Source organism: Nymphaea colorata, chromosome 1 (assembly GCF_008831285.2).
Source record: "Nymphaea colorata isolate Beijing-Zhang1983 chromosome 1, ASM883128v2, whole genome shotgun sequence".
Taxonomy (NCBI): Eukaryota; Viridiplantae; Streptophyta; class Magnoliopsida; order Nymphaeales; family Nymphaeaceae; genus Nymphaea; species Nymphaea colorata.
In genome coordinates this window covers 15860928-15921875 of record NC_045138.2, presented here as the reverse complement: position 1 = coordinate 15921875, position 60948 = coordinate 15860928, and the positions used below count along the sequence as shown (strand labels likewise).

Genomic DNA, 60948 nt, shown 5'->3' with positions numbered 1-60948 from the left:
TACAACATTTCATGAATCTTCCCTACTATTTGGGGCAAATACATAGGACAATAACATACTATTACTATTGCCCAGTGTACTGCACTTGAAGAATATCACATGACCAACAAACATCCTCTTACATGCAAATGTTCCTTAACTTCACTTTGATGGAAGGTCAATCAATATTATGGGGAAGAAAATAAGATCCAGTTTAGTGGTGGAATTGGTAGTGCACCACTGTCTAACGGCTAGGATGTTATATCTATTTAAGAATATGATTTGTTAAACGTCCGTTAAATGCATTATGAGGCAGTGCCCATGCCTTCCTTGACACCAACCACTGTTGGTTTGTCTCTTTGCTTCACATAGAGACAGAAACCCGCTAAGTCATGGCCAAGCACAGAATGGGCCATGCTTTTGCTGATCATTAAAGTGTGCTGTGCTGCGTTGAATTCTTCTGCACTCACGGGCAGATATCTTGTGGTTCTCTCCAATAGAATCTCAGTCTCAATAATGTGTGAACAGACCAAATGCAGAGTTACCTTTGTCTTCAGGGAAACCGCGCCTTAGCTCTCATCTGTAAGAATTTTCTTCGAGTCTTTTTCTCTTCTTTGAAGTAGTCGGTCACTAAATCTCTTATTTTTCAGACAATTGCGGCAAATTCCCACAGTCAGCTCAGTGATGACACGATTTGATCATAATGGAATTAAAATGAGATCGCCAGAAGTGGCTTAATGCGTGACTGTTGTTGCTGTTTTCCAACTTGGGCTTGAAATTTTTTGCCTCAACTGTCGTCTAAAATATGTAAGATAAAACAAAGTGTTCGATTAATGCAATGTACAAGTATAGGTGCGCTTCTTACTATGACGTGATAATCAGCCACATCTGTATATATACGGCGTGACTGTTTCAAATTCGACTGCTGGATGAGGGAACTTGGTCTGGTAATGCGTTACATCACCTATGGAGGCTGATCTGTCTTCCTCATTACAGCGGTCCACCTGTAGCAACCAATGACGCATACCGACACCATGGAAGACCATTTCTTGGGGACCCCTAGTTAATACGCCTTCTGCATAATTACTTGGTGATGACAACTGCTTGTGATAGATTGATTCTCTTATATATATATGAAGGACAATTGATCATGTCTCTCAAATTATCTTAACTTTTTGTGGCACTGAACACTATGAATATCTTTTTTTTTGTCATACAGTGATTAGCATAAATGAATGACAGGTGTGAGATTTTGTGGAACTAAAAAAAAATCATTCGGATTGAACGTATAATTTAGGGTTTATAGGGTAACTTTAAAAAATTAACATTCTTATGATTTTTGGCTCACAACAGTCATTAACATTCCTTTGATGTTTTCGTTAAGCTTAATCTTGTCAGAAACTGAATCTGATCTTAATAGCTTGAGATCACAAAGTTAGAACCGTTTGAACTCCGGTTCTTTTCAGAAGGATGCCGTCGTCCAAATTTTGTAAGCAAAGCTTCATGTTCAATGTCCTATAATATGGTTTGGATTTGGTTTAAAAATCTAAATATGGTAGACTTTTCTTCATCCGGATTCCAAATCCGAATATATAAGATAAACGAAAGAAAGTAATTTATTCATACCAAACTGGAAGTTGTTGGACACCTACCAATTTTTTAAATGATGGATTCTTTTAAGAAAGAATACCCCTATTCGATCCTCAGCCTCAGGTGATTAGTTGGATTTGGGAGGGAGAGAGAGAGAGAGAGAGAGAGTCAAAGTCTTCTTATTTTTATCCACATCAATCTCAAGCAGTATATGACCAAGTTTTAAAAAGTTACTGGTGTAATTTTCTAGAATAATGAAATCTGTTATAGACATCTGAACTATTATAACTCTTATTATTACTTTTTCAAAAATATTGCATTTATTTATATGGGTCATTTCTCCAGAAAAAGACTTAAAAAATAAAAATTGAAAGACACAACTAGGAGACGTGTTTTGAGAGACATAATTTTAAGTGAATGTATGCAGAACAGAAAGAAAAAATAAAAGTAGGGCCTCATCTAATATTGCTTTATTTCGTAGCAAAGATGAATGGCTTAGGGTTCTCTGTTACACATGAAAGCGAGAGTGATTACTAAGTTACGTGCTCCACCGAACTGTACATTTTCTTCAATATTTTTGCTTAATCAAGTCTGTAATTATTCAATCATATTCCCAGAATTTCATGTACTAAACAATCTTACGGTAACGGTTTAGCATCTATTTTGGTAGCCACTATAGGACTCCTAACCACGTGGTTTCCTTGGCTTTCTACCCAACTCAGCGAACCACCGACAACATCATCCTCCATTGGGCTTGTCTTTGCCATTGTCAGCACGAAAGATCTTTTGTCATTCTTTTTCTGGAACACCAGAGTTTCTGGGCTTGCAGTCACCACAAAGCCCTTCATTGGTTTTATCTCTGCTCTGTAAGTAGCACCGCCATCACCAACATTGGTCACTACCCTTTTAAATGTTTTCACCGTAGGAGGATGTTTGCCAGTGAAGAAAGCAATAAAAGATGGGTAATTCAGGTCAATGTCGATATCTGCACAATCGTCGATGTGGGACGGCGAGCGAGTTATGGTCTGAATCTGCCGTTTTGTGTAATTCAGGCTGCATATCAGTTTCACATAATCGTCGCGTCCGGCATCGTAAACCAGACCGGGATCCATGGCTCTGTTGGGGTCAATTTGGCCAGCTCCCATGGCTAGTCCCCCAGCCGGCTGTCCTTCATCTTGAATTGGATTGTTGGTATTGTCTAGAATGCTGGCAGTTGTCATCATGGCCGACCTGATTGCGGCAGGGCTCCAGTCAGGGTGCACTGACTTGAGAAGGGCTGCAACACCTGAGGCATGTGGGCAGGCCATTGATGTACCAGAAATGATGTTAAAATCTGTAAACAGGCTCTTCTGGCCGACTGTCACCGTAGATGAATTCATCGTCCATGATGCCAATACAAGCGATCCTGGAGCCACTAAGTCTGGTTTCAGAATCATGGGAGTGCTAGGCGATGGACCCCTCGAAGTATAGACGGCTATAGAAGGTGCCGGCTTGGTGCCGGTGACTGTGCCACCGAATCTGATGGTTACCACTGGATTTCTACTTTTTGCTATGTATCTGAAAATGGCTTTTGAATCCTCAAGTCTCAGAATTGCGCCCGGAAAGTCGAGGATCACATCAGATAGATCAGAAGAACTATTGAATATGAAGAGGCTGCCGGCTACGCTGGAAGACGCCAATGTCGAGATCTGCGTGGTAGTATCCTTACTGAATTCACATAGGACGACCTTGTGGCCGACGTTATTGAGTATTTCACTAGAATTGCAGGCCTTGGTAGCCTCACTGTAAAGCAGAGGCACCCTTGTTAGTGAAGAATCCAGCCGAGGATACATAGACGCGCCGAAAAGTGTGACGCCGTTGCCGAGGGTGATGGTGGCTCCAAATTTCCGATCAATTGAGCTAGCTCCGACTGTCAGTACCCAGGGAGTGCCGTTGTGTAGGGTGCTGAGTGTTGGCCCATTATTGCCAGCAGAAGAAGACACAAAGATACCCTTCTCCATTGCTGAGAAGGCAGCTATGGCTACTGGGTCCTGGTGCAGGGGAACTTGGTCATAGCCCATAGAGATGGAGACAACATCCACTCCATCAGAAATTGCTTGATCAATTGCGGCAATGACATCAGAAGCATAGCTGCCTTCTTCCCAGAGGGCCTTGTAGATGGCCAGCCGAGCTCGAGGGGCCATTCCTCTTGCAGTGCCTGCAGCATAGCCGAAATAAGAGGCACCTTCCACATAGCTGCCTGCAGCAGTGGATGAGGTGTGTGTGCCATGACCCTCTACATCTCTAGGTGAATTCATAGAGATGGTGAGGTTGGGGTTCTTGGCTTTGAGGCCCTTGTTGAAGTAGCGAGCACCAATCAGCTTCCTGTTACACATGGAAGAGCTGAAGCCAATGCCTGATTGACACTGGCCTTTCCATCTCTTTGGCACCTCAGGCATGCCTTCATCCGCATAGCTCTTGCTCTCCGGCCAAACTCCGGTGTCAACCATTCCAATTATGACGTCCTCACCGAATTTTGAAGCCGGCCATATGCCAGAGACAGGGCTGAGATTCAGGAACTCGAATGTGTGCGTTGTGTCCCTTGTCACCTCCATGTCCCGATATGCTGAGACGAATCCGGGCAGGTTCTTGAGCAATTCAAGTTGGGATGGTGAGAGAATTGCACTGAATCCATTGATGGCATTGGTGTAGACATAAACTGGTTTTGTGGTGACCATGGTGGCATCACTGGAATCTGCTGCTTTAAAGCTGTCTGATGCCAAGAAAGTACTGTACCAATCCTCATGGCCGCTGAACACAGTGGGCATCTTTGACACATCCATATGTATGATGTATGAATCTTGCTCCTGCAGCGAAGATGCCCAAGATATTTGGCATATTGTGAAAAGAATACATGCTTTGAGCAATACTGCAGCAGTAGCCATTGGCAATGGATGCACAAGGTCCAAGTTTCTGCACTTATATAATGTTCAGCTAGAGATAGAGGGAGAGGGAGATGTGTTATTATTCAATGTCTATTAACTTGACCAAGAAAAAGAGAGGTACCGAAAAAGTTGTCGATTCATGTGGGCCATGTATGAGATGTATAGTAAAAATCTGACCCAATACTGGAGCAGGCCGGACCACAAGGAAGAAGCTATCTGTCCTCTGTCCACCCCCCAACACCCAACCCTTTCCGGCCCCTTCTGATAGTGAACTTTCTTGACTTTTCAATGGAAAGGCCACACCTCACCCTGATGCTTCGGACCCTAGTTGGAAAATTACATCTCAATTTTAAAGTACAGATTCTTCACAAACTTTGATGTTTAGAAAAGATTAATCGTGTCTTCTTCAAGTATATCAAGAAAAAGAGCTTGGAAACTTCAGGGAATGTTTTGTGGGTTATTCGATATGAAAACTGAGAGTAGAGTTCATGAATCATTTGATGGTCTATGTTACTTCTAATGTATTTGTTTATGAAAATCAAACTGACAAAAAAGTACTTTTAAACTGGCAGCTTGTATGGTAGCTTAATTTATTCGGCCAAACGCTATCTTTCAAAGTTTTCTGCAAAAGAAATGCTAAGAAAAGTTATCTTTGAAAAATAGTTCTGGAAGGACATGTAGGATTCGAAGTGTACAGGATCAAAAGTTACAGTCACAACCACAAATCTTGGAAGCCCTTTTCCTTTCCTCGATTTAATTAAGCTTGCTGCCAACTTTCTTAATTTGTCTTTTTGAAAGAAGGATCTTCTGAACCATCGGTGCATTATTTAGTGACATATCTGTGCTAACACATGGGCGATGTGTTTCAACTTTTTCTCTTTCGTCTTTCCTGGCTGCTTGCCGTTGCTTTGTTCCATTCGGAAACAGGCAGCATAAGAAACAAAGCTTCAGTTCACCAACCGAACACAAAATTCATAAATATCCTGTCAATGATTCCCAGAGTATTGATGCATTTCTCAGTTGTTAGAAATAATTGTTGCCGATAATTTTCGTATTCGTTTGCTCATGAGCATATTAGGTGACCCTTGATTCTGCAGAAAAGGTGAAAATTTCGCCTCAGTCACTCAACTGCATGTGAACATACAGATATCAGTATAAAGAAAATGATAATAAGACTATTTTTGTGGTCCATATTGCTGAGTATGACAGAAAATGGCTAACTAATATGGATTTCTCTAATGGTGTTTGATGGATTTGAATAAGTGGGTTGGCTTTGGAATCTGATATGAATCTTCCTACTAACCCAACCAGCCCCCCAATAATGATACTGATAATAATAAGAACAGCCGAGATTAGCGTCGATTTGGGCTTGAAAAGTGCACTGGGGCACAGGTATCAATATTTCAGATTGTCGAGTCTATGTTTAATTAGAAAGAATTGTTATCTACAGCTGAATCACTTGAATATACTCACACAGTGGTTACCATTGATTGAGGGATAGTGATTTCTATCAATGACGCAAATTAGAGAGACAGCAAGTATGCGTTTATTGTGATTGGTATCTGATGAGGACTTGCTTGTAATCTAGTGGTGACCCATCAAAGATGATGAATTTCATGAAATGAAGCTTTTGCAGCTAAAGAGTGGCAGAAGTGGAGAGAGTAGAAAGAGAAAACATAACGAAGAAAGATTGCACTTTTGGGAGTTTTTTTTTTTTGTTTTTTTGAAATTCCAATAGACCCTTCAAGGACCAGACTAATTAATGGGATTTGCACAATTGAATTGCGTCAAACAAGTTGGATATGCCATGGCAAACAAAACAGATGATCATCCTTTAGAACAAAGCGATTCCATATAAGTGGTGCCATTAAATGTTGTTTCTCAAACAACATATCATGGTTATACAATACTAAATCTGTAAACTGTCATTAACAATATATCTAAATATGAAAGAAGATGCTTTCTGTTGCTTGTGACTTCTCTATTGAACACCAAACTGATGGTGCCAATATATATCGTGCAAAAGACAACCGAGCAAACAAAATTTTCTAAAGGAAAAGCCAGTTTCTACCTTTCTCACAGAAGACAACTGAACATGGTTGTCAATTTATAATTGTTTTACTAATCAGGAATTGGGAACGAAATGTCCAAAGAGCAGTTATATATATATATATATATATATATATATATATATATATATATATATATATATATATATAGAGAGAGAGAGAGAGAGAGAGAGAGAGAGAGAGAGAGAGAGAGAGAGAGAGAATCCATCATAAACAGTTGTCCACCAACTAATTATGCAGGTGGCGTATTAATTCGGGGTCCCAAAGGATTGGTCTTCCGTGGTGTCCTTATCAATCATTGATTGCTATTAATGGACGGCCGTGATCGACGACGCCAGATCAGCCACCCTAGGTTGATGTAACGCATCACCAGTCCAAGGTCCCTCATCCAGCAGTTGAGTTTGAAAGAGTCACTCTGTATATATACAGATGTGGCAGATTATCACATCATCGTAAGAAGCTCACCTACGTACTCTGTATATTGCATTAAGCCACATGTTTGGTGATGTCATTTCAATTCCATTATGAGCAAATCGTGTCATCACTGAGCCGACTGTGGGAATTTGCCGCAATTGTCGGAAAAGAGAATTTATCACCGACTACTTAAAGCAGCGAAAAGGACTCGCAGAAAATTCTTACAGATGAGAGCTAAGGCGCAGTTCCCCTAAAGACAAGGTAACTCCGCATTTCGTCTGTTCACACATTACTGACAGTGAGTTGCTAATGGAGAGAACCACAAGATCTGTGGCCGTGAGTGCAGACGAATTCGAAGAAGCACAGGTCACTTTTCTGATCGGCAAAAGCTTGGCCTGTTCTGTGCTTTGGCCATGGCTGAGTGGGTTCCTGTTTCTACGTGAAGCAAAGAGACGAACCAAACCAGTGATTGGTGTCAAGGAAGAGATGGGCACAACCTCACAATGCATTTCACGAACGTTTTACCATATCACAGTCTTAAATAGATGTAACATCCTAGCCGTTAGACAGTGGCGCACAACCAATTCCAGCACTACAATGGATCTAATTTTCATCCCCATAATATTGATTGAGCTTCCATCAAAGTGAAATTGAGGAACATTTGTTTATATGGGGATGTTTGATAGTCATGTGAAATTCGTCAAGTGTACTAAATAGGGTAAAAAAAATTAATTGCACCAAGGGCCTGTTTGGTAACAGTAATAGTATGTTATTATTATATGCATTTGCTTCAAATATTATGGGATCTTCCTCATTATTTGGAACAGATACACGAAACAATTACATATTATTAATGTCGTCAAGTGGCCCCTAAGGATTTTACTACTGCTTTCCAAAGTAGGTTTTACATTGGAGAATGGAGTGGACGCTCGAGGTTACAACGTGATTTTACTACCGCTTGGGTTCAATGTCGAGAAATTAGATACCAACGAAAGAAAATGATGAATGCATCCCTCAATTCTCACACCATGATTGGGGTGTTGGAAAAATTTTCCTGAAATTATATATATATATATATATATATATATATATTATATATATATATATATATATATATATATATATTATATATATATATATATATATATATATATATATATATATATATATATATATATATATATATATATATATATATATATATATTATATATATATATATATATATATATATATATATATATATATATATATTATATATATATATATATATATATATATATATATATATATATATATATATATATATATATATATATATAGTGGTAGTGTGTGTATATATATATATGTATTACCGGTAGAAACCAGACCGGTAGGTGGAAGAACAAAAACCAAAACCTTCAATATTTTGCTAAAAAATATTTTAAAGAAAACACAAACATCATAATATATTTATCAAAACTATTTTCATTGAATACATGTTTTGATTTAAGTTGTTTTTGTGACAAATATGGACTTCAAAATGTTGATGCAATAGGAGCTATTCAGATTCACTTACTGTAAAAACACTAACTGAAGTCCAAGAATGATAAACTTAATATATATTTGTATCAACCTATCCTTAAGATTAGATCAATGTTAGATTGCAAAACAAACAATTTAATCTGGCTTTTACCATATATATATATATCTTGGCTCCTACCAAGGCTGGTACACCTTTTAACTTTTTCCCCCTTTTCCTGGAACTGTCTCCTTCTCGCGCTCGTCTCCCTTCCTCGACGGCTCCCCCTCCTGTCACCGGCGCTCTACCAGGCTCACGCCGCCCAGCAACAGCAAGCCCACCGGCTACAGGAGGCGTCGGAGGATTTAGAGAGCCTCCCCCGCCTCTCTGTGCCACACCGGATGCATGGGGTGAGCAAGAGGAAAAGAAAAAAAGAGGCCAGTGGACAAGCCAGCATTCACTTTCAGGAACAAGGCTTTGATCAAGAACACACTGCCTCCTTCGATTACTTTGAAGTCTTAATCAAGTGAACTAATAGGCAATCTACAAAGGTATTTTCTCAAGAAACTCATACAATTAAGTTATTCATCTCCGCAAACGTTGAACTTCTGCTTGCACTCTGTCATTTTGGCCAGGAATGTGATTGTACAGAATAAAATCATAGTTGTTGGTCATGATTTGTACAAGATAGGCGGTCAATTGGGATAGGTAAATACATAAGAAATTGGGCCAAAATCGGATTCAATAAAACCAACAATGGCAAAAACCAAGTCTATATCTAACCCACTTGCAGATTCGAGGAAGATCAGGTCGCCACTAGAATGGGTCCAGAGCACTCATGAAGAGGCACATGGACAACTTTAAGGAATGACTCAAATTTCTACGCATTTTCTTAGATGAATATAGAAAGATAGGGAGAGGGGGAAAGAGACAAAGTCTTCTTATTTTTATCCGCATTAATCTCAACAAGTATAGGACCAAGTGTTAAAAAAGTTTGATGGTCTAACTTTCTAGAATCGTGAAATTTGATAGACATCAGATTTTTTTATAACTTTTTCATTAGTACTTTCTCAAACTTTTTGCATTTATTTATATGGGCCAGTTCGTGAGAAATTACTTAAAAGGAAAACACATGGCTAGGAGACATATTTGGAGAGACAGAGTCTAAGTGGTGCTGAATGCATGCTGAACAGGGGAAAAAAAAAGAGAAAAAAAAAAGGAGGTAGCGCTTCGTCTAAAATTGCTAGACTTCAGAGCAAAGATAATGGCATAGGTTCTCCAGTGGATACCATCAGAGGTCCTTGTTTTGTTTCTCTCCTCCATTACCTCATACCGGTAGATAAGATCATCTGCCACCACCGGCACGATCAAAAACTAAAATGTTACAAGGGGACTAAATCAACGGTATTATTCAACTTAAGAGATTCTCTTTTATGAAAGAAAGCGCAAGTGATTATTGCATCTCTGTAATCCACTGAACTGCACATTTTTTTCATCTTGCTTTCGATATTTTTTGCTTAATCAAATTTGTAGTTCTTCAATCATATCCCGAGAATTTCATGTACAAAATAATCTTACTGTAATGGGTTATAATCTATCTTAGTAGCCACTATAGGACTTCTAACAACGTGGTTTCCCTGGCTTTCTACCCAACTCAATGAGCCACTGACAACATCATCCTCCATAGGGCCTGTATTTTCTATTGTCAGCACGAAAGATCCTTTCTCATTCTTCTTCTGGAACACTAGAGTATCTGGGCTTACAGCCACCAGAAAACCCTTCATCTGTTTTATCTCTGCTCTGTAAGTAGCACCCACATCACCAACATTGGTCACTACCCTTTTGAACGTTTTCGCCTTAGGAGGCTGTTTGCCAGCGAAGAAAGCAATAAAAGATGGATAATTCAGGTCCATGTCGATATCAACACAGTCATCGACGTCGGACGGCGACCGAGTTATAGTCTGAATCTGCCGTTTTGTGTAATTCAAGCTGCAGATCAGTTTCACATAATCGTCGCGGCCGGCATCATAAACCAAACCAGGATCCATGGCCTTGTTGGGGTCAATTTGACCAGCTCCCATGGCTAATGGCGCAGCCGCCTGCCCTCCATCTCGAATTGGATCGTGGGTATTGTCTAAAATGCTGGCAGTCGTGACCATGGCGGACCGGATTGCGGCAGGGCTCCAGTCAGGGTGCACTGACTTGAGAAGGGCTGCAACACCTGAGGCATGTGGGCAGGCCATTGATGTACCAGAAATGATGTTAAAATCTGTAAACAGGCTCTTCTGGCCGACAGTAACCACAGATGAATTCATCGTCCATGATGCCAATACAAGCGATCCTGGAGCCACCACGTCTGGTTTCAGCACCATGGGGGTGCTTGGCGATGGTCCCCTTGAAGTGTAGTACGCTATGGAAGGTGCCGGCCTCGTGCCGGTGACTGTGCCACCAAATCTGATGGTTACCACTGGATCGCTACTTTTTGCTATGTAGCTGAAAATGGCTTTTGAATCCTCAAGTTTCAAAATCGCGCCCGGAAAATCGCGGATCACATCAGATAGGTCGGAAGAACTATTGACTATGAAGAGGCTGCCGGCTACATTAGAAGATGCTAGTGTCGAGATCTGCACCGTAGTATACTTAGTGAATTCACACAGGACGACCTTGTGGCCGACATTCTTGAGCAATTCACTAGAATTGCACGCCTTGGTAGCCTCACTGTAAAGCAGAGGCACCCTTGTTAGTGAAGAATCCAGCCCTGGATACATAGATGCGCCGAAAAGTGTGACGCCGTTGCCGAGGGTGATGACGGCACCAAATTTCCGATCAATGGTGCTAGCTCCGACGGTCAGTACCCAGGGAGTGCCATTGTGCAGGGTGCTGAGTGTTGGCCCTTCATTGCCAGCAGAAGAAGATACAAAGATACCCTTCTCCATTGCTGAGAAGGCAGCTATGGCTACTGGGTCCTGGTGCAGGGGAATTTGATCGTAGCCCATAGAGATGGAGAGAACATCCACGCCATCAGAAATTGCTTGATCAATTGCAGCAATGATATCAGAAGCATATCTGCCTTCTTCCCAGAGGGCCTTGTAGATGGCCAGCCGGGCTCGAGGGGCCATTCCTCTTGCTGTGCCTGCAGCATAGCCGAAATAAGAGGCACCTTCCACATGGCTGCCTGCAGCAGTGGATGAGGTGTGTGTGCCATGGCCCTCTACATCTCTTGGTGAATTCATAGAGATGGTGAGGTTAGGGTCCTTGGCTTTGAGGCCCTTGTTGAAGTAGCGAGCACCAATCAGCTTCTTATTACACATGGAAGAACTGAAGCCAATGCCTGAGTCGCACTGGCCTTTCCATCTCTTTGGCACCTCAGGCATGCCTTCATCTGCATAGCTTTTGCTCTCCGGCCAAACTCCGGTGTCAATCATTCCAATTATCACGTCCTCACCGAATTTGGAAGCCTGCCATATGCCAGAGACAGGGCTGAGATTCAGGAACTCAAACGTGTGCGTCGTGTCCCTTGTCACCTCCATGTCCGGATATGCGGAGACGAATGCCGGCTGCTTCTTGAGCAATTCAAGTTGGGATGATGAGAGAATTGCACTGAATCCATTGATGGCATTGGTGTAGACATAAACTGGTTTCAAGGTGGCCATGCTGGCATCAGTGGCTGCTGCTGCTTTAAAGCTGTCTGTTGCCAAGAGAGAATGGTACCAATCCTCATGGCCACTGAACACAGTGGGCATCTTTGATACATCCATATGTACGATGTATGCATCTTGCTCTTGCAGCAGAGATGCCCAAGTTAGTTGGCATATTGCGAAAAGAATACATGCTTTGAGCAATGGAGCAGTAGTTGCCATTGCCAATGTATTCATAGGATTCAAGTTTCTGCACTTATATCAAGTGCAGCTAGAGATGAAGAGGGAGGGAGATATGATATTCAATGTCGATTCCTCTGGGGCCATGTAGGATATATACGGCAGAAAAATGACCCAGTACTAGAGCAGGATAGACCTCAAGGAAGAAGCTACCTGTCCTCTGGCCCCCCTTCCCCACTTCCCCATGTGATGCTGATCTTTCTTGTGTTTTCAATGGAAATGCCACGCCCCACCCGGATGCTCAGGACCATATTTGGAAAAGGATCTTGGTGGTCGAAATTCCAGTATGAAAAAAGAGTCCCAATCGTGGCTCATGCAGTGATCGGAGAAAAAAGACCCCAATCATGGCAGATGCAGTGATCGGAGACGCCAATTTCTTCACGTCTTTGCCGTAAATTGTTAATGGTGTTTGATTTGACATGCTGCTGGAGTTGATCCCGTCTCCTTTGATTACACGCTACAAAAAGTGCATGATAATGTGGAAGAGACAGGCAGGATGGTGAAGTGAAGTACAAAGAAGCAATCATTTTAGATGATCAACAGGTGTTTTGCTGTATCAAACATGTTTTCTTGAAGAACAGTGATGAAAAAGGTCGCACTAAGCTTTGAATAAGATGGATTTTACTGAACAACTTCATCTTCTATCTGAAATGAAATAAGCAAGACAAGAAAACAATAATTTTAAGTGGTTCGGATATAAAATCCTACATCCACTATCTCTCACACTCAAAACTCAATGGTGTGAGGTTCCTTAATTCCAGCATTTTACAAGATTTTTGGAGGGATTTTTACACGTTTGTTCGAGTTTTGAACGATCCTTCCTTAAATCTATATTAACCCTAACTGTTCCTCTCATTCTGAATGAGGACTTATTGCCCCGTTGTCTGCCTGGATTTCCTTCCTGTATTGATTTATCAATTCAGGTGTAGCTAATGTCGTTTCCTTTTTGCTATTATTATGCTGAATTGATTTGCCAGCTCCATCGTGATCTTCTCCATCCTTTGTGTGACTGTCATCAGATTGTGCGTTAACACTATCTTGGCAAAAATTAGCAAATAATAAGAAACATGGTCACAAATATCTCCAATATCTCGATATCATGATACCAACCTTGGAAATCTTGAGATGTTATCACAGGAAAGCTTGGTTTAGGAGTGTTTGTTACAAGTTTTATTTCATATTTCACTCGTACATCTTGATTGAGAAACTGGAGTCAAAGAAGTCGCTTGATTGCCGGAATGCTAGCGTTCCTTATGCGAGTGTCTCCACAGTTCGTGCCGATGATATGTCAAACCGCGGACACCAAGAACACATGAATCGCCACCACTCAACATGAAACACCAGGAACAGAACACTCTTCTTCTTGGAATAAGTGTTCCTAGCAATCAAACAAACAAAAAAAAAACTTGATCTTACATATAATCACGCCTTGCAGCTTAAGAATCATTGGTATCTTAACGGTTGATCTGAGAGAATATCTGTTACCGAGGTATTAGGGCCAGGCTTCACTACTGGCCGTGAACTCAACATAGACCACTGAGACTCACATAATATTGAAAGTCGAAGGAAAAATTTTCAAGACTACAATCGATCTAAAGATTATAAAACTCCCTTCAAATAACTTTGACGTGATATGTGGCTTAATTTATTTTTTCTTTCTACTTAACTTTTTGTGTAAAATATCTACGAGATACACCGTTTTCCAGACCTTAATTAAGCCCAATGCCAGCTATGGTTATTCATAACACTTAGGGATGTTAATGGTTAGATGTATTCTGATGTTTCATTCGAATCCCAACTCAAGTAGGTGGAATTGATTAAAAAGAAAAAAAAAATCACATTCAGTCAGTAATCGAACTTTGATGTGATATAGAACTTTTTTATTGAATCCGTTAAATAATTTCATTTTCAAGGACAACATTTTAATTTGAATATTAGTAGAAAGATCTTGATGTTATTTGTAGTTCATGGTTGAACTTTGAACCGAACTTCAAGTTAAATTAACCAATATTAGAACCGTTGATATGATAAAAACTATATCCAATCTAATTCTGATCAACAGGCTCACCGTTAGATTAAAAGCTTTATAGATAGCCTTAAACCAATTATCTTTCTGTTGTACATGCAAGAATAGATCCAAATTGTGTTCAATGAGCCCCGAGGGGCTCAGGGCGAGCCCAGTCATCAGTTTGATTCTTGTGGGTATTAGTCTCATAGACCAGTGCAACACTTTATTTTACTAATATACCATGGGCCCACCCAAATCTCGAAGCAGTTCTGGACCCTAGGGATGGGAAAGGGGGGAGGCCCTGTCATTCTTTAGGCGGCTTCCGCTCAATTAGATTGTGCTTACAGAGAAGACACAATTAAAGCACTGCATCCAATTGAAGCAACAGTCGGCGATGTGTTCCTGAACATACGATTATTGCATTCTTCCCAAACCCGCCACCAACAGCAAATGAGCCAAGATCGCCACGTGAGAGAGAGAGAGGTTCCTCATGGTATAAGGTGGATGGACAACCTTTTGTTGCTTGTTCAAGCGAAAGGTTCCAAGAAAAGTTCAATTATGATTGAGAGAGTAGTAAATAGTTATTTTCCACTTGGACATCCTAGTTATTTTAAGATTCCTTATGTGACACAGTAGTTGGTGAAGAGCAACAAATTTATGCATAGCAACCTTTAAATGATGACAGAACAAACATAGTAAACCTATCATGCCCAAGTTCTATTCGACGCCTCTTCAACTTTTCCGGATATTTTGTGTTCAAGATTCCATTGGAGTCGACGTTTAAACATTTAACCGAAAGCATCCAACTTGTCTCTTCCTAAAGATCCAATCCGATGACAAAGTTTCCTTACAAAAACCAAAAGTAGAGAGCATCGAGCATCGTCTGTTTTGTTAAAATCTGCAACTTGAGCTATATAAAAAGATATTGAAAGTAATTACTTGATGTAAACTTGAACAGTGAAAATAGAAGTGGATTTTACTGATATCTTGTGGTTATTTCGAGTCTAGCATGATTTAACATGAATCATTCAGACTCATATGTAACAGTTCCAAACTTCCAAACCATAACAGGTCATTGAGATGCATCTGCTCTAGTACTCCTTGATTAGATGCGTTTCATGGAGTGAACTGAACCATTGTAATCCGGTTCGATAAACTTGATCCGATTCTATTATGATTGCTCATTCTAAACTAATTTGATTCAATCTAGTTGCTTGATTGATCCCTCCCTGCCTCCCACTCTCTGTCGCTCGGGAAACGGGGAGGCGTCTCCCTTCCTCAACGGCTGCTCCTCCTGCCACCGGCGCTCTGTCAGGCGCATGCCGCTCCGCAAGCCCACCGGCTACAGGAGGCGTCGGAGGATGCAGAGCCTCCTCCGCCTCTCTGTGCCACACCCGACGCCCAGCATTCAGTTTCAGGAACGAGGGTTTGATCAAGACCACGATGGCTCCTTCGATTACTTTGAAGTCTTAAATCAAGCGAACTAATAGGCAATCTACGAAGGTATTTCTCAAGAAACTCATACAATTAAGATGTTCATTTCCGCAAATGTGGCACTTCTGCTTGCACTCTTTTCATTTTAGCCATGGATACAGTTGTACAAAATAAAATCATACGTGTTGCCAAAACCTTTTGCTAACCCCAACCATTGGTCATGATTTGTACAAGGGAAGTTGGGTGGTCAATTTGGGATAGGTAAATACATTCGAAGTGGGCCAAAATCAGATTCAATAAAGCCAAAAATGACAAAAACCAAGTCTATGTCTAACCCACTTGCAGATTTGAGAAAGATCAGGCCGCCACTAGAATGGGTCCAGAGCACTCATGGAGAGGCACATGGACACCTTGAGTGAATGACTCAAATTTGTATGCATTTTTGCATATAGAAAGATAGAGAGAGAGGGAGAGGGAGAGAGTCAAAGCTGTCTTCTTCTTTTTATCCTCATTGATCTCAAGCAGTAAGATAGGCCCAAGTGTTAAAAAGTTAATGGTCTAACTTTTTAGAATCATGATTTATTTTTTATATAATTTTTTATTGGTACTTCTTCTAACATTTCGCATTTATTTATATGCTCAGTTCGTCACAAATTACTTTAGGAAAAAACACAGCTAGGAGACCTTTGGAGGGCACAGTCTAAGTGAATGTATGCAGAATAGAAAAGAAAAAGTAGGGCTTCATCTAAAATCCACGTTTAGGGAAGAAAGCGCAAGAGATTATTGCATCTCTGTGCTCCACTGAACTGTACAATTTTTTTCATCTTGCTTTACATATTTTTTGCTTAATCAAATTTATAGTTCTTCAATCATATCCCGAGAATTTCATGTACCAATACAATTTTTTTCACCTTGCTTTACATATTTTTGCTTAATCAAATTTGTAGTTATTCAATCATATCACAAGAATTTCATGTACCAAATAATTTTACGACAAGGGTTTAGCATCTATCTTCGTAGCCACGACAGGACTTCTAACCACGTGATTTCCTTGGCTTTCTATCCAACTCAGTGAGCCACTGACAACATCTTCCTCCGTAGGGCTTGTCCTTTCTATTGTCAGCACGAAAGATGCTTTGTCATTCTTCTTCTGAAACACTAAAGTTTCTGGGCTCACAGTCACCAGAAAACCTTTCATCTGTTTTAACTCTGCTCTGTAAGTAGCACCGCCATCACCAACATTGGTCACTACCCTTTTGAATGTTTTCACCTTAGGATGTTGTTTGCCAGTGAAGAAAGCAATAAAAGATGGATAATTCAGGTCCAGGTCGATATCAGCACAATCATCGACCTCGGACGGCGACCGAGTTATAGTCTGAATCTGCCGTTTTGTGTAATTCAAGCTGCAGATCAGTTTCACATAATCGTCGCGGCCGGCATCGTAAACCAAACCAGGATCCATGGCGTTGTTGGGGTCAATTTGGCCAGCTCCCATGGCTAATGGCGAAGCCGGCTGTCCTCCATCTTGAATTGGATCGTTGGTATTGTCTAAAATGCTGGCAGTCGTGACCATGGCCGACCGGATTGCAGCAGGACTCCAGTCAGGGTGCACTGACTTGAGAAGGGCTGCAACACCTGAGGCATGTGGGCAGGCCATTGATGTACCAGAAATGATGTTAAAATCTGTAAACAGGCTTTTCTGGCCGACTGTCACCGCGGATGAATTCATAGTCCATGATGCCAATACAAGCGATCCTGGAGCCACCAAGTCTGGTTTCAGCACCATGGGAGTGCTTGGCGATGGTCCCCTTGAAGTATAGTCCGCTATGGAAGGTGCCGGCTTCGTGCCGGTGGCAGTGCCACCGAATCTGATGCTTACCACTGGATTGTTACTTTTTCTTATGTAGCTGAAAATGGCTTTTGAATCCTCAAGACTCAAAATTGCGCCCGGGAAAACGTGGATTACATCCGATAGATCAGAAGAACTATTGACTATGAAGATGCCGCCGGCTACATTGGAATATTCCAGTGTCGAGATCTGCTCTGTCGTATACTTATTGAATTCACACAGGACGACCTTGTTGCCGACATTCTTGAGCATTTCACTAGAATTGCAGGCTTTGGTAGCCTCACTGTAAAGCAGAGGCACCCTTGTTAGTGAAGAATCCAGCCCTGGATACATAGACGCACCGAAAAGTGTGATGCCGTTGCCGAGGGTGATGACGGCACCAAATTTCCGATCAACGGTGCTAGCTCCGACGGTCAGTACCCAGGGAGTGCCATTGTGTAGGGTGCTGAGCATTGGCCCTTCATTGCCAGCAGAAGAAGACACAAAGATACCCTTCTCCATTGCTGAGAAGGCAGCTATGGCTACTGGGTCCTGGTGCAGGGGAACTTGGTCATAGCCCATAGAGATGGAGACAACATCCACACCATCAGAAATTGCTTGATCAATTGCAGCAATGACATCAGAAGCATAGCTGCCTTCTTCCCAGAGGGCCTTGTAGATGGCCAGCCGAGCTCGAGGGGCCATTCCTCTTGCTGTGCCTGCAGCATAGCCGAAATAAGAGGCACCTTCCACATGGCTGCCTGCAGCAGTGGATGAGGTGTGTGTGCCATGGCCCTCTACATCTCTTGGTGAATTCATAGAGATGGTGAGGTTAGGGTCCTTGGCTTTGAGGCCCTTGTTGAAGTAGCGAGCACCAATCAGCTTCTTATTACACATGGAAGAACTGAAGCCAATGCCTGAGTCGCACTGGCCTTTCCATCTCTTTGGCACCTCAGGCATGCCTTCATCTGCATAGCTTTTGCTCTCCGGCCAAACTCCGGTGTCAATCATTCCAATTATCACGTCCTCACCGAATTTTGAAGCCTGCCATATGCCAGAGACAGGGCTGAGATTCAGGAACTCAAACGTGTGCGTCGTGTCCCTTGTCACCTCCATGTCCGGATATGCGGAGACGAATGCCGGCTGCTTCTTGAGCAATTCAAGTTGGGATGATGAGAGAATTGCACTGAATCCATTGACGGCATTGGTGTAGACATAAACTGGTTTCAAGGTGGCCATGCTGGCATCAGTGGCTGCTGCTGCTTTAAAGCTGTCTGATGCCAAGAGAGAATGGTACCAATCCTCATGGCCACTGAACACAGTCGGCATCTTTGATACATCCATGTGTATGATGTATGAATCTTGCTCTTGCAGCAAAGATGCCCAAGTTATTTGGCATACTGTGAAAAGAATGCATGCTTTGAGCAATGCAGCAGTAGCAGCCATTGGCAATGTATTCATAAGGTCCAAGTTTCTGCTCTTATATAATGTGCAGCTAGAGATAGAGAGAGAGGGATGTGGTATTCAATGTGGATTACTTTGGGGCAATGTAGGAGATATACGGCAGAAAAAAGACCCAGTACTAGAGCAGGTTAGACCACAAGGAAGAAGTTATCTGTCCTCTGCTCCCCCTCCTCCCACCCCCCACCCCCCTCCTCCCCGCCTTTTGTGATAATGATCTTTCTTGTGTTTTCAGTGGAAAGAGCACAGTTGGAAATAGATCTTGGTAGTCGAAATTTTTGGAGGAAAAAGAGTCCCAATCATGGTGATGCAATGATCGGAGACAGCAAATTTCTTCACGTCTCTTTGCCAAAAATTATTGGTGTTTGATCATGACTTGCTGCTGGTGTTGATTCAGTCTCCATGGATTACACGCTACAAAAAGTTCATGATAATGTGGAAGAGACAGGCAGGATGGTGAAGTGAAGTAGAAAATAGCAATTACTTTAGATGATCCACAGGTTTTTTGCTGTATCAAACATGTTTTCTTGAAGAACAGTGATAAGAAAGGTCGCACCAGGTTTTGAGGACGTGTCCCATCTCAGATTCTTTGACTTTATGTCAACATTTATCATCCGCTACACCTCATATCCCAGACTTTAAGCCAATGTTTATCGTGCGTCATTGTTCTGGGTTTTTTGGGTATGCAGGACCGTGGATTCCCTGTTATTGTTAAAAGAAAAAAATGAGTTACGTTAGATGGATTCTACCAAACACCTCAAGATTCAATTCAAATTAAGTCGAAGTGAAACTAATGTAAATTATCGGTATCTTGATGGTTGACCTAAGAATCTATCTGTTACCAAGGTATTAGGCTTCACTACAGGATCAGATATATAAAGTTTTTCACACCTTAATTAAGCATCAATGCCAGCTATGGTCATTCACTGGGACTTAGTGATGTCAATAGTTAGATGGAATCCGAACTCAAGTAGGTGGAATTGATTAGAAAGGAAAAATCACATTCAGTTAGTAATCGAACGCTGATGTGATATAGAACTTTTTTTTAATCCGTTAAATATCTTCATTTTCAAGGACAATAGGTGGTAGATTTATTTGCAAGCAAGCATGTCTAAATTATGTTATTGAGTCCCGAGAGAGGCATAAGGCCATTGAGAGCCCGTCATCAGTTTGATTCTCATGAGTAACTACTATTCTCATGAGTAACTACTATTTTGGACTGCAACTGGTTTTAGTGCAGCAGTTTAGATGATATACCACAGGTACTGCAACTGGTTTTAGTGCAGCAGTTTAGATGATATACCACAGGTCCACCCAAATGCCCAAGCAGAACCTTAAATGTAGGGGTGCCTTAAAAAATAAAAAAAATTTAAAAGACTGGTGTAAGCAACTGCATTGTGGCTCGCCCGAGAATGAAGATGCCTTCACTAAGGTAACCCTCTTATGCACCTTCCAAGACGCTACCAATTCAGAATTTTGACGAAACTTTTAGTGAAAAAAGAAAGGAAAAATATATGATAGTGAGGGTTGAGATGACAAAAAATAAGCAGAAAAACTTGTTAGCAAAATGAATGGATAGTTATAATTAAAATTAAAGAAGAGAGAGAGAGAGTGAGAGAGAGAGAGAGAGAGAGAGATTCCTCATGACATAGATAGATTTGACAACCGCTTGTTGCGTGTTCAAGCCAAAGGTTCCAAGAAAAGTTCAATTATGAGAGGGAGAGAGAGAGAACTACTACTTATTTTCCACTTGGACATCCTAGTTATTTTAAGATTCCATTCATGTGACAGGATATATTGATGAAGAGTAATCCAATAAATTTTTGCATAGCGACCTTTAAATGATCACAGAAGTAACATAGTAAACCTAGCTTGCCCAAGTTCTGTTGATGTTTTAGGTTCAATTACATCCCATTGATGTCGACGTCTAAACATTTCACCAAAAGCATCGAACTTGTCTCCTCTTAAAGATCTAATCCGACAACTAAATTTCCCCATAAAAACCAAAAGCTGAGAGCAGAGTGCCTCATCTGCTTTGTTAAAATCTGCAACTTGAGCTACATGAAAAGATGTTGAACGTAATTACCTGATGTAGACGTGAACAGTGAAAACACAAGATTGGATTTTAGTTGCTGATATCTCATTTGATGTGGTCATTTCGAGTCTTGCACAAACAATCCAGACTGAAATTTAATCAGTTCTAAACCATAACAGGTCATTCCTCGTTTAGATTTGCTTCATGGAGTGAACTGAACCATTGTAATCCAATTCGATTATGATTTTGCCATTCTAAACTAAATGGATTAATCAATCTAGTTGCTGGATTGGATCCACTACAATTCAGGAGTCCGATCGAGTATAAACGGTTCTTTTCACAAAAAAATGGTGAAGTAGAGTAAAGTGCAGGTGCCCATCAACTGTAAAGTACTGTTGTAGAGATAGAAAAGCACTTGATACTCCGGTTCACATAAGACAAGTAGACAACCCAACGTGGTTGTCAATTTGGAATCGTTTTATCAATCAAGAAGTTGACAACGGAATGTCCAAAGAGAGCTCGCAATTTTCCAAGTAACAGAAATTTCCGGCAAAAAAAAATTCCGACGTCCCAATCACGCTCTGATAATTGAAAGATGTATCTTTGTTGGGTGAGATCAATTTCTCCACACAATTGCATTGAACCCAATGTTGGTTCGACTGTGCCACACAAGCACATCATATAATCATATAATCTGTTAAATGTCTCGAATGATCAGTTTGATTTTCGTGGGTATTAATTATTTTTCTAAACTGTAAATAGTAGATGAGTGACACTTTAGTTGTTTAGGATTGTGTCCGTTTGCTTGATGGGCTAAAGTTCATGTTACCTGAACCGACAATTGGCCGTCGGTCAGCCAGTGCATGTAAGCCCTTTTACCGGTTAATTTTGCAATAGTAACATATTATTATTGTCTTATAATCTGTCCCAAAAAGTAAGGTATATTCATAGAATACTTGTTATATAGTATTACATGAATCTGCTTCAAATTCATGAGACAGTGTTATTATTGTCAAACAGTCCTGAAGTATTCAATCATGTAGTGAAGTCGCTCCATTGATGAATAGCTTGTGGTACAAAAAAAAATAATTAAATGCTTTTGTTGGCATTTACTATTATTTTTTCAGCGTTTCTATTTAATACTTTGATTCTTTGGATACGCAAGCTGGCTGGCTTTTAATTGGAGAAATGTCATCTCTTTTGCTTGCATGATGGTGCCACCCAACCATCCAGTTATTGCATCCATATCTATTAGTAGATCTATACATATGTAGGTGATTTTTGACCTTTTGATCACATTCGTTTCACATTTATCCAAAAAATAACCTATTTATTTATTTATTTAAAAAAACTATCTCCTTCAAAAATATACATAAATAAATAAAAAATAAAAAAGCAAAGGAGAAATTAGACCGCATGAAAGGTATATAGTCATAACAAACTATAAGGCTTCATCTGGTCCACTTTTATATTTTTTCTCCGTAAGTCACGGAGAAATTGTCCGCCTGCCGTCACTGGCGGGTGCCATACACTGGTGAACTTTTACTAGGGAAAAAAAAATCCGGACTCAATTCTCTCCTCAGATGCCACATTGCAGTAAGAAATGCACGTCGATGGAATGATGCAAGAAAAAATAAATAAATACATAAATAACTCAAAGGGATAGGCATATCAATAGAAGCATCAGAAACTATTTTTACTGAGTTCAGCATAAAAAAGTAAAAGTTTTCCTGAGATTTTTTCTCGCGTGAGTGAAGAACCGTTTTCTTGGTAGTCAGAATAACTTCCGGCGACTTAATTTTAAGTGTTTATAGCGTTTGCAACAAAGGAAAAATATTTAGCCTTTAAAAAGAAATGAGAATGAAAATCTTTTAGGACACGTTAGAAAAGGATAAAAGAAGTTTATACTTGGATATAATTTTACCCAACTTTTGGGTGAGTAAAATGTTAAAAGCATGTCTACTTTAAAACAAGGGACAATTGTTTCTCAAACATAAAGAAACCTTTCCGTCCTCAAGATAGGGATAAGAAATCTAGGCAACACTTATCTCGAGTAAATTTTTCTTGCAATGAAACACTCCGTAGTAGGGCATCTGATAGCATGAAAAACTAATTGTGGGAAGTGAATAATTTTCCAAGAAAACCCAGACCCCTAGGACCAACTCTTTTTCTTTTTCTAAAACACCTCAATAAATTAACAAAAAGTTTTACATGTATTCGTGTTCAAGATCATGCATGTGGAATTTCACTCATTCTACGTTCTTATAAACTTTGTGTTTGTTAATCGAACACCTTTCAAAAGCATGTTTGAATAGATTCGATGTGGCAAGGGGATATCCCATCTCAAAAATACCATCTCAAATGGTTTAGTTAAAACACGAATTAAGTGTTCGTTAAGTTAATGCTCTACTAAGCATGAAGATTAATATCAAAGCCCTTTTCATTTCTCTCCTCCTCCCAGGGTTTAGAGCGATATCAGTATCAAGTGGTGAGACTTCCACATGCTTCAACTTGTATACATAAGAACCTGCCCATGTGAGCTATGTTCATTTGAGTTACACCTTTCCGGGGTGTTAACAATCAAATTTAAAAATAGTCGCAAATATGGCACGTAAAAGAGTAGAGGTGTCACCGGAGAGAAAGTGTCTGATGACTGGATGTCTAAAATGTTCCCGTCTCACAACTTTTTGTCCGAGCCCGACCCTCCGTCAGCTGAAAAAGAGACTAAAGCAAAGACCATCTTTTAGCGTTCATCATTGACCCCAAAAGATTCTTCAGCTGCTCCTAATTTATTGCACGATGTTTCTCTCGGCCCCCCACGATGTAGGAAAGAGATAAAATATCAGGAGATTCTATCTTCCGATAAGAACGGACAAAATTATCCGATGATTGTAGACCGATCGTGTCCGATCGATCTGCAGTGCTCTCTAAAGGCGTCAAAGATTTTGATTGAGGGATGTCCCTGTCTAGAGGCAAGATTCCTCTCAATTTCCTGACAAAAGTATACCAGACATTCAGTATCATGTTTGATAAATAATTGAAGATCAACTTCATTGACGGTCAGAAAAAGGACATTGGTGGTGGAAATTCTCGGGGAAAAAGCCTCCCCATGCACTCCACAATCATGGCTGATGCAGTGAACCGAGACACCAAATTTCTTCACGTCTCTTTGCCATAAATTATTGGTGTTTGATTGTGACTTGCTGCCGCTGTTGATTCGCTCTCCATGGTTTACACGCTACAAAAAGTGCAGGATATTGTGGAATAGACGGGCAGGATGGTGAAGTGAAGTAGAAAGCAGCAATTACAATTTAGATGATATCAAACATGTTTTGCACTTTATTTTGAGGACAAGTGACATCTTGGATTCTTGGACTTTAAGTTCAATAGTTCTTGTCCGCTAGATGTCATATCCCAGACCTTAAGTCAATGTTTATCGTGCATCACTTTTTCTCGTTTTTTGGGGTCTAGGAGTGGATGCCCAGATCTGGTTTTTTTTTTTCTAAAAAAAAAAGGGAGTTATGAATCGGATGGATTCTACTGAGTATTTTTTTCTGCCATCTTGGTAAACATTAGCAAACACACAAATATCTCCAACATCTCGAGATCATCATACCAACCTTGGAAATCTTGAGATGTCAACACTAGAAATCTTGGTTTATGAGTGTTTGTTACAAGCTATAGTTCATTTTTGCCTACTTAAGTTTCTGTGTAGAATATCTATAGGTGTAGAGTTTTTCATACCTTAATTAATCATCAATGCCAGGTATGTTAATTCATATTACTTGGGGATGCTTAATTCCAATCCCAACTCAAGTTGGTGGAATTGATTAAAAAGAAAAAATCGTATTCAGTTAGTAATCAAATGTTGATATGATATAGAACCTTTTTTTTTATTGAATCAGTTAAGTATCATCATTTTCAAAGACTATATTTTAATCTGAATATTAGGTGAATGATCCTGAGGTTATCTGTAGTTCATAATTGAAGAACAGGCGATATGGAAACAATTATATCCAATCTAATTCTCATTAACTAGGTCGACGTTAGATTAAAAGCTTCATCGACGGCCTTAACCAGCATCATTTCATGCATATACTTAGCTCAATAAATGGCATGACCATGAAATTAAAATCCCTTCCAATGTTGTTGGCGACTTAGTGGCAAATTCAAGGGTTTCATGTGGAAACTTTTAATTACTTTTTTAAATATTTTAACCTTCATTGATTGTATCTTTAATTAATTTATATTTGTTCGAGAAATAACAATTACCACTTTTCGTTTAAAAATTAACAAAAAAAAGTGCTCAGCTTTTGACAAAACTTTCCAAAAAGAGCATCCTATCAACAGATATATAAAATAACGAAGATGCATCTTAGATCAACTCCTTCCTTTTTCGGGCTGCTTCTGCTCACCTAAATTGTATTTACACAGAAGACAGTGTGCATGGAGATGCCTCCACCGAAGGTGTTTGATGGTTTAGAATTTTGATATAAGAATGCAATTCCAGAATCATAATTCCTTCTCTAACTGAAACGGAATCAAAATTCCAGGTTTCAGTTTCCTAATTCCAGAAACAAAATACCTCGTTTGTTTAATAATTTCATGGTTCTACATATATCAAACGCCCCTTGAAGAGTCACCCTCAGCAGTATTCATGTTCCAAGACGCTTAACCTCAGTATTTTGATGAAATTTAACGAAAAAACAAAGAAAAAAAAAAGATGATAATGAGGGATGACATAAGATAAGCCTTGACAAAACCTTATAAAAAAGAAAATCTCTTTTCCAAAATTAATGAATAATTGCAATCATAATTGAAGAGAACAAAGATAGAGATTCCTCATGACATCAGATAAATTGTGCGCGGGACGTGACAAATGCTTGTTGCGTGTTCAAGTGAAAGGTTCCAAGAAAAGTTCAATTATGAGAGAGGAAGAGAGAGTGGTACATAATCATTGTCCACAATTTATGCATAGCAACCTTTAACTGATCACTGAATAAACGCCTTCCGCATGAAATTGTATTCGACGCCTCTTCATCTTTTCTGGATGTTTCAGATTCAAGATTCCATTGATGTCGACATGTAAAAATTCCTCCAAAAGCATCCAACTTGTCAGTTGTCTCTTCCTAAAGATCCAATCCGACGATGAGTTTCCTCAGAAAAACCAAAAGCAGAGAGCATCATCTGTTCTGTTAAATCCGCAACTTGAGCTATGTAAAAAGATGTTACAAATAATTCCTTGATATAATCTTGAACAGTGAAAACAGAAGATGGAATTTGGTCACCGATATCTCATTTGATGTGGGTATTTCGAGTATAGCATGATTTAACATCGACAATCCAGACACAAATTTAATCAGCTCCAAACCATAGCAAGTCATTTGGATGCATTTGCTCTACCACTTCTCCTTTATTAGATGCGTTTCATGGAGTGAACTGAATATTGTAATATATATATGGCATTCATAATAATTTTCCTCTCTTTCTTTTTTCCAATGGTTACAACATGGGTCAATTGAGCAGTCTCTCTCTCTCTATCTCTCTCTCTTTAAAAGAACGAATGAAGTGTGCCAGCGCTTCTGGTATTTTACATCCCAAAGTTAAGTTCCTGGATTTGAAGAGCTGGATTTCTGTTTATACACTAATCTGGTTTTTTGTTTACCCCATTTTGCTAGCCCGAACACTCTAAACCAAAAGGGTGATCTGTTTAACTAGGGATGGGATGTAAATCAGTTTGGATGTACTTCTGAGTTGATTTCAAGGATTCGGATATCATGTGATATCATGTGTTGATTCTTAATCCAAATTCAAGTAGTTGGATTTGATAAAGTGCCGACCAACATCGGATTACTGACCGGAGGCAGCGATGTAACTGGAATTTCCTTGTTGGGTCTAACGAACATTCAACTTTCACAGGTTTCTGGCTCTGATTCCACGCAAAAATCGGCATATGGTTTTGTGGGATTTAAATGGGATCTGATTTTAAGTCCGATTGAGAGAATTAATGATATGGTAATAGCTATATCTGGCCTGAATCTCTTCTGTTGAAGTTTCTGCTTCTGAGTTTCTCTTTTTTTTTTTTTTTTTGCTGTAACAGTTCTGATCCATCAAAGTATATAATCCTCAAACCTTGCCTATCTAAATCCAACTCAGTTGCATTCTTGAATCAAGGAACTTTGGGTCCACTTATTGCTCTTTGTGAATATATGCAGACACCGGGGACGCGCCACTTCCTTGGATTTGGAACCATTCCGAAGCTGCAGCGTACGGAGCTACTGAAACATGTGGTCTTTCACAAAACTTATGATCAAAGTGCTGTAGTGCCATGCTCATTGATTAGGAAGATGCTCCATGTGATATTAATTTAGAGAAGCTCCTGAGTTTATGCTTCTAGAATGAGGAAAAGTATGGAGATCAGAGCAAGTTAATCTGGGCGAGCCCGCATAAGTATGGCCACTATGAGGATCCTCTAGGTGCAGATTGGCAGGCGTGGGACTTTAAGTAGGTCTTCACCTCCGAAGCCATGGATTAGCTCCTGCTTAACACCCATTTCACCATCTGATCCTATGAATTACCGATTATAAGCTGCCACAAAGTATTTAGGCCAAGGATGTGTGATTTTTTTCTTTTAATCAGCTGGTTCTTGATCTTTCTTGGTGTGGAGAACATTGGAGGATTCGACCATCTTAATGCAGCTTGGTAGTTTCTGAAGTAACAAATTCAAGTAATTAGAGTTATTTGCAACTTTTAGTTTAAAGTGTCCGGTTTTGGGATTTTGTTAGACCCAATTGTTGTTCATTGAGAGGACACCTTGCAGTGTGCAATGAAGATGGCTTTATTAAAAGTCACCCTTTCAGTACCATTTCCGCTCAAGAACTCCGAGCAATAGTAAAATAAAAGAAAAGATACATGATTATGATGATGATATGAATAAAATAAGTCTTGACAAAACCTAAAAGAAAAGTTGTTTTCCAACTTGAATGATTGTCAGCAAAACAGCAAAAGAGAGAGATCCCTTAAGATGAATTGTACAAAGAACCTGACAATTACTTGTTGCCTGTACAAGTGAAGAGCGATAAGAAAAACCGAATTATGTGTGTGTTCGTGAGAGAGAGAGAGAGTAAATAGTTATTTTCCATATACACGTTATAGTTCTAAAATTTCAGTATGTGATATTGTAGCACTGCAGGTTAATAAATAATAATTCAATAAACTTACGGATATTATTTCTCATTTGGTTGGTCAAGTATGTCGGAATGTAATCCAGTGAATGATGTAACTGTGTAAAATAAACATGGGAAACCCTGCATGCCTAAATTCTGTTTTATGACTAGTCAACTTTCCATAATATTTTGCGTACAAGATTCCATTGATGTGACGTCTAAACATTTCACTGAAAGCATCCAACTTGGCTTTTCCAAAAGATTCAGTCCAACAACTAAGTTTCTTAGAGAAAACAAAAGCAAAAAGTGTTTTGCCCCTATTCCCAAGAGGTAGTTTGGCAGTATGAACACTTTGAGCATGTCCCGTGAATCTGTTCTAAAGATTGAGGCAGATTCTAGTGTTTGATGAATCTGCCCCAATCTTTTGATCATATTCATCTTTTGAGCATATTCATGGGACACTTGAAGTGTTTCTGCTGCCAAATAACCCAAAAGAGCATCATCTGTTTTGTCTGAAAGTAAATCCTCAACTTGAGCTATATAAAGATGTGAAGCAATAACTTGCTATAGAGTAAGAATAGAACATGGATTTTAGCCTGCATAACAATACAGGCAGTTACTGATATTTGATTTCTCTTAACATATAAGCTGTCATATTTACTGAAATCTCAGCAGCATCGGTAGAGGAGGCTAAAAAGGTAACATTATCCTTAGCTGTCGTGATTGCATTCTGTAAACTGCAAGAACAGACTTGTAGTTGTTTTCTGGAAGAAATCATCATCACAGCTGGAAGAATCCAGCTTAATATTCTCTTGATTGTGTTTCCTTCCTGATTTTACTTATGTAATTATCATGCTGAAACGGTTACTTATGTAATTATCATGCTGAAACGGTTTACATGTATGTCCTCAATGCAGCGAACGAATATATGAAGAGATCTGCTTTAGCCATCTGCTGTGTTTCTTTACAATTTCCTTCTTTTGGCTTCACCCGAGTTCATCTCTCTCTTATATGAATCAAAACAAAGCTCCCCGATAGCCATTGCAGGGTATTCCACTACCCTGATCAAGGTGAACAAATATGGGCTCCTTTCTTCTTCTCCTCAACCTTCTTTGCTTTACCTGTCTCAATTTCACATGGGCTGTGGAAGAGCACAAAACCTACATCATTCATATGGACCACTCAAAGAGACCAACCAGTTTCTCTACCCATGAAGAGTGGCACCTCTCAACCCTGGCATCACTCTCATCATCATCGTCATTGCCATCATCTGCGATGGAGGATAGGCTGCTTTACACTTATACTCATGCCATGCATGGATTCAGTGCCAGGCTCACATTCTCTGAGCTTGCAGAGCTTGAGAATCACCCTGCTCATGTTGCCTCATACCCAGACTCGTACGGACAGCTCCTCACAACTTACACTCCCAAGTTCCTAGGACTGTCAAAAACTTCAGGCATATGGCCAGAATCATCATATGGCAGTGACATAATCATTGGCATACTAGATACAGGAATATGGCCTGAGAGCAAGAGCTTCGATGACCATGGCTTGTCACCAGTTCCAGACCGATGGAAAGGAAGGTGTGAGAATCGAACTACATTCAGCATGTCACTCTGCAACCGGAAACTGATTGGAGCTCGGTCTTTCAGCAAGGGACTGAGAGCAAGTGGACTACACATCGAGGACTTTGATTATGACTCTCCAAGAGATTTCGATGGACATGGCACCCATACGTCATCCACAGCAGCAGGAAACTACGTTCACAATGTGGAGTACTTTGGCTATGCTAAGGGCTCTGCAAAAGGAATTGCCCCTGCTGCTCGTGTTGCTATATACAAGGTTGTCTGGTCTTCTGATGATGACAGCAGTGCTGCCACTGATGTGCTTGCTGGAATAGATCAAGCTATTGCTGATGGGGTCGATGTGATGTCACTCTCTCTCGCATTCAAACCAGCATCACCTTACCATGAGGATGTTATTGCCATCGGTGCTCTCTCAGCAGTCAGAAGGGGGATACTGGTCAGCTGCTCAGCAGGAAACAGTGGCTCATCATGGTACTCTGTCTTGAATGGTGCACCTTGGATCATGACGGTTGGTGCAGGCACCACAGACCGAAGTTTTTCTGCCTCTTTAACTCTAGGAAATGGTTTTATGCTCCATGGAACATCTTACTTTCCTCTAAGTATTTATATTGCTGATCTGCCACTGTATTATGACAGAAGCAACATCTCTAAGGCCTCCTGCTTGAACTCCTCTCTTGAGGTTAGCCAGGTTGCTGGAAAAGTTGTGCTCTGTGATATGAACAACCAGACTAATATCTTTAATCAGATTGATGAAGTGAATCGAGCTGGTGCTGCAGCGGGCATCTTTGTAGGTCATACCATGTTGTTGGAACCAGACAGCTTATACATTCCTAGTCTGGTTGTGCAACCATCGGAAGCTGATCGAGTTAAACAGTATGCTTCACAAACAATTAATGCTACTGTGAAAGAGATGACTTTCCAGATCACAAAGCACAATGCAAAACCAGCACCTCAGGTAACGTATTTCTCTTCAAGAGGGCCAAATCCAATTAGCCCAATGGTACTTAAGCCTGATGTTCTAGCTCCAGGGAAGGATGTGCTTGCTGCTTGGGTACCACACAATCCAACTGCAAAATATCGCTCAGACAAACTTGTTTCTACATATGCACTTGACTCAGGGACATCAATGTCATCGCCCCATGTAGCTGCAGTAGCTGCATTGGTCCGATCTGTGCACCAAGACTGGAGTGCAGCAGCCATAAAGTCTGCTATCATGACTACAGCTCAAATATATGACAACAGACATGCAATTATCAGAAATGAAGGGACAAGCCAACCTGCCACACCTCTTGACTTTGGATCTGGTCATGTTGACCCAAACCGAGCCATGGACCCTGGGCTCATATATGATCTAGACTTTCAGGATTATGTCAACTTCATATGCACACTTAACTACACTACCAAGCAGATGATGGCAATGCTGAGACTGCGCAAGTGGGAGTGCAAACTTGACAAGGGAGACCTGAACTACCCTTCGTTCATTGCTGTCTTCAACAAAACAGATGTACCATCATATCCTAAAAATAAGACCTTTATCAGGGTGCTTACCAATGTGGGGTTGCCAGATGCAGTTTACAGTTCAGCAGTAGATGTCCCAAAGGGAATGAAGGTGATCATCACACCTTCTTCTCTTACCTTTAGTGAAAGGAACGATAAGCAGATTTTCAGGTTACATTTAGAGGTTGATGAAGAAGCTCTGTCGGCAGGGCAGAAGGGAACTCGAGTGGCTTATGGGTACCTGAGGTGGACTGATGAAAAATCTGAACACATTGTCTCGAGTCCTATAGTAGCTATTGTTCATTAGGAAAATGCTGCAAGTGTATCTGGAATTTAATTGCTCAATCGTCAAAATATGATTACAATCATAAAGAGCTTCTAGCAGTAGCTGATCATTAACGCCCCATACTCCACTTTCACCAAATAGGCGAAGATGATTCTATGGGAGAAATTGTGCCCATGCTAAATAGCAAATGCAAGTCCATATAGGTAACCGGATGATTATCTTGGATTTGACAGCTGCACATAAAGAACTCGTGTGCATTGATGGATCATCAAATTGTCAAGCACTCAAATGAACATGATATTAATGACATTTTGAAACTTTCTTTAGATATCAGATGCAACCTGGTCAAGATGCCCTTACATATCCTGTTCAGCATTGTTGCATATGCACTTGTTTTTGTTCATTCATCAATATTCTCCAGGATATCAGTATTTCCACAACTTTATCCTCAGAAACATGCGGCTACATCACTCTTGAATGATTCATACTATTGATCATCTTGGCTAAATGTTCAACCTTTGTCCAACCAGCCGAAGTATTATTCTCCTTTCTTTTCATGGACGTGCTCAATAAGATCATTAGTGATCAAGTTCATCCTTTCTTTCATGAGAGTGCAATGGTATAAAACAACTATTGCATGCTGTAGAACCGTCGATCTTCAAATGCTGTCAATAATATTGATATAAAATATCTTCCAAAAGAACCAGACTCTCATGTTCTTGAAAGAGTAGCTGGTCTTTTCCCTGCAATAGCAAGTGATCGACTCCAATTGATGTCCAAACAAACTATGAAGTTATACTATCCACAGTTGGGGTACTTTTATTTGGTGAACATATGTGCAGTAGCATCCTTTCTGGCCTACACTACTGATGCACACTGATAAGAACAAATGTGCAGTATTATCATCTCTACTTTTGAACAAGGTCCTTAAATATGAGATCACCCACACGAGTAAAGCTGCGTGTTCGGCAAGGCACTTGACGGCCTTTTGGGTACCCGGCCCGGGTGGTGAAATAAGGCCTTGGGCTCACCCAATAACTAGTCGTACCAGTCTAATTATATATATATATATTATAATTAGGTCGGCTGGGGCCGAGCCCAGGGTCACTGCTATAGGTTCCTGGCTGGACCGAATCCTCATGGTTCACCCTACACGTGCACCAAAATACTTACAATGTCGTGCTAAATGCCATTTGGTCAACTATCCATGACATAGATTGACAATTTTATATTCTACGTCTTTATATGGCTGATATCAAAGTGGAAATAAGATGTTCATGAATTCTTGTTAAATATCTATTGGGCATGAGAACGAAGAACACCTATATGTATCAGAGCCTGAAGACAATAAACATAGAATAGTTCAAGGAAAACACATTCCTAGCATATCTCTCCAGGCAGCAGGTTGTCCAGACTCCAAATAAACACTTGACAGCAGGAGAAGGAAAAAACAAAGCATGGTATGTTTGAGGTTAAAAATCAAGCTACAAAAATAATACTTTATCTCAAGATGAGGCTTCGGCATGAGCAATATACAGCACATTTTGGAAAGGTCTAACATGAAACACGTAGAATTATGTAATCATGTAGATACTTGTAACATCAAAGGACAACAATGAAACTTTCATCATAAAATTGTAGTACCTATTGTCAAACGATTAAAGTTATAGATTGTCAGTTTTCTAATTATATCATATATAAAATCCTGCATATATAATCTGGAATGCTGCACATAAAAAAAAATCATAAATATTGTTCAATTTATTGGTTGCTCGATCTTCTCGCATGACTTCCACTTCCCGAATACAAAGTCATTTGGATATACAAAATTTTCCAAATTGATTGGTGTGATTTTTCAAGTAATTTTTAATTTAGAATTCTGCAGATAAAAAATATCAACAGTTCAATTTAACATTGCTTAATTTAGTAATGGTTGCTGGATCTAACTACCATGACTTACACTGCTCAAATATACAAAGTCATTGAGATGTACAAAATTTTCCAAATTGACAGGGGCATGATTTTTCAAGTATTACCACTACTCATGGAACTTGCCTGCTGCCACAGTTACATATTACACAAAGAGGGACAGAAAAAAGAACATACCCAGAATATATATATATAAAAAAACAAGATTCATCTAAAAATTAAAAAATAATAGTATGAGCTACATGACACCTTGGAGGATGATGCCGCTATAGATGGCTATAGGAGAACAACTCAGCCAAATAAAACAGAATACCTATGCCAGGGTTAACTGCCCAGCCCATAATCCAGCTGTTGGAATTTAAGACTATCTCAGTGCCCACAGCTGCCAGACGAACCCAGAGAATAAGACTGTCCATTTCTCGTATTTTCACACTGATAGACCAGTTGGAGATGGAGGTGAACCTGTATCAAGCAAGAAACTTCTACTACAATATGACCTGGATGTACTGGATGATGACTGTAAATATCTAGCATCACCATTTTGACTTATTGCATCACTGTTCCTGTGAAATTTCCCTTTATTCCTGGTGCCTTCTCCCCCTCCATCTTCATCCTGTGCAACCTGAGCCAGTGTACTCCGGACGGGGTCCAAACTCTCCTGAAGCAACCTAAGGACCTGCTTGATCGATGGTCTGGATCTTCCTTCTCTTTGCGTGCACCATCTCACAATTCTCACCATAGTATGAAGTTGTTCAAAATCATATGCATCAGCAATTATTGGATCAACCATCTCAGGTAGGCTTGATGTTGATGTCATAAATTTCCTAGACCATTCCACCAAGTTCCTGCTATCCTGTATTGCCCTCCGTGCTGTAATAAGTTCGAGCAACAAAACTCCATAGCTGTATATGTCACTCTTTTCTGTAAGTTCCTGCGTCACAACATACTCAGGATCCATGTAACCTGAAATGAAGAACTTCTTTTAGCAAGAACCAGCCAAATTATGTTGATACAAGCATACAGGCCCACCCAAATATGTTCTAGAGTATTATATTATACTAAATACCTGGAGTTCCTCGTATGTCGGTGTTCACTGGTTCAAAGCTGACTGCACCTATCCTTGCAGCATGTGCAAGGCCGAAATCTGCAACCTGGGGATGTTGACTTACAATGTATAATAAGTTCTGAAAGCATGAAGTCTATTGCTTGGTCATGTTGAGGATAGTTTGCCAGAACAATTGAATGTTTCAAAAAGTTTCGCGCAGCGAAAAGTTTTGCAATGAAAAAGGTTTTCCATTCATAGAAGGTTAAGGAAAACAACAAAAGTCTTCAGGCAAAAAGTGCTCCTTTGGCTGCCATACCCATTAACCAGTCAAAACATCAGAGCTGACAGCATTAGACTAAACTTGCAAAATAAATCTTTTGCCTACAGTTATACAACTCCATCAGCATCTCAAAATGTCCAATATTGTGGGCAATAAGCTCTTCATACAAATTATGACTTATAACCACATTCTGTGTTCACTTCAACTTGTGAAGGACCCAATTTTTAGATTCATCATATTCATTTTTTCTTTACAAATATTGAAGCAACAATATAAATGGGCAAGGAAAATTTCACCTTTGCAACAAAATTCTCGTCGAGCAGAATATTGCTAGACTTTATATCTCTGTGGCAGAGAGGAGGATCACAATAGAAATGAAGGTATTCCTGCCAGCAGGAAAGACCAGCAAATATAATTAGGAAAACAGCATGACCGTCAGCAGAACAAGGTGATGATTTCTGTGCATTTGCTTCTCGCTAGCCATGTTTCCATAAAATTAACCTAAATGTGATCATGAAATATATAATAGTATATAATACCAGAGCATTCGCCACATCTATGGCAATCTGAACTCTTATTTTCCAGTTTAGTGGAACTTTTCCTGGAGCTGCAACGTGCAAAAGAGAAGAGCGGTCACTAATTGACATATAACCAGAAAATAAGGATCCTCACATCGACAGAAGAAGCTTAGAACATTACAGTGAAGATGGTCCTTCAAGCTTCCATTTTGCATGTATTCATAGATCAGGAACCTGTTTGTGGTCACATAAACTAATTAAAAATAAGAAAGGAAAAGTTGATGCACATGCTATATTGTGAAGTCAGAAGGGGAACCTCTCGTTTTGCTCAACACAAAACCCTCTAAGAGCCACAAGATGACGATGATGAAGCCTGCCCAGAAGTTCCATCTCTCTGCAAAATTCATCCTCTCCCTGCTCTGAAATTTTATTCATCCTTTTCACAGCAGCAGTGAAACCATTCTCAAATTCAGCTTTATAAACAGTTCCAAACCCCCCCTTCCCTATGACGGTACTAAAATTGCTTGTGGCCTTCTTCATCTCTTTGTAGCTGAACCTGCGGAAAACTGGAGAGGAACCTGCATCACTGCTACCCTTTAAACTGTTGTTTCTGTAATAAGTTTTCAATAAACTAAGTAGAAAAGCAAAATAGTAAAGTACCTTCCTGACATTTAGGAATTTTCCAGTGACGATGAAAATCTTTCCATGATCCAGTATCAGTGGTAGGAGATCCCTTAAGTTCTCTGGCTTTTCTGTGTATAAGGAGTATCAGGATGACTAATAATAGAAAAGCCATCCCTGTCACAGCGATTCCAATGCGTGGCACTAATGTGAGGTGATATGGATGGTGCTCTTCCTTGTTTAGAGAATGCGCTGGCTGCTGATTAGGAGTAGGGGAAGTTACCGGTGAACTTGAAGAAGGCTGAGGTGTAAGCAGCTTCGGAGATGGCCCAGATACTGAAACCGTGAGACAATCAGCTCATAACATACTCCCCATGAATATAATCCATAGAATGATAATTTAGATTTCATGAATTTTTTTTTCTTGATAGCTGCTTGAAATGCCAGAAGCAAAGCATCAGTGAATTTTAGAAGTGACGCGGAGATAACTCTTAAGCAAAAGGTCCCAAAATCATAGTTGTTACCGTAAGTTGAAATGTGCAAATGTTAATGATAATGATTGAGGGATCCAGTTACAAAGATAATCTCCACCTACAGCCTTGAATCACCAAAAAGATAGAATAGCAGGGCATTGCACACAAAGTTGTGAGACTGATTGTTTTGTTCTCCAATATAGCCAACAAAAATATGTGCCTCCAGTAATCCTGATACTTAAGCAAGGATAGGTCATACTAGCTGCTTGAGTGAATTTGATAAGACATGTCTCTAGTTTGTGTTCTACTTCTTGGCAATTTATTGTTTGATTTCTATTTTATATCCATGTATAGCTTTCAATTTTGTAGTATTTCATGGCACAGAAACATCCACCATATGTCCCTGTCTACATTCAATTATCTCTGTCCAGGGCCACCAGCAAGGATCACTATTAGGAAGCTTATTGATATAAAAAATTGGACTTAGGCGAATTCTCTGATTTTGGCAATAAGGCAACCCCTCTATAACATCAGAGGGCTTCCTAGCTGCATGAAGAATTTTCAATGGAAAGCAGATACCTAAACAACCATGGAGACCTAAAACTGGAAATTAGAACATATAGGCCTCAGATTGAAATGCATGAGGTTCAATACCGGTTATTACAAATATGAATATATCATAAGAGTTGTACTAAGATGATATGTTGATGATAAATCACCTTGACAACCACTTCAAGAACTAACAATCACCAGATGACATGATGCCATTATGCTAACTAATATACATCTGACACGAACCAAAAGCAGATTAAGCTTATGGCAAGAGGGGCAATTAGGTCTTGTGCGTATACATGTGATTTTGAAATAGATATGTGTGGAAATGCCATCCATCTTGCAAATGCTGAATAACCTAGAGAGCTAGCAGAATATACCTGGCTGGGTACCAAGTCTTCGAACGCCAAAGAAGCAGCTTGCAATGTCAAAAGATGAAACATTTCCACTCTGACTTATAAGAGTAGCAAATGTTGCATCTCTGCAAGTGCTCAAAATTGCATTACCTTCGGCTCCCACAAGATTGTGAAGATATGGAATGATGGCGTTTAAGCAACTTCTGCAATTTTCTTCTTTAGAAAGAGAGATATTGCAATTACGAATGACATCCTCAAATTTTGGTACTAGAAGCATTTCCATAACTGTTATCCGTCCATCACACCGAAAATCAACAGGAATCTTCACACCCAGCTGGCAATATTTGGTTGCATTGGATGGAATGCCGTATAGTTCTAGTGTTTCTGAAACAGAAGTAAGGCAGGCATCCACCATGTCTGAAGGGACTCCTAATCTGCCAGTTACATTCGCATATCGAGCTACAGCAATAGCAACAAACGCATGCATATATCTACAACAGTTCCCTCGGTCTTGTTCAGAACAAGCGGAAGCTGCTTCTGGGAAGTTGGAGCCGCTCAAGTCTAGAGGACAACCTGCAGGATTAAAAGCAACGGATCAATTCACCATTGAATCATGCATCACCAACCTCATTAGTTTCAAATACAGCATTTAGACAACAAAAGGGAGCCCAATGAGGGATTGGACTGATACACGATATTCTACCAGAAACTTTGATATGAAGAAGAAGTTTTTACGATAATCATTCAAGTGCTTGAATACTTGGCATAAGCAAGCATATTGCTATTCATCCAAAAGAATACCGCTTTCTTGGCAATCTGTGAATCAGAGTTGGTTCCGCCCAGAGTTGTAAACCATGTCCGTGGAAGAGGAAAATATTCCCAAGAGCGATGCTTGTACTCAGTGTGCATAAGCAAAAACGCTAATTTACATGTGTCCAGAGGTACGAAAATTTCAGAACAGCAATATCAAATGAACAACTAGAAATTAAAACCAACAATGCTTTTGATGCAGGGCTTTTCTATCCAAGGAAAAGCAGTTCAAAGAAGCCCAATAAATGTGCAAGAACAAAACCATAACCATTACCATTTTTGAGGGTCTGAAAAACAAATGGTTGTCGTCCTACATAAGCACAGTAGAAGCTTGGAAAAAGGAAAGTGCCATAGTAAATGAAGAAGCAAGAGTTGCCAGACAAGCATGGACTAAATGGGAGCTTTTGATTCCTCAACGAAGCACATGAAATCACCAACCTGCCATTATCAGCTGCATTTGCCAAAAGAGAGCAACAAAACCGACCATCATTCTGGCTCCAGATAGCAGCACTGCCATACTCTCTCTCTCTCTCTCTCTCTCTCTCTCTCTCTCTCTCTCTCTCTCTCTCTCTCTCTCTGTGTGTGTGTGTGTGTGTGTGTGAGAGAGAGAGAGGTGCCGCTTCTTCTCTTCAGTTTCAGGGGACAAGAGCGAGATGGAGGCTGAGGGCAGCAGCACGAGACCACCAAAGGGAGATACCGAGATACCAAGGACTTTGGTGTATTTGTTTGCTCTAGTAAAATGTGCGTGTGATGAAAAGCGTATTCCTCAAGGGCTTTGAGTGCTCAAGCTTCCTCTTCCTTTCCCTTTTTTTTTCTCTTTTTTCTTCTGGGACTCTCAGAACACCCTGTTTTTAGAGTAGCTCGCTTTTCAAACCTGCAAAGAAGCACCCACAGTCTTCACTGCAGAGAGAGAGACGAGAGCAAATGCAAAATGGTGGGGGGCCTGGGCCACAGCTGAGACATTATTAAATCCTGTGGCCGTGGACAGTGTGTCCCACCACATGGGTGACTCTGCCCTCGCTCTGACTCGTAGTCCGGACCCTCTCTCCCCCTTCGTACACCGACGATCGATCACCAAGGCAGTGAACCAGTCTCTCACTCTCTCTCTGCCGACTCAAGTCCCAAGGATAGCAAATGTGATAAAATGTCCATGAATCTGCAGCTTCGTATCACGAGAAGAGACCATCGATGTTCTCTGCAAGTTGCATTCGGTAAAATTTCAGAGGGCGAAAGAGTCGGATACAATCTCGGGAGAGGCTAAAGGACCAAAGGTTGCTTTCTTCAGCTGCACACTGGCAGGCCTAACTTGTTCCGAAAACTCTCCTTCACATTTCTTGTAGTCACGGATTCACGGGTCGAGAAATCACATCTTTCAACAGAAATTTCCCAGGCCACTCGAGTCTCAACCATAAAAATTGCACTTCGTAATAAAAAATTATGAAATGCATTTCTTTGTCTAAAAGCTCGGTCGTGAATATAGCAAAATATGCTCTGAAGTCTTTTTGGGTATCGAAGAACAGACATCCCAACCAAAGATCTGGTCGTGAATTTTCGAACCCATGACAGAGGTTGGTTCAACAAGAGTTGAACGTTGGCTAGTTTCATGGCATAGACTGGCAATATCTATCATCCAAGTAAAAGAAGCATGTGTTGTGCCATCAGCTTAGTACCTTCACAAATTCGCCTGTATCAAATCAACGCATCACTGTTGAAGCAAAATATCACAAAAAAGATGTAGAAGGTTCTTTACCAAAGTCGATTTAAAACTGAACACAGATCAGACTAACATTAAATTTGACATCTATCTATAATCAGATATATAACTCAGCTTCAGCCTTAGTCATGGAACTGCATACCAAATATGAATCTGATTAACAACCAAACTCAGGTTTCTTTATCAGATTCAAGCAAATGGATTTTAAAAAATCCAGATTGGTAATGGGATAGTGTTCAAACTAGTCAAATCTCTACACAGAGCGTGGCTTCCAAAGAAGTTTTCCTTTTTTTCTGCAAGCAGGCTTGGGTCTGATAGCTAGGCCTCTTGTCGGATGCACATGAAAAGTATGAGTCGTGCACATCTGTTCGCTCTGTATAATGTTCCAAGTGAGATAAAGCTATAACAAAAAAAGAATAGAAGTTCTTAATTTGCAGACAGAAACAGTGTGAATATATAGTCTGTCAGAAAGAGAAAAAAACAAAAACACATAACTTGCAATAATGCTGTGCCCAATTCATTCAATAATGAATCCCAGCATTTTAAGCAAGCCTTCTTGAGAAGGCCTTGTGTCCATGAATGGCCCCAGTACTTGCTACACTCTCACATCGTGGTGCAAATTATTCCCATTCTGTGAGGGCATGGAGCTCCACATCATGTACTGCCACCAAATTCAGATTCACTAAAATCTGCTTTAGAAAATTTGAAGTTGAAGGAAGTCAAAAGTTTGATCGTTTGGATGTGTATCTTAGCATGAATGCGTGTGGTTTTTGTCTAATCTCAGCTTGGCCAAATTAAACCAAAAGAGGAAAAAGGAGCCGTAAGTCATGTGCAGGAGATTGATCAACAAAAAGATGCCAAAAAAAAAAAAATCGAGCCGTTTGAATTGGTACGTTCTTTTAGTCAAAGTATTACAAAATTTGTTTCTTTTTATTGAACGATAGATGCAAGATTAGTTGGATCCTTTAGGCTGATTCAGCTGTTTATACTCATCGAAAGCATGCTGATGCGTTTAATGTAGATAACATTGATTAGATAAACTGAAGTAGTTTAGATTAAGATGATCTTATGGGGTTGAAGCGACAAATGAGCTTCAATTATAAGAAAGTAGTTTAAGTTCAAATCAAGTTATAAACTACTTACAGAGTCTTACGCCATTAAAAGCACAATCAAGTCTTTGTAGATGATCAGTTTTTATTTCAAATCCTAGAGATTTGCTCCTTATACTACAAAAAAAAAAAGGACCACTGACATGCAAGTTGAAGTGCGGTGAAGGTGGCACCTCCAGGCACCTAAACGATGCCCTATATTCTAGGGAGACAACGAGTTCAATGGGAGCTTCGGCCGTCAGCCGAACAGTGAGTTTCCCCCACTCACTCAAAATGGCAATCAGTGGTCAAGTTTAATATTTTCATAATTTTAATTTCACTTTATATATTTTGATTATCTTTTTGCTTTTTCGTTTCTTCCATAGACCTAAAAAAAAAAACCTAATCCGCTTCAAAAAAGATACCAATTTAATTCATCTGAATAAATGAGTCATCTGAATAAATGAAATATTTGGCTTTCCAACTCAATTCAGAAATCGATATTGTTACAAAGAAGAACCAGATCTCGAGCCTAGCACATACTCCAGCTAGTTTTATTTCCAGAAACGTCTCCAAAAGATGGAATTTGATTTCTAACTTATTTTTCACAAGCCAAACACACATTCTGTCTTATATATATATATATATATATATATATATAGCAAGGAAATTGAAAATATTTCACATTCCATGGATCAGCCGGGTTGAGCCATTGTGCAAGCACGAGCCGGGGCGGACGAGCCTACTTTATCCGGCCAAAGATGCCAAACAGCATGTATGCCTTCTCCATGTTAATTTGTGGTTCAGACTATGCAAATCCAGGAATTGTGGTCCAGATTTCCTAATCAACTCAATTCGGATTAAAAAGTTTAGATTATTATTTTTTTTTATATTCTGCATAAGGTTAATTTATTCGTAATCAGAAACTAATTGCAATTATGATCTTTGACTGCCCCAAAATTAAAATACATTATCATAAATGGACCCTGAAACTTTGAATGGCCCAGTTTGAATAAATTTGACTAAACTTTACCCTTGAATTCAAGTCAATTTATGAACCATGTGATTCCTGTTCTTCATGAGGTGGAGACCAATCTTATGCCTTAGAAGGTCTCTGACAAACAAGCATGCGAGAATCATTTTATTATATGTGCAGCCACTTGAGAAGATGATTTTAGTAAGAAGCATCAATTCCCTCGAAGCTGGAGAAGGACGAATCTCACACTCTTAAACAATGAGCCTTTGAGCAATAAATGATCTTCTTTTGTTTCTTTTTCCCAAAGGAGTCAGTAGTCTGACTCCCATTTTATATATATATATATATATATATATATATATATATATAAAAGAACTTGGAAAAACTCAGAAATAAACTTGTTAGAAGTGTAAGGAAGTGTTTGATAACCTTGAAAAAAAATTGAAATAGTGTTCTAAGTGGGTAAATTTTCGCTTGTCCCTGTTAACTAAAATCGAAGTCAGTAAAAAAAAAGGTCTGACAGTAAAAAACGGAAGCCATAAAAGGGTCCGACATTTTTTTTTCTGGAAAAATATTTTCCTATTTACTACGAAATTTCTTCTTCATTCTGCGATCCCTTTTGTTGAAAGCATGGGTCAACCCAAACTTGTGATGTGGCTTTTCACCGAAACCAGGAGACAGGCTAACACTAGCTTTAATGTTTTTCTTATTTTCAGACTTTTTAAGTTTGTTGATATTGGTTTTCCTTATTTCTTAAATATTAATGAAGAAAACTGAGCAGTTTCTCCGGCCTTCGGCATTGTACATGGCTGATGCACTTTTTTTTTCTTTTCTGGTGTAATTTTGTTAAATTATTTCCAATGTTCAAAAGTGACTTAAGTGTTACGGCATTTCATCTGCGACAGTAAAATGTTTGAATCTGATGCTACACATTAAAAACAAAAGTTTAAAGTATGACATCAAATAGTTGAAGCATTCCAAAAACAAATAACACGGAGTAAAAGCAAGAATGGAAAGTATATATTCATGTAATTTTGCTTCCGTTATGATCCGTCAGATCCACCATAAGTAGCATTTTCTTTTACTCTCACTCATTTACATTTTTTTTTTTAGAAAGACACAAAGGTTTAAGGAAAAAATGAGACCCTCCCAACTACCAAATATTGTCGAATGGCTAAATATTTAAAAGTTATAGCTAAATGCAATGTAAAATATTATTTAAAAACATCATAAAACCATTGCTGTACCATAACCCACTGTTAAGTACTTTCGTTCAATCAATATGTTTTAATTTATCCATACTTCTTTAAATGTTCTGTCATTTAGTGGCTGATTTCAATTTATATTGGTCAAAAGATTATTTTGTGTCATTAAAAATCATCACAGAAAATGCATCATATCGCTAAAAACCGTGGCCAAACAATTAACTGTTGCAAATACACATTTTGTAATGTTTTTTAGTGACACAAAATAAAAACATAATCATTTAGCTATTAAGATAATTGGCGTATGTGTGTGTATATATATATAATTCAAATCTATTGAATGTTGATGTTGCTGGATTAATGATGGTTTATGGTGGAACAACAATTTGATGTGCCTTAACAGCAGTTTGTAGTGCTTTAGCCATATAACAACATTTAAAATGAAACACTCAACATCTAAAAACTGAGAACTACAAAAAGGAAATTAGGAGATATAACTTAGAATGTTTATATGTGCATTGAATTTTTGAAACCTTGTTAATGAAATCCAGAGTTGCATGGGAATCAACAAGTTTAAGACCATTAAATTATATACCATAAAGTGCAGTTTGTTCCATTGGATTTTGTGATTTTCTTAATTATATAGTTTCTATATGGCAGGCCAGGTGGCTGGAAGAGCAAGACCACCACATACGTACATATAAATTTTTCTTAAATTGATGTTTTTGGAGTCTTCTACCATTTTGGACGATTTGGGTTTTTGGGGTCTCCCACTATCTTGGATTATTTAGTAAAAAAAAAAAAAAGACACGCTTGAAGAGCTGCATAATCTTATCAATTATAATTTAAATATTTGATTTAACATCACAAAAACAAAGGCAGAGCCAGGGCCTGCAAGAGCTCTGGCCCCACAAAAGAAATTAAAAAAATTACATGTACATTTTTAAAAATTTCACTTGCTTTATGTAAAAATTTTAAAAAAAAATATTTTGACCCAGGTCAAAATTTAAAAACTTTAATTTGACCCCCTTATGAAAAATTTCTGGCTTCACTCCTGTACATAAGGTTATGCATCGGGCGAGGCTGGCCTACCAGAAGCCAATAATACTTGAAAACACACACAAGTGCTTTTCCTTATAAACGAATTACCATATGAGAGAGAGAGAGAGAGATTAAAGACAAGATACTGCTTACATAATGTACATCACTGACATCAAACATTGCAGTTTAAGAAACAGAGACAACAACTGCAGGGGCATTCTGCCCCTTAAAGAGGGTGAAGCTTCACTGACGGCTTGAGAGGGTCCTTCTGCAGCTCCCCAAGAACGGCAGACACCGAAAGTCATGTTTGGCTGCCGAGACACATTTATGAGAAAAGAAAAATCAACACTCTGAGTTCTGATTCTATCAATCTAACCACTCCCACCATTACTATCTACAATAAGAGGATCTAAATCGACAAAATACAGATGTGTGTTGACAGTAACAGCAATAGCTAATTAAACTCCATGTAAAATTAATCCAACCCTTAAGTTGATGATTTAACAAGGGTAAACTTTATGAGAAAGATGTACCTTGCAGTAATTGATATCTCCACAACCACAAACCAGATGCCCATTTGCAACATCTATAGCATATGGAGCTCCACCTCCATCACTTCTCTGCAGGCAGTGTCACGAACCAAAAAATTTGAGTAAGAGAGACGATAGGCTGACATTTAACTTGAATGATTTTAATGGGATTCAGGGGCTTTCACCTTGTAATAATCAACAGCAATAAAATTAGGCCACCGCTTATTGGCAGCCTCATAACAGGTATTCATCATGTCAAGTAGTTTAGCTGAATTGTCTTTGCAAGCTGCAGGAAAGTTGGGATTGTCAGGAAAGTAGTTCTGCAACACAAGAGATCTTGTTGGTGTGTTCATAGGTGAGGACTCTGCTCTGTTTGGGCAAGAACCTGCCTTCATCCCACCATCGCCATCTGGATTCAACGAAGAAAAGAGAGAGTAAGAAAGGCCAAGTCAAATCAGATGGAGTAAGGCTATGCATGAACATGTAGCACAGGCGCAGAATCCTAGAGCAGTGAAAAAATGTCAAATGTGATGAGAGTCTCAAAATGGAGTTTCAGATTTCTCAGAACAATAAATCTAGAGACTGCAAATAATGTAGTCAGATCCAAAGTAGATGCATCTGACTAGCTGGGTATTAGCTAATTGGACTCAGAGTTCAGATTCAGAAGTAGAAAGTGCAGTGCTGAACCTGGGGACTTGAATTTTCACAGACTTGGAAATGCATATCCACCAACTTCTTGGGGAAGTCTGAACTGAATCAGCTTTTGATTGATTAACCATCTTCTGTGCAAGATCCGACCGAGCAGAGTCAGATTCATATCAGATACCTATAACTTATGATCCCTTAATGTCCCCAAGAAGTACCTAGGAAATGCATATTATACTACATGCTCATGAATGCAAATTGCGTATATTGTCTTACATTGGTTCTCAACTACGTATCTCCACTCATATGCTATTCCCTCAGACGCCTCCTTTGAAGATTTCGAAGTGAAAACCAGCAACCTCTGGTTGCTCTGCACCATGTCAGTGACAGTAGGCCAGTCACCACCATTCTTTGGCATTCTAGACACTGGAAACCAGTACTTCATGAGACCAGCATCTGTGAAGACCTTAGTGAGGCCCTTGGGCAAGGTGACATAGTCCTCTATAAATATAGTGATGATTTCTGCCGGATTCGACTCGAGAAATGCTTGAATCTCCTTAAGTGCGTAAATGGCAGGTTGCTGTTGACCAATACAGAGTTAAAACCCAACAAAAACAACCAAATTCGAGGGAGAAAAGATATGTTTTTGTTGCTTGTGCATGAACCATAAATAAAGTAGGGGACATACGTATGCGGTGAAATTGAAGCAGTTGCCGCCAAAAGAATGGCAGAGCCAAACGTCGTTCCTGAAGTCATACATGTCCAGCATAAGACCTCTAACACCATTCTGCAATCACCAAAGCGTGTTAGTAATCGGCGAGAGGCCGAAACTTTCTGGCCTGAAATAATTGAAGAATCAATCGGAAAAAAAACACAAGTTGTAATCCGACCATGTTGCTGCCACGTTCCATAAACAACTTTTTATTACTTAGAAAGAAGTTTTACAGTGGTTGGTAGTTCTGCAGAACTCATCTCTCCTGCAGACAAAGGCAATGGCGTCTTGCTTCCGGACTTTTGATTTTCACCATTTACTGGTAACTAAGATTTAACCTGAGCCTGAGGGCCAGATTTTCTGTGGGCGTTCCTACTATCAACCGGTTTCATATACTATGATTCAAATCATTGATGTTCCGGATTTCACCAATATCGGTGGCGGAAACTTTGGATCCATTTAAAAATGTGATTTGACAGAATCGTATGGTTAACATTTACTGATATCTTTAGAATATGCGGGTAATTTCAGGACCTTGGCTGTGCATGCTCATAAATCTCAAAGTGGTGCCCATTTTTCTAACATCTACCTAACACAATAATCTTTTGGAGCACCATGTTCCTCAACTAGCCTTTATTGCATGAAAAAATTGATATGATAATGGAAATAAAAAAACAATATTAAATATTTCTTCCTGTTTAACTGATAATTACGATAGTTTTATTAGGGAAAAGCTACTTAATGGAACTTAGACTTACATTTTCATTTGTAGATAACATTTGAATTAAGTACTAAACATGGCAAATACCAATTATGAGTTAAATAACGAACTTGATTGATGACTTACACAATGTTGCAAACAAAATTATTTTCTAAAGTCAGAACAATAATTAAGAGAATCCTAAAGTAAAAACATTATTAATCATTGCACAAAAACGTTATAAACTATTGCTATGACTTTTTTTGTGACGTATTTTTAATAATCCTACAATATCCGGCATATGACAGCATAACAATTATCATAAACCGTTTTGAAAAATCACTTGATATATATAATGCGAATCACTCGAGCAACTTGCATTGAATAATATCCTCGTGAAAAAAAAAATGACTTGCAAATAAATACTTGTATATGATTCTCCACTCGACAAAGTAACTACACTTAACTTACTGAAAAAAAAAAAAAAAAACTTTAAAATGTGTCCATTTGTGAGTTGCCCAGCTGAGTAGAGCTGTCCACTCATGATGTCATTGATAGTAAAGAATACAAGTGTGCCACCTCAATGAAGACTTTGCAATATTATATATATATATATATATATATATATATATATATATAGAGAGAGAGAGAGAGAGAGAGATAAAAGGGTTGGCCTAATTAGTTATAAGAGCCACTATCTCAGTTGTCAATATATTATTTTGAATATACTAACAACTCAAAATGAGTGGGATGGGATGGTGACCTGATTTCAATTTGCATATCTAAAATAAATATACCTTTCATATCAATAAGAAAATGAGCCCGTTTGGATGTCACCTTCCTTTCAAAAAAAAAAAACAGTTTTGAAAATATTGGTTTTATAAAAAAATAATTTTTAGTTATTTTTTATAAATTAATTATGTGTTTGGATAACACACTCAAAACTTATTTTTTAAATGAATTATCTGGGGGACCAAGTCATTTAATACCTTTTGAAAACCAAGTCATTTTAATTTTAAAAGGTTATCCAAACACTTCCTTTTATATGTATATGTAATTTCAAAGCATTTTTGCTAAGGGACATAACATAGGTGATCTAAACGAGTCCAAAATTTGCCATCAATTCATCATGATCATTATGTGACACCGTTTCTACACTACACTAGGCATGGATGAATATCTAGCTTCAAGGGTTAGAAAGAGAGACTTCGGCTCTTTTCCAAGCAATAGGTTATAATCATCTCCCACCCCAAAATTACATAAATTTTCTAATCCTACTTTTTGTACTTTTGAAAAGCAAATTTTAAATAAGTGGTGAACGTGTCCGCTGAAAATACAATAACATATATATATATATATATATATATATATATATATATATATTCATATAATTGAGACAACTTCCTTTGTCTATAACATCAACAATTATTTGGACTTTTAATTACATGTACTTACACATACACAACGGTTCAATGATGCGGGGCATCAAAAAAAGAGTCACTAAAGTCGCGTTAACCAAGGTTTATACAGCAGCGACAATTTGACAACTATCGAGAACACAGTTATATATATATATATATATTCCATATCACAACCAAAATAATTGAGTCGTTGCTAGGCCATGTGGGTGATCAAGTTATTCCAGCGAATCTTTATTGAATGTCCAGCCTACAGATTTTGACTTGACAAGGTTTTTTTTTTCTCTCTTAAAATTGAGTTAGTGAATGGCCGGTTCAATGAAATATTCTTTCTACTCATCCAAAGTTAAAGAACTAACTTCCAAGCTTCTATCGGCTTTAGTTATTGTCATTACCTTACACAATATTTAAAAGAGCCCTCCCTTTTTAAAAGGCTACATTCTTCATCATGGTGTTTGCATCTCTGCACCGAAAAGCCGAGACCTTTTAGCACTTGAAACATAAGTTGGTTCAACTGCGCAGTGGAATAAATAAAATAGATAAATAAAAATATACCTAACCCGCATAAATGATTTTCAATATTTTTTTTAGAAAAAAGGTATATGCCTGTAACTTTTTCAAATAAAATACTTGTTTTATCACGTATAAGATGATCTCAAGGAGATCTAAATGAAACTAAAAATGTAATAATAGTGTTTCGAGATAGAGGGGATAGAGATCGAGGATGAGAGAAGATACGCGATGACAGCATCCGGATCACCGGAATTAAAAACTGCCGTCCGCCGGAAACTTCCCCGGCGTAGAGACGCACAACCAATTATCCCTAGTTTTTCTAATTAAAAGCCCTTCATCTAAAAGATCAACGGTCAGAACTATTAAGCAACGGATGTGATGGACGGTGCTCAGGTGATGGGCACCTACGGCCGGATACGATCTCCTCCGAGTTCGTCATTTTAACGAGGACTAGTGCAGTAAAGGCCATGCTATGAACGTCTGCAGCTCTGCCATCTTCTGCCTCACGGTTCTCTATGCAAGTATCTCAGGGCCGATTCATGCTTTATACGGACGAACAGGAAGAAGCAGAAAAAGAAAAAGAAGCAGAGAAGAAGAGAAAAGATGGTGTTGCATATGAAACACTCACCTGGAGCTGTGAGGTGATGGAGTCCTGCTGGTTGAATGGGGAAACCCTAACCGTTCCGGTCCACGACTTCTCCCCGAATATGGCGAACGAGTTGTGCGTGGTCAGCCATGAGTATCGGTTGAAAGGAAGGCCTCCCACCTTAACATATTTCAGCCATCGACTCAGAGTCACTCAGTATTACTCGGAAGAAGCAACGAAATTGGAAGGAATCAACGATGCTGACACATTAACAACGCAAGGCGGCGATCGAGGAGACGCCATTAGACTAAAAGATGGACCTCTATTACAACTCTCAGCCTTTCCCGCCTTGAAGGCGGCCATTAACGAGGCATAAAGAGCTCTTACGAGTGATGTCGCCGTACCTTGGAGGTGGGGTTGAGGGTGGTGATGCGTGTGCATATGGGAAGCAGGGCACCGTCTGCCACGCACGTCTGACAATGGAGGCCTGCATCGCAGTTGCCGTTGTTGATGCATTTCTGCCCTTGCTTGCAGTTGCCCTTCAGGCCGCACAGGCCATGTGCTGAGTTGCAGAAGCTAGTTAGGCAGAGAAGGCCAATGGTTAACAGAGACCTCGTGCTAAGCTTCCATGGAGAAACCTCCGGCCTGCTTCTCTTCGTCTCCATCCTTGCTCGCCGGCAATGGAGATTTCTTTCACTCCTCGGGGAGGGAGGGAGAGATGTCTTCGTCTAGCAGTGATTGCGAGGGGCAAAAGGCATGAAAATGGCGGAGAACGGCACGGCCAAGGAAACAATTAGATGGTACCTTTGGGATGTTTTTTTCCCAATGAAGTCCCTGTTTTTATGGTGCTTGTGCAAAACTGGTACCCATCTTTTCCTGAAATTGTTGGAAATTAGTTGTTTTTTTTAGAGTTAATTAGTTGGCAACATATATTCAATGGGTAGGTGAATAAACTAATTCGTTTGATTCTTTGATATTTTTCCGATTTAATCTAATTAGAATATTGGATTTTTCCATAATAATATTCAATTTATCACTATTGTCCATATTTATCTTTTTTCCATTTTGTTTTTGTTTAATTCAATGTTCTTGGTTTTGGAAGTTTGGAAACATCCTCCTGTTCAACATAGATTTGGTAATTAAGAAAAAGGATGCCTGTACCCTTAGTTATACGGCAATATATAAGATGATTCCTTTATATTCATGATGGTTTTTTCAAAAAGCTAACTAAAAACAAAGAATGTGATATAAAAAAATTATTACTTTGATGTGTTAATAGAATTTTTGTAAGTCAAATAAAATGTCCAAGAAAACTAATGAACACCGAAGCCAGAAAAATATGAACTAAAGCATTCCTTGACGGCGATATTTTCCCTTATTTATGATTTTTTGAAGAAGCAATGACGCTATCTATTGAATAAAATTTGCGCCACACCCCTCTTTTGTTCGTGCATAATGCAAAAATGTTGCTTATACGCTGAGAAGCCGTCTTCATAATCCTTACGTTACTCAATCAACATCTTTTCTGGCTTAAGGAATAACAATTGATAGTTCATGCTCACATCACAGGGTTTCTTAGAGAATGTTGGATCATAGATCTGACAATCTAATGTAGCTAGCCGCTACATTTTAAGATCTACCAAACTGTGGGTCCAAGTTTGCTTTAAAAATCCACATTTTTTCAATTTTACGCACATGAAGAATTTGATAAAGAATCATATTAGAGATCTGATTTGTTTTGAGATTCCTTAATTTTTAATCATGTGGACCTAAGGTAAAACTTCCTATCAATGATCATCTCCTCCAAGATGATTTTGAATTAGGCGCTGTCGCTTTAGATCTTAGATCAGATCTTAACCCAACTTGGAATTCCTAATTAGTTTGATACACAAAGTTGTGGCATAATCTCATTAGAAAAATCTAAGATCCAGAGTTCCAGGTGTGTTGTTCCCAAGAGAGATTAGGGATGTCAATATATCTGATTTGGATAAGGTTCTAACCAAATTGTTTCAAAAAAACAGTTGTAGAAAAAAAATTAATACTAATTAAGAAATCAGATCAAATTCAGGTTAAAAAATGACATTCGATCGAATTCAAATATACATTAATACCCAATCGGACTCGAATTCATGTCAGATTTAGTTTTAAACAAATATCCTTTATTCAGTGCCTTTACATTTTGAAAATTGGCCAGACTCAAATATGGATTGAATTCAGATTGTAAAATTGGATTTCAGATTCGAACTCGTATTCAAATATAACTTTTTTTCATTCATATTTCGATCTGAAATTTGAATCTGAACATGTAAATATCCAAAAATATATTTTATATATATATATATAGTTAACAGTATATTCAATTTGAATCCGACCTATTGACATTTAGAGATGTTCAATCTTAAATTATGAAGAATTGTGGATCAAGTTAGAAAAGATGCCACGATCTTACATTCATGCGTTAGATCTTACATTCATGCGTTAGGTTTGCTTGCAAACAAGCAACCATACACTATGGGGCCATGACAGCCATCATCTGTGTGGATGTCGTTGGAAGATGGTTTTCTTTCACATTTAAGAGTTAGTATGGAACGAAAACTTAGACATATGCAACCACATAACCTTATCAAAGTGGCCGGTGGTGCTTAAGAAGAGATAGAGACGTAAACGACCGGTATTCCAGGAGAGCATTAATTAAAAGATTGATTGAAATCGAGTCTAATACAGCCGGCGTAATGCTTGATTTCCATGAAAAACGTGTCTTCTGCCGGGATTTGGAGAACATGACAGCCACAGACCAGCAACTGCGTGTGTTTGTTGAATTGAGAGAGACCAAGAATTCTTGCTATTTTTTAAATTCATCCACCGAATTCGATTCAGTGGAGACTTTCAGTCACATTATTATTTTTTCATCAAGAACATTTTATGAAACACTTTCAGTGGATTCCGTATTCTATCATTTAGAAAAACAGTATCAGTACAAAGAACAGTTTCCACAACACAAGGACGCAGAACGGTAAGTATTCCTTATCAAAGTAAAGCAGCATGCCCATGACTCGCTTTTAAAAGGTCTGTGGAGAAGAAATGAAGCATGTGTACATGGTTTAAACAAAGACCATTCACTTTTCTCGGCGTCTTTCACATGACAAGATGAGCCTGTGGATTTCTTCAGATAACCAAGATTTCTTGCGTAAGCAGTTTTTTAGAGTTTATTTATACTTCATACTGGCTTGGCCCAATTGAGTTGATGGTGAAAACTCTGTTCGAACTTGATCAGTTAGACCGTGTCAGGCCGTTGATTATTTGATTCAAATTTGTTCATGTTCATTGCTAACATCGAAGCTTGCAGTTTCAGAAACAAAGGCAACAACTGCAAGAGAAATCTCCTCCTTAGAGAGGATGAAGTTTCGTTTATGGCTTCAGTGTCTATGTGCCACCCTGAGAACCTCAGGGACCGGAAGTCAAGTCTGTCCGCCAAAAAAATTTACGAGAAAAGGAAATCAAAAAGTTGCTGATTCATTCAATTCGACCACTCCCACCATTACCATGTCAATAGCCAATTAAATTCCATGTAAAAACTAGTTCGTCTCGCATGGAATGATTAGAGGAAGGCTGTAACTTCTGACAGAGAATATACCTTGCAGTAGCAAATATCCAGACAACGTCAAACCGGATACCCATTTGCAACATCTATGGGATATGGAGCTCCATCTTCACCATTCCTCTGCAAACAAGCTCACAATTACAGAATAAGAGTCGACAGAGAAGACAGGCTAACACTTTCCTTGGATTCAGGGGCTTCAACCTTGTTAAAAAACGAAAGCTGAATGTCTTCAAAAAATTAGGCCACCGCATATGGGTAGCCTCATACCAGTTAATCTTCATTTCAAGCGGCGGAGCTGAATTTTCCGTAAAAGCGTAAGGAAAATTTATGGACCGTCATGAAAGTAATTTTGCAAGACTGAGATATCGTTGGCGTGATCATAGGTAAGGACTCTGTTCAACTTGGCCAAGGACCTCATTTCATCCCACCACTGCCCTCTGGATTCAGGAAGGAGCACAAGGAAAACAAAAGAAAGCCAAGTTAGCTGGAGAAAGACTCATTATAGAGGGCCAGAGTTCCATCAAGCATGCATTGTTGAAGAATCAAAAGAAAACACAAGTCGTGACCAATCATCATGGTGTTCCAGTACGCATAGGGAGAAACTTTTGCTTCTTGAAAGTTCTTCTTTATCTTTTTGTTTTGTGCTTGGTAGTTATGCAGTTCTAAGATTTCTTACAGACAAACATTGGCATCTCAGGCCCAAATTAAGCCGTATGCACCAGTAAATCCTGCTTTCCTTTTCTAAAGCTTGTTCGCCAGTCCTATAACTGTCAGGTCAAGACCATGTCTCCCAATCTTGTTCCCTAATCCCTATAACTTGTTTTCATCAGCATGTGGCATTTTCAATTGCTTTTCTACTTCTGGTTTCCATCGTTTACTGGTTGTATGATGCAATTGAGGGCCAGAGTTCCTCTGTTGCCGTCAGGCTGAGGAAGCCCCACATATCAAAACATGAGACTCGGTTTCCAGTGGGCATTGGCTCCTACGCTTGGCAAAACACCGGGTTCCCGAATGAAACATCCTCCAGGGACATGTTTAATGAGGCCCTCAATCCAGTTTATAATTGGCTTGGAGGCAAACTAGGGCCAGAAAGAGCAACCAAGTTCAAAATGTGTTTGGAGACGACAAAACTGAGTTTTCCCTAAACTCAGTTTGGGAAAATGCAGTTGGCAAATGTATTTTGAAAAAGCTGGGAAAATCAGATAGTTGTCATTCTCACAGTAACTTGGTTTTTGATGATGCAGCATTGCAGAACTAAGTTTTCTTGCGTCTCTCAAACATCGTATAACGGTATAAGTTTTTCCTGTAAGTAAAATACCACAGACATGATTGGCATACATTATCCAGTCAGAGGCACCATTGAATCATGCAAACAACACTTCCCCTTACTGGAAACCAAGAGAGATTAAGTCATCCACAATTCCACATGCATGCGACATTTTCAATTTGCTAGTTCAAGTAATGGACAAAAGGAATTCAACAACAGTGGTCAAAGGGTCAGAAACCATTCATCTGAAAATGCGCGCCCCAGGAGACGAGCAGCTGTGACCTTATACGCACTCTTCCAAGTTCGTCGCTTAAATTAATGGATGGAGTGCAGCGTATAGCACACAAACGACTGCAACTCTTCCATTTCTGACCTCTCTCTAAGGATTCTAGCGTTTTGTGCTGTATGATTTATGTCGCTAGATGCTTTAAATATGTGTGGTCCTCTTCATGCTTTACAAGAAGAAGGAAAAGAAGGCAGATTAGAACACCGACTTCAAGCTGTGAAGCGATCATGGAGTTTGCTGGTTGAAGGGTTAAACCCTTCTCCCTTCAACGGAAGGCTTGAGCGCAGTTGCTGTTCTGGAAGCAGTTCTCCCCTTCCTTGTGATTGCCCATAAGGCACCTCTCCAGAGATCATGAGTTGCAGTAACTTGCGCACAGAAGTCCGATCTCACCTTCCATGGAAGAACCTCTTCATGTCCTCCTCTGCTCAGAAGTGCCGGTTACTGTCTCCTCCTTTCGTGACGGTGCCAGAAGTACTACTATGTGGCATAACCAAGTAATTAATTGGGATTTTTTCTTTGGTAGTGCTTACACTTAGGCTTTTTTTCATGATGATGCTTACCTAATCAGCTATTTTTGATTAATGGCTGATGATTATAGAAATTTTTTTCCAAAATGGTCCTGGTCATGTCAACCGTTTCGATATTGTTCTTTTCCATCTTGGGTTTCCATTGTCTCTCATGAAGATCAACACCATCGTATTTATTTATAGATGTTTTGGCAAACAGTTTGAGGGGTCAATGCAATTGGACTTTCATTTTCTGGAAACACTAAGGTATTATCGAGTCCAAGTGCATACATGTTGGATTTTCAGTTATCACTTAGATATGGAGGGCTATATATATATATATATAGGGATGTCAATGGATCATATTCAAATCTAAAGTCCTCTTAACCATATCCAATGTTTTGGATTTTCATGTATTCAGATTCTAATGGAATAAATAAAATCATATTGGAATTTGAATCTAAATCCAATTTCACAATATGAATCTGACTTGAATTCACATCAGAATTCGAATTCGCCTGACTTTCAAAATGTAAGCGCATTGAATATATGATATTTATTTAAAACTTAACCTGATCCGAATGCAAATCCGACAATGATAATATATTTGTGTATATTTGAGTGCGAATCCGATCTAATGTCATTTCTTAAATTTGAATTTGATTTGATTTCTTTCATATTTTAATTTTTTTCTATATCTGATTTTTTCATAATGGTTTAGTCTGATACGATACAATCAGATACATTGACATCTATATATATATATATATATATATATATATATATATATATATATATATATATATATATATATATATATATATATATCTCTTAATTCAGGAAAATCAGATACAATCATCTTGATATCATTAACTTGTCATTTTTTAGGTTTTATCGCCTAGAAATACATTGCATGTCATAATAGTTCAGTTCAGTTTATTGAGTTTCTTACTTCTTCCATAAAGTCTTTTATCTCCCATGTTGCTTTTCCATGAAGCTCTTATGAATTTCATGTTGTCAAGAGAGTTTGAAGTCGACTTGTCTGAATGATCGAGCTTAGGTCTTGGCTCACCATGAATCCGTTGTGAGAAACAAATTATTCATTTAAGAACTATTAATTTAAGAGCTTCAATATTCTTCAAATTCATGAATCTCAAGTGAGAAAACTGGGAGGAGAGGATTTGAGATCTTTCCAAAGTTGAATTCACCAACACAGGCACAACTACGAAGAATGGAAAGCTTGATGTCGGCAATCTTTTCAAAGTAAAAAGACAGTAGTTCTATTTAAATATACGTATTGATCAACATCATTCATTACTACCGACTGATTCAGTAGAATTACAGCTTTTCTAATGATATCAATGGAGGAATCCATCGCCCGAGAATGCACCCTGAGTGTCGGTGCTCTCTCTCTCTCTCATGATTCATGAGAAGCTATATGTGGGCTCCATATGCTTATAGCACCAAGGAGACACAGGAAGCTAAGCAGAGCTCGCAGAGTGACAGAGAAGCATGGAGAAGAGTGTACCAACATGAGTTAAAATAGTTGATCTCAGGTGCATTTCTCCCGGTGCTCAATACTTAACCTGGCACCAATCTGTTAGCTCTCTTCGCCTTCCATCAGCCATCACAGCCATGGCTACCGGCGCCAATCTCGCCTTCCTGCTCCTCCTCCTGCTGCCTCTTTGCTTCATATCCACTATGGTGCGCGCCAAGCAACAGTCGCACCATAGGCCGACCGAGGAGGAAGAAAATAAGGAGGAGATGGTGGTGGGGAACGGGCGGTTGGATATGGGAACAGAGGCAATAGGGTGGTCGACCTCGGAGTTGGAGGAGATGCTTGGCGTCGCCGACGATGAGATGCCGTTCGGCGGCGAGTTGGGCAGCAGGAGATCCCTGTTGTGGATATCCCTCCGGCACTACTACATCAGCTATGGGGCTCTCTCGGCCAACAGAATCCCCTGCCCACCACGCTCCGGCAGATCTTACTACACCCACAACTGCTATCGGGCTAGGGGTCCCGTCAGGCCCTACCGCAGAGGCTGCCCTTCCATCACTCGCTGCAGAAGAGAAGCTTAGCCAGCAATGCTGTGCTGCGATGTTTCTGTTTCTTTCTTCATGTTTGCTCTTGCTGCTGTGACTGTTTCGTTTTTGTATTTCTTGATCTGTAATTTTACGTATTTCAGATGTTTGTGCTTTTGATTTTGCTGCAAATCACAGATTGTTGGAGTCTAAATATGATTCTCGACTCCCATTTCGTGATTACCTCTCTGTTATTGATCTGTGTGACTCTGTTCCCTTGCTCGACCTGGCTTTTTAGGTTAGTGCACCAGTTTATCTCAAAACCTGGGAAGATCAAGAATGAGTTATGGAGTAGAAACTGACGGTTGAAGATTTTATTGTAGTTTGGTATTTTGTGCATCCAGATTGCCTCAGATTTGTTTAACTTGCAAGTCGCAATCTCGAGATCCTGAGATCATGATTTCTGTTTGTTGGTAATCTCTATTAGTGGAGTTTGATGTTGTAAAATATTCATCTCTTTCCCTTGTTTCCTGCTCATCAACCGGCTGGCTTTTTGTAGTGAAAAGGTATTAGATTGTTCCTGCGAGAGAGGATAACCAGGAGCAATTTCCAACAAAAAAAAAAAGGAATTTTGGGAGACATTTTTAAATTTTTTAATATGAACTTGTCTCAAGAACACAAAACATATGCTCAGCTAATTGCTTAAAAAGAAATTGGATTTGTAAACAAATTAACATCTAATTAAGAAATTGAGTCCGATTCAAATTGATCAGTAGATTCAGATTCACATTGGATTTAGTTTTAAGTGAATATTCGCTACCGAATGTGTTTTAGAAATTTAGTTCTTAAAAAGTCGATTTGGGTTCAAAGATTAATTTAAATATTAGATTCGGATTCAGATTGCGATACAGTATAGATTTTTCTTTGTTCATATTAAAATCTGAATTCAAATTCAAATATATGAACATCCGAAAAAGTGAATATGAATAAAAATATATCTGCTTCAAATTCTACGTTTAACATCCGAAAAAGTAAATAGGATTAAAAATATATCTGCTTCAAATTCTATCGTTTAACATCCCAAACTCTGTTTCTTTGTTTGAGTGACACGCTTGGTTTTTGAACAACTTGAGAACAGTTTTCCACTCCCTTTTACAAAACAAAACCAGGTTTTGTTAAAATTGAGTTTTAAGAAAACCCAATTTTGATGGAACTCAAAAACCTGATTTTGAAGGCAAAATTTTCAAAACCTGGTTTTCAAAAACTTTTGATATGAATCTGTCGGTTCAAAAGTTTGCGTACGTGATCGGACCCTTGCGAAAAGGTCTCTCTTCTTTTCCGGTGACGTTGGATCTGGAACCGTACCCGACCCGCTTTTCATCCCCAGCGTTCCTTCCTGCCCAACAAATTTTGGAGGGAGGGGAGGGAAAAGAAGAAGCGGAGGGACGGGTTTTCTCTCACTTTAGGGTTTTGACATTGGAGTGGTTTCTCTGGTCTCTTTCTCTCTCTCTCTCTCTCGCATAGAGGGTCTGTTGATCATCTTCCACCATGAGCAAATCTGGCCAGCCCCCTGATCTCAAAAAGTAAGCCTCTCTCTCTCTCTCTCGCACACACACTGACACACACAAGCACACACAGTTTTTTTGGAACTTATTTCTGTTTTTTGGCTTTTTGTCCCGCTTTCTTTCGCCATTAGTTTTGAGGTCGTATGGATCTTTGTGGTTTTTTCTTGTCTGGGGTTTGCTTCTAATTTCTACTAAATTTCGACAGGTACATGGACAAGAAGCTTCACAGTGAGTAACAAAAACCCCAGTTCCATTTCCTACTTTTGGTATATAGCTTGAGGGGAGACAGATTTCTCCGAAACTTAAATTCCTTCAGATGGGTACCCAAATTTTGTTTCATTGAACTCGGACAGGCTCATCAAACCTCTTCATCAAGCTTTAGCGCGGGGCCATGAGTCCGACTAATTAACTCAATTTCTTCATTTCTTTCTGGTTGGAGCTATTCTTTCAGTCCCCTACCAGTCTTTCGTTACACTTTGATTCCTTCTCAAGTCTTCAGTGGTCTTCTTCTTTTCCCAAGTCTTTCCATTGGCACCGTATGCTTGGATTCTTAACGGTGCTTTTACTTTACTGGTGGCTGAGATGCCTAACTTGTTTTGGAAAAGATGAGACTTGCTCGAACCGTGCAATGTGCTCTATGCTCTTAGTTTCTGAAAATTTCCCTGTTTTCTGTATAGCGTGTGTGGGCATGGACTAAAACTGGCACTTGGTTGTGGCTGAAAATGTTACGAGTGGAAGCTACCAAACGTTGTGTTAAACTGGAAAGTGCACAATGCTTCCATATCTTCTGTGGCTGTGCCTAGCAGCCACTAACGCATCCAAGTATCCAATAAAATGTATTTAGGTACAAAGTCATGCGAGTTCAGTGATGGAGTTTTTATGTGCTGGTTGCGTCAATTGGTATTCTGTTTGCTGAAAGCATTTTTGACATTTCATGTCATGGTGCAAGGCCCACCGCCACCACCTTCCTCTTTTTATTTCATATAGATATATGGTTAGAAAATGATCTTCACTGATGTTAAGTGCATCCAAGCATCCAGGAGAGTGGGTTAGCTAGGATATGGCTGCTTATATTGAATAAAGAATGTTGCTGTTGATCATGCTGTTATGCTTCTTTGATATGGTCAGTGCTTCTTGCATGTTATTACACATGCATAAGAGAGATGAAATCGCTTCCTCATGGAATTCATGCATAGCTCCATTTTGTAACATAATCCATTTGTTTTAAAGTGTGAATGAAAAGATGTACATTTCACTGCTTAGACAAATATTATATGTTAGAAGATTCTGTCCTAGTCATGTTAAGATTTGTGACTAGAGCAACTAATAATTTTATTTTGCTGAATGGAAACCGAATGGTATTTGCTTCACATTTGGCACCTACAACTTTGTCATCTACTCATCCGCTCTGTGTGATTAAGTTGCCTAGGCAGTCAACATTGGGTCCAGATCAGAAGTAGCATGCTTAAATCCAGCCAATTCTGTGTTGCTGTATCGATCTTGAGAAGCTTAATGACAAGTTTTATCTGTCCTACTAATTCTTCTTGTCAAACATTAAAGATTTAATCAATGTTTCTGAGCAAACAAAAATTAAGGTTCTGACACGAGTAATGGATATAGCATTGCCATATATATCATTTTATTTCAACCTTTCTTTTGTGTCTTTAACATTTCAATAACTTTTTTGAATTTTGCCATATTTTTTTATAAAAATATAGTAACAGAATTCATATTTCATAATTTTCCATTAATTTTTGTATAATTTCTTATTTTCCTTTCCTTGAGATTCTCAGACTAAATTTCTTTCTAACACATAGGTTTTGAACTTTGGACCTGAGAGAAACAAATTTCCAATTAACACCCAAGGAAAACCTTGCAGATAAAAATTAGACAACTGTATTTGTGATTATGATTGTTAAATGGTTCAATATTCATGGGATTTACCTGTAATTTGTAATGAAGGTCTCTGTTTGCTATTCACCTTCATCAGACTTGTAGTTCTTTGTGGCGTGATACACAGCCTTTTTTCTGATTTTCTATAGTCACCTTTTGGAATTCTTTCTATTTGCTACTTGGCAAGCTTGCTTGTCAATCCTGTGACAGATAGCTATAGTCATGTTGGCATTGTTATTGCGACAGTTTGATTTTTTGTGTTTGATCTTCCTGAATGTCTTAATATATTAACTGTTCGTTGTGTTATTCTGTCTTTTTTGGTGATCTTTGTTCCTCAGTGTTTCAGTTTTTGAGACATTTCTGGGGACATACATCTTCTTAACGTGCCAACATGTAGCTAGTGCGCTGTGAAATGACACATTTTGTGTATCTTAAATTTAA

General features: G+C 39.1%; 8 protein-coding genes across 9 annotated transcripts in view; 3 read left to right on the top strand and 5 right to left on the bottom strand.

Annotated features, from left to right (window-relative positions):
- Window positions 1–2131: 2131 nt before the first annotated feature.
- LOC116245780 (subtilisin-like protease SBT3) lies at window positions 2132–4532 on the bottom strand. The gene has a single exon (XM_031617335.2). It carries the CDS (start codon window positions 4491–4493, stop codon window positions 2208–2210), a length of 2286 nt encoding a protein of 761 aa, XP_031473195.1. The 5' UTR covers window positions 4494–4532; the 3' UTR covers window positions 2132–2207.
- Window positions 4533–8695: 4163 nt separating this feature from the next.
- LOC116261759 (subtilisin-like protease SBT3) lies at window positions 8696–12974 on the bottom strand. Its single transcript, XM_031640608.2, has one exon. It carries the CDS (start codon window positions 12349–12351, stop codon window positions 10051–10053), a length of 2301 nt encoding a protein of 766 aa, XP_031496468.1. The 5' UTR covers window positions 12352–12974; the 3' UTR covers window positions 8696–10050.
- Window positions 12975–16518: 3544 nt separating this feature from the next.
- LOC116264145 (subtilisin-like protease SBT3) lies at window positions 16519–19273 on the bottom strand. Its single transcript, XM_031644187.2, has one exon. The coding sequence runs from the start codon at window positions 19083–19085 to the stop codon at window positions 16785–16787; it is 2301 nt and encodes a 766-aa protein (XP_031500047.1). The 5' UTR covers window positions 19086–19273; the 3' UTR covers window positions 16519–16784.
- A 9408-nt stretch (window positions 19274–28681) lies between these two features.
- On the top strand, window positions 28682–33459 carry LOC116255722 (subtilisin-like protease SBT3). The gene is made up of 2 exons (XM_031631660.2): window positions 28682–28984; window positions 29204–33459. Exon 2 carries the CDS (start codon window positions 29367–29369, stop codon window positions 31674–31676), a length of 2310 nt encoding a protein of 769 aa, XP_031487520.1. The 5' UTR covers window positions 28682–28984; window positions 29204–29366; the 3' UTR covers window positions 31677–33459.
- Window positions 33460–33673: 214 nt separating this feature from the next.
- On the bottom strand, window positions 33674–39540 carry LOC116255730 (probable receptor-like protein kinase At1g49730). 2 transcript variants are annotated; one of them, XM_031631683.2, is made up of 9 exons: window positions 38678–39540; window positions 37454–38002; window positions 36088–36384; window positions 35744–35993; window positions 35609–35661; window positions 35449–35516; window positions 35206–35295; window positions 34651–34735; window positions 33674–34547 (listed from the first exon to the last, which is right to left on the bottom strand). In XM_031631683.2, exons 1-9 carry the CDS (start codon window positions 38754–38756, stop codon window positions 34012–34014), a joined length of 2007 nt encoding a protein of 668 aa, XP_031487543.1. In that variant the 5' UTR covers window positions 38757–39540; the 3' UTR covers window positions 33674–34011. The 2 variants fall into 2 exon arrangements, with proteins under 2 accessions (XP_031487543.1, XP_031487534.1); XM_031631674.2 differs by having other exon boundaries at window positions 35744–36005; window positions 38678–39538.
- A 4843-nt stretch (window positions 39541–44383) lies between these two features.
- On the bottom strand, window positions 44384–50284 carry LOC116265401 (PI-PLC X domain-containing protein At5g67130-like). The gene is made up of 7 exons (XM_031645985.2): window positions 49772–50284; window positions 49410–49547; window positions 46127–46225; window positions 45715–46018; window positions 44979–45202; window positions 44797–44883; window positions 44384–44574 (listed from the first exon to the last, which is right to left on the bottom strand). Exons 1-7 carry the CDS (start codon window positions 50030–50032, stop codon window positions 44413–44415), a joined length of 1275 nt encoding a protein of 424 aa, XP_031501845.1. The 5' UTR covers window positions 50033–50284; the 3' UTR covers window positions 44384–44412.
- Window positions 50285–56398: 6114 nt separating this feature from the next.
- LOC116245625 (protein RALF-like 34) lies at window positions 56399–57316 on the top strand. Its single transcript, XM_031617084.2, has one exon. The coding sequence runs from the start codon at window positions 56663–56665 to the stop codon at window positions 57104–57106; it is 444 nt and encodes a 147-aa protein (XP_031472944.1). The 5' UTR covers window positions 56399–56662; the 3' UTR covers window positions 57107–57316.
- Window positions 57317–58467: 1151 nt separating this feature from the next.
- The window catches only part of LOC116247440 (probable small nuclear ribonucleoprotein G), a 3757-nt gene continuing 1276 nt past the window's right edge, over window positions 58468–60948 (top strand). The window contains exons 1-2 of the mRNA XM_031619625.2: window positions 58468–58632; window positions 58820–58842. Of these exons, the coding sequence (XP_031475485.1) occupies window positions 58598–58632; window positions 58820–58842 (58 nt within the window). The 5' untranslated portion in view covers window positions 58468–58597. The remainder of the gene's footprint in view (window positions 58633–58819; window positions 58843–60948) is intronic.

Coding starts and splice junctions, on each gene's coding strand:
- LOC116245780 (XM_031617335.2), bottom strand. CDS start 4,493: ATGGCTACTGCTGCAGTATTGCTCAAAGCATGTATTCTTTTCACAATA.
- LOC116261759 (XM_031640608.2), bottom strand. CDS start 12,351: ATGAATACATTGGCAATGGCAACTACTGCTCCATTGCTCAAAGCATGT.
- LOC116264145 (XM_031644187.2), bottom strand. CDS start 19,085: ATGAATACATTGCCAATGGCTGCTACTGCTGCATTGCTCAAAGCATGC.
- LOC116255722 (XM_031631660.2), top strand. CDS start 29,367: ATGGGCTCCTTTCTTCTTCTCCTCAACCTTCTTTGCTTTACCTGTCTC.
- LOC116255730 (XM_031631674.2), bottom strand. CDS start 38,756: ATGGCAGTGCTGCTATCTGGAGCCAGAATGATGGTCGGTTTTGTTGCT. Junction 35,662..35,743: donor TGTGTTGAGCAAAACGAGAG/GTTCCCCTTCTG, acceptor GACCACAAACAG/GTTCCTGATCTATGAATACA. Junction 35,517..35,608: donor CTTGAAGGACCATCTTCACT/GTAATGTTCTAA, acceptor TGCACGTTGCAG/CTCCAGGAAAAGTTCCACTA.
- LOC116265401 (XM_031645985.2), bottom strand. CDS start 50,032: ATGGAGACGAAGAGAAGCAGGCCGGAGGTTTCTCCATGGAAGCTTAGC. Junction 46,019..46,126: donor GCTTCAATTTCACCGCATAC/GTATGTCCCCTA, acceptor ATTGGTCAACAG/CAACCTGCCATTTACGCACT. Junction 44,884..44,978: donor TTGCTGTTGATTATTACAAG/GTGAAAGCCCCT, acceptor CACTGCCTGCAG/AGAAGTGATGGAGGTGGAGC.
- LOC116245625 (XM_031617084.2), top strand. CDS start 56,663: ATGGCTACCGGCGCCAATCTCGCCTTCCTGCTCCTCCTCCTGCTGCCT.